At 40.4% G+C, this 59,710-nt stretch overlaps 2 protein-coding genes across 4 annotated transcripts; one reads left to right on the top strand and one right to left on the bottom strand.

Moving 5' to 3' along the window:
• Window positions 1–1,017: 1,017 nt before the first annotated feature.
• LOC115648275 (elongin-A-like) lies at window positions 1,018–36,690 on the bottom strand. 2 transcript variants are annotated; one of them, XM_030555617.1, is made up of 11 exons: window positions 36,570–36,690; window positions 23,950–24,006; window positions 20,174–20,286; window positions 12,700–13,423; window positions 11,142–11,241; window positions 9,987–10,151; window positions 9,262–9,359; window positions 6,971–7,151; window positions 6,276–6,399; window positions 1,337–1,474; window positions 1,018–1,215 (listed from the first exon to the last, which is right to left on the bottom strand). In XM_030555617.1, exons 1-11 carry the CDS (start codon window positions 36,645–36,647, stop codon window positions 1,170–1,172), a joined length of 1,824 nt encoding a protein of 607 aa, XP_030411477.1. In that variant the 5' UTR covers window positions 36,648–36,690; the 3' UTR covers window positions 1,018–1,169. The 2 variants fall into 2 exon arrangements, with proteins under 2 accessions (XP_030411477.1, XP_030411476.1); XM_030555616.1 differs by having other exon boundaries at window positions 1,341–1,474.
• On the top strand, window positions 25,089–59,204 carry KLHL31 (kelch like family member 31). 2 transcript variants are annotated; one of them, XM_030555615.1, is made up of 4 exons: window positions 25,089–25,223; window positions 43,242–43,301; window positions 45,901–47,104; window positions 49,952–59,204. In XM_030555615.1, the coding sequence occupies exons 3-4, from the start codon at window positions 45,933–45,935 to the stop codon at window positions 50,682–50,684; spliced, it is 1,905 nt and encodes a 634-aa protein (XP_030411475.1). In that variant the 5' UTR covers window positions 25,089–25,223; window positions 43,242–43,301; window positions 45,901–45,932; the 3' UTR covers window positions 50,685–59,204. The 2 variants fall into 2 exon arrangements, with proteins under 2 accessions (XP_030411475.1, XP_030411474.1); XM_030555614.1 differs by lacking the exon at window positions 25,089–25,223 and having other exon boundaries at window positions 43,122–43,301.
• The last annotated feature ends 506 nt before the right edge of the window (window positions 59,205–59,710 follow it).

The raw sequence follows: 59,710 nt of genomic DNA, 5'->3' as shown, positions 1-59,710 counted from the left end.
CTGCTACCCATGCAACCATTGCTGCGCTTCTATTGATACTTACACTAGCTTTGCACCTCCAACTGCAAACAATAGACCCAGTAGAAACCAACACATCTTTCAACCAGATGTTTTCCTTGGGTTTAAAGAAGCAAGTCTCATGACAGCACCAGTCCTGACACTTCATTCCCCATGCTGAGGGTGTTGGTTGCCAGAATTCCTGCAAGATCCCCAAATACCATCCCTAACAAATGGCACAAGCTCAGGGAATTTAGTGTCTTCTGGTCCTCTGCTCATGCTGTAGACCCTCTATGTGTTTAAAAGGGCAGTATTACAATGAAAAATAATAGGAATTAGTTCCATGACCACACAGGTCCAGATGAAAACTGAAGCTGTCATCCAAAAACTGGAAAGTTGCAATTTTCCACTGAAAAAGCAGACACATTTTACAAAGAGTTTAGAAAATTCCATTTTTTCCAAAGATACTTTTGATATAAAGTGTTCTACCAGCCATAGCTGGGACACTCTTCATGTGTCTATGCAACATCAAAATGCAAGTTATTTGTAGTAGTACTTTTTGGGGCAAAGAGCAGCACTAACCATTTCCTCTGAGTTACCCATTTACTGTCTGTTTCATGCAAGTCTAATCTTGCACATTTCCCAGAGATGTTTAGAGGCTACCAAAAGATTTTACTGTGAAACATTCAAGACTATAATGGAATTTGGTCTTCTTAAGTTTGTTTTAAACAAATAGAAAAAAAAAGGATAAATAAATATTTTAAGTTCTACATCAGTCACTGATGAAAAATAATGAAATTCATATACAAATCTTCATAATCTACAAGGATCATTTATGAAAATCTGCATGAACTTTCTTGGCTACAGATTACTGATACTATTAGACTCCTATGGAGTTGCCTTGTTTCAATTCACTTTTGTCAATTGGTTCATGGATACAAAGGAGCGAACGGGGGGCGGGGGGGAAATCAAGGATTTAGATTTTATTCTAAATCACAAACCACTGTGTGCATTCTGCCACTTTATTTCACTGAAGAGACTACTTTGTTAACTGAATGCAGGTTTATATGCACAATTCACTAATTGATATTACATAGACATAGCGTGAAATATGCAAGTGTTAACATAAGTTTAATCAGATATGCAGGATCCTGTTTTATCGTGGTCCAACTCTATTCTTGAATGCTTTCAAAGATTTTCTCATCATTGGTGCAATTTCTTCAAAGGAAAAACATTTTAGTTAGAATTATAGTTGTATAATACCCAACACAAACTCAAATATGATTAACGATATTATCAGCCAAATAGAAATAGTAAAGGGGAATTATTCTGCAACTACTTACTTTTGACCGTTTTTTTAATATCCTGACTCACTCCACTTGAGTAAGTACTGGAGCTTCCATTTGTTACGTTGCTAGTAGTTGCATTTCGGCTTGGTGAGGTGTTATTTCTGTCTCTGCTTTCTGGAGTCTTTGTTCTATCAAAAATAATCAAAATGGGGGCACGGGGAGAAAGTTCAGGTTAAAAACCTCACAGGGGTTTAAGTCATTAACAGTGACCTGTTCAGAAAAACATTCATTTAAGATTATGAAACAGAAGTTTCAGGGAAAAAAGTCACCAGATCATATTGTTTGCAATAATCTGACCCACCTTGTCTCCAAGAGATTATAAGGGCCATATTTTAGATGATGTCCATATTTTCAATCAGTACTTCATTCTTTCACCCAAATTTATTTTCTACTCAAAGTTAATGGTAAAGACTGATAAAACCAATCACAGTTCAGTGACCACAGTTCATGTCAGACGGCTAGTCATTAAATCCTTTAGAACTAGTACTTCAATTTAGCTTTCTTACAGTTTTTTGAATTTGGTTTGCAGGTACCTAGTTAAAAGCAACTGAACACAAGTAACCCTATGTGCTAAAAAGGTCAGTCCACAATGCTAAATGAAAAGCTTTCCCTTTTAGTGCCACCTTTTTACCAGCACTAAACTTTAATCAGTTTCAAATGTTAGACAACCTACAGAACAGTGTTTATTTTTCAGGTTAAAACCAATATGTTGCTAGAAAGGATATAAAAATAGAAAATACAATAATAATGGGGTATTTCAACTATCCCCATATTCACTGGGTACATGTCACTGCTAAATGGGAAGTAGAGAAAAGTTTTACACCATAAATGACTGCTTCTTGGAGCAGTTAGCTAGTCCTGTAATCCAGAAAGGGGGAAGCAATTCTTCATTTAGTCCTAAGTGCAGCAAAGGATCTAGTCCAAAAAGCAAATATTGCTAAACTACTTTGTAATAGCAACCACAATATAATTAAAATTTAACATCCGTTGATGGTGGGGGAGACACCAAAGAAGCCCACTGCAATAATATTCAACTTCAGAAAGAGGAACTACACAAAAATGAGGAAGCTAGTTAAATGGAAATTAAGAGGCACAGGTACAAGAGTGAAATGCCTGCAAGCTGCAGAGAAACAAACAAAACAAAAAAGCCATAACAGAGGCTCAAAATTAAATGTATATCCCAAATTATAAAACAGAGGACCAAAAGTGTGTCTCCACCACTAAACAAAAGTAAAAAGTGGTTACAGGCAAAAAGGCATCCTTTACCAAAACTGGAAGTTAAATCCTACTGAGGAAAACAGAAAGGAGCATAAACTCTGGAAAATCAAGTATAATTACGTAGGCCGAAAAAAGAATTTGAAGAGCAACTAGCCAAAGACCCAAAAATTAATTGCAATTTGCTTTTAAGTACATCAGAAGCAAGAAGCCTGCCAAACAAATCAGTGCGGCCACTGGATAATCAAGATGTTAAAGGAGCATTCAAGGAAGATAAGGTGATTGCAGACAAGCTAAATGAATTCTTTGGATTACAGTCAGAGGATGCGAGGGGGATTCCCACACTTGAGCCACTCTTTTTAGGTGACAAATCTGAGGAACTGTCCCAGATTGAGGTATCAGTATAGTTGGTTTTGGAACAGATAAATTTAACTACAGTAAGTCCCTAGGACCAGACTGTATTCACCCAAAAGTTCTGAAGGAACTCAAATCTGCAATTTCATAACTAGTAACTGTGGTATATAACCTAATCACTTAAATCAGTTTCTGTACCAGATGACTTGAGGACAGCCAATGTGATGCCAATTTAAAAACAAACAGTTCCAGAGATAATCATTGCAATGACAGGCCAGTAAGCCTGACTTCAATACCAGGCAAATTGGTTCAAATTATAGTAAAGTACAGAATTATCTCAGATTAATATGATATGTTGGGGAAGAATCAATTACAGCTTTTGTAATGGGAAAAACATTTCTCACTGGTCCATTAGAATTCTTTGCGGGGTGGGAGGGAGTGTCAAACATGTGAAGTAGGGTAGTCCAATGGATCTAGTACTTTGACTTTCAGACAAGGTCCCTCCCCAAAAACTTTTATCCCATGACTGCTTAGTTTGCTTAAGAGGGAAGGGCCTCTCATGAATCAGTAACTCGTTACAAGAGAGAAAACAAAGGGTAGGGATAAATGGTTAGTTTTCAGACTGGAGAGAGGCAAATAGTGGGAGTCTATATTGGGACCAGAACTCAGATTGTTCAACGATTGATAAATGATCTGGAGAAAGGGGTAAACGGTGAGGTGGCAAAAATTTGCCGATACTAAACTACTCAAGATAGTTAAGTCCAAAGAGGACTGTGAAAAGCTACAAAGGGATCTCACAAAACTGAGTGACTGGGCAACAAAATGGCAGATGAAATTCAATGTTGATAAACACAAAGTAATGCACATTGGAAAACAATCCCAACTATACATATAAAATGATGGGATCTAAATTAGTTGTTACCACTCATGAAGGATTTTAGAGTCATTGCACATAGTTCTCTGAAAACATCTGATCAATGTGCAGCAGTCAATAAAGGTTAGTGTTAGAAACCATTAGAAAAAAGGATAGACATAAAATATATTGCCTCTCTATAAATCCATGGTATCTCTATACTTTGAATACTGTTTGCAATTTTGGTCACCCCATCAAAAAAAGGGCAGAGAAGGGCAACAAAAATCCATTAGGGGTATGGAACAGCTTCTATCAGAGGAGAGAGTAAAAGGACTGGGATTTTTCAGCTTGGAAAAGAGATGATTAAAATGGGATATGATAGAGGTCTAACACATCACGACTGATGTAGAGAAAGGACTGCAGTATTTACTCCTTCACATTACACAACCACCACAGGTCACCCAATGAAATTAATAGGCAACAAGTTTAAAAAAACAAAAAAACGTAAGGAAGTACTTCTTCACACCAGGCACAGTCAACCTGTGGAACTTGTTGCTAAGGGATGTTGTGAAGGCCAACACTATAACGAGGCTCAGAAAAGAATTAGACAAATGCCTGGAGAATAGGTCCATCAGTGTCTATTAGCTAAGATGATCAGAGATACAAACCCATGCTCTGAGTGTCCCTGATTGCGAGAAGCTAGGAGTAGGATCATTTGATGATTGCCTGTTCTGTTCATTCCCTCTGAAGTACCTGGCATTGGCCACTGTTGGAAGACAGGATACTGGGCTAGACATACTGGTCTGATCCAGTATGGCCATTATGTTTCTATTGACAAAAAACACTGGTTTCCTATAAATATAATGCAATGATACACAAAGAACATTGGACGACGACAACTCAATTTTTTTCCAGTTAAAATATATTGGTTGATTGACAACCACTATCAAAAGCTGCTCATCCTTTATAAATTTAAATGTATACACTGAATAATGAATTATGTGCTTTTCAGAAGTAGGAAGAGCTGGACACCAAAGACAAAAAAGGAGATCCTAACAAAATGGTGGTACGTGAGCGTGGACCGCCATCAGAACAAAGTTCAAGAAGATCTCAGATAGCCAAGTCCTACTGTATTAGACATTTAAAACCAACAGTGCAAGCTGAGTCATTCCAGCTTTTACACTTACAGGCAGATAGTGTTAGAGACACTCCACTACACTCCAGATTGCACAAATCAGTGATTAAATGTGCTACTGCGTTCCCTGAACTGCAAGCAACAGAGAAATCCTCTTAAAAAGGAACTGTAGCAGTTGAGACTGTGCCAAGAAGGTCCATGTTTCTCCTGTAAGGCAACAGGATAAATGACTACATTGTGTAAACCGCACAACAGGAAAGAACACTTTCATACCAAGTCTGACAAAAGGAGATTTCCGTAGAGGGCATGGTCAAAAGTGGTGCCAAGATTAGTAATCTAACTCACTATATATGAGCAAATCTCAGTGCTCAAGAGTATGTCTACACTACCCACCGGATCAGTGGTAAGTGACTGATCTATTGGGGAATCTATTTATCGCGTCTAGTGTAGACGTGATAAAAATCGATCCCCAATCGCTCTGCCGTTGACTCTGGAACTCCACCACAGTGAGAGGCGGAAGCGGAGACAATGGGGAGTGGCAGCCATCGATTCCACACCATGAGGACGTGAAGTAAGTGATTCTAAGTTGATCTAAGATACGCAACTTCAGCTATGCTACTCTCATAGCTGAAGTTGCGTATCTTAGATTGATTTCCCTCTTCCCCCAGCGTAGACCAGACTCAAGATAGAGAAAGCAAGCCCACCGTTATCCAGCAGCACCTCTTCCAATTTTGTAGCCCCAGACATCCATCTGACAACACTATCCAGGGCAGAAACAGAAATATAAAAAAGCCCACAAAGCAAGATGCAGAGTTGCAGACAGTCATCTTTGAAGGATCCTATGTTTCCACTCCTTCACTGATGAAAACGGTCCACCCCTACTGACTGGTAATTCCAGACATTCCCTTAGCTACCAAGACAGCAACTCATAGTCAAGGGCATCAACAGCTGCTGAGGTCCAGCATGACCAGAGCTGCCAGCTGTGTTAAATTCATAACAGGAGATGACTTGTGATTATTATGTAGGGTCATAACATAAAAGAAAGTTTGGACTCTAAATAGAATATCAGGTAACACCAATGTGATTTGTAAAGAACAGACCCATTTCTCCAGCTAAGGAAAGGGTGACCTCAGTACTGGAGTTTGAGGGAAAGAGATGAAGTTCAGGTACACTACAGACAAATAATTCCTAAAATGTAAGTTTATATTTCTGACGTTTTTAAAGTATTTCAACTAAAACCCAAAAAACCACAATAGTTACAGTTTAGCTGCATTCTTTCATATAAAAGGTTTTGCTGGTAATATTCATTTACTGACATGGCCAGCATGAAGTCATCTAATCTCAAATCACAGTGCACTAACAGTGTACTTACTTGCCCTTTTCGATGGGGTGAAGCTGAACAATAGGTCCAGCTGTCCCATAGATCTCTTGCTGCCGCCGAACATTTCTCGGTGGTTTTGCTACACTATGTATGTAAGCCAGTTTAACTTGTCGCCCTAATATAGAAACAAGGGGAAGGGCATTTTTAAAAGTTAAATATCGAAATTTTCTAAGAAAAGAAAAAACATTTTAAAGAGTCAACAACGACAGCGTGGCAATGTGATTTCCAACATTTAATGAAAAATGTTAAACAGTGACAGGTTTATAAAATTTTACATCACAGTACCAATTGAACAATGACAAAGTAATATTACAGAATGTGCACACTTTCTTCACAGAGACAATGTCTGGGATGGTCCCAATGATGGCCCATGCAATATAGGAAATGGACAGCTTTGGCTCCTGAACTCCAAACCATCAAGATCAGACATTTTGGTCTAAACATGAATCAGTTACATGAATGAATCTTGTGTGCAACCTTTAAAAGCATTTGAATGCAAAGGAATAGCAATCACCTCTACCTGAGATGAGCTTTTATTCACATTCACTGCAATTTAAAAAATAAATAAAATACTAAAATAATAAATAATAAAAATCACTAAATCCCACACATTGCATTTCTGAAAATTTGAAAATGTAGGGGGGGGGTGGGCATTAAAGGAAAAGTTACCTGTAGACTTTATTTACCTTTAGGTTTTTCAGACTGAGCTGAAATAATATTTTTTGTGAGGGTCTTTAGTTTTTCTTCTCTCTGACTGAAGAGCCGCACATACATTTCACGCCACGACTCATATTCCAGGAGATGTTCGTTTTTAAAATCCCTTTGGCAATGTTTCTTCCACAAATGATCAGACTCTTCTATAAATGTCTTGGTTCGAAGCAAAAAGGTAATTAACAAACGCTTAAAGACTTATGGTAACATTTTCAAGAGCACCTATAGGACTTAGGCACCCAACTCCTATACATATTCAAGGAGATTTTAGGATCCTAAATCACATAGGCACTTTTGAAAATGTTATCGTTCGTTTACATTGCTTCAAGACTGAGGAGCAAGCCAAAGAAACTCTAGTAAACATCTCCTCACCATGTGCCATAACATTCAGAAAGCATAACAAGCCACATTCAGCAACATCTAATGTATCCATTAATCTAACCTGTGACCAAAGTTTGTTTCATTATACTGTAGACAAAGATGTTTATTAGCCAAAATTTTCAAACTTGAGTGCCTAAAGCTGGGCATCTAAAGAAGAGTGGCTTGATTTTCCAAGAATACTAAGTATCCAGAAATGCAGTTCAGAAATAAGATCATGTAATTGTCCTCTTCTACATATGTGTATGGTGAAAGAGCTTCAGAGTTGAGGTTATTGCAGCAAATTTACCTTGATATTTCCTGATTTGTGTGCTTCATTCTGCAACCTTAACTATTTTTCTCTTTGGAATACATACATAACGCTGACCTCGGAAGCCAAAAAATCTTACCATGTTATAGGTGAAACCGCGTAATATCGAACTTGCTTTGATCCACTGGAGTGTGCAGCCCCCCCACGCCCCAGAGCACTGCTTTACTGCATTATATCCTAATTCGTGTTACATCGGGTCACGTTATATCAGGGTAGAGGTGTAGATGATTGAAATAGCTGGAACACATGATAGTATTTGAAATCTGTTGTGTCTTTCCTTTTTTATTTTAGGGGCAAAAGTAAATGTGTGTCCTATGCTTGCTTCCCTGATTCACCCCTAGTAACAACCTTGGTGCTTCAGATCCTGACATACAGTGAAGAAGCCAGGAGGCATGACAATGACAGTAGAACTAAGAAATCACAGTGATGGGTGATTAGGGTAGACTGTATAGATTCTCTTTTAACAGCTATAAGGAAGCCAGGGGAAGAACCTTTATTCCCTGCCTGGTTCCAAGCTAAGAGTGATAAAAGCAGGCTGCTTCCATCCTCGTATCCCCTTTTACTACCAATGGGTTCTCCAGCTAATCTCCCCAGCTCACCCCAGACAGGTCAGTGTAGGAGTCTAGTTCTCCCTCCTCTCCACTCCCAGAGCTGTCTCTGTAGCAATGTGGAGCTGTGTGGGAAGAGGTAGTTCTCTAGTGTAGTGTCATAGTCTGTCAGATCCCCTTCTGCTCAGTCTGACATAATATAAACAGACCCTAGTCCCTGCCTTCAACCAGGAGTTAAAGCAGAAGATGGGAAAATGAAAAATATAATAAAAACTAGATTAAACTATTCCAGAAACAAGCAGTGGTCATTCATTTAAACAAACTTCAAGCTAAGAGCCAATTCTTGTCCCCAGGACCTCAGCAGGTACCAAGCTGCACCTGAAGTTTTCTTTTGAGCCCTTTCATGTTAACACTGCCAATGCCCTTTTTACTTCTCCTAGGTGTTGAGGGAGACATTTGTCCGGTGGGAGTAAAACAGTTTGAGGCTATGGTCTGCTCAATGGAGTGATGAAGAAAGTTTAATAGCTAAGGGGCTAGCTTCACTAGGAAAAAGGTGGAATATTGAAGGCAAGGACAAATATAATGAGTGATGAGGAATAAAAGTGAAGTTAATAGAACTCTATACATATTAGAATTAAAATGCAAGTAAAGGTCAAAGCAAAAAAGACAGGACAGAAGAGAGTGAGTGTGACTATTAAGTTTTTTGTTTTTAAATATTCATCCCTTCTTACAGCCCTTTGTGTGTTGTCAATTTGGACTACAAATGTTTTGAGGCAGGGACTTGTCCAAGCATACATTCTATAAAGCATGTACCACACTTCTAGATGCTAATAAATATTCTTTTCAGAGTGCAACAATTGTAGGCAAAGTCCTACTATATAGAGAGTCTGATCAGTTTGTGAACTAGCCATTGGGGGCGGATGTGATACTTTCATAATTTTTATTTTGTAGTTTGTTTTACTAATAGTTATTTTGATTTTGAGCACAAGCAGTCATGAAATAGGATAAGACATTGAACAAGAGACTTTACCGGATTGCACTCCTCTATTCGAAACAACTGCTCTGGTGTACAACGTGTTAGCACTGGCTCAAGAATTTCGAAGGGCACTCCTCCTACTTCATGTAGTGCTACAAAGCAAGACAATATTTTAAGTATCCCACCCACATGTATGCAATAAGATTCAACACTTACAAAACAGTATTATAAATAGCAAATACCCAACAAAAGATAGGATTATTTTAGTACATACCAGTGGAACATGTGTTCTGAGGTCTGGACAACCTAAACTGTTTGTACATGAGCTGTTCTGTACTGACTATTAAAGTGGTAGTCTGAGGAAACATAGTAGGCATCCCTGTCTACCCATTTCACCATCTCTACCCATTCTCTCCTCCTCTCAAGCCAAATTTTCTCCCCCAGACACACACCAAAGTTTGGAATGCTCACATGCAAGTTAAATGCAAGGGGTGCATGTACATACCAAATATTTTCTTGATAGTTCATCCCTATTTTATACCAAATACAGTTTTATCTCAGATTAACATGAGACTAACAGCATCTAGACAGAAAAAAGCAAGAGGGCTTTTTTGGCTTTTGTTTCATGTTTCTATTGCCATGGCATCATAGTTTAATGTAAAGTTGGGACTTCATAAGAAACTTAATTCTTCAAATCACAAAAAAGATGGTCTTACACTATTGAAAGCCTAGCACTACAATGCCACTCAACCTGCTGAAACCCATATTAAAGTACTTACAATCAATGTTATTTTGAAGTATGCGGATGCACTGTTCATACAGAGTTAGCATCTTTGAAAGATAAACTGTTTTAGAGCCAGAGTAAACCTGCATTTTAGAGTTCAGTCTCCGTCCTGTGAATTGATTTGTATCACTGCTTTGCTGGCGTACTTCTGCGACTGGTGCTACAGAAATTACAAAGAAAACAAATCTCAAAGAAGGGTTTTGCCTATGCGTACTCAGATTAATACTGCAGTTCTTTAAGGGTATTCAAAGCAGTCTAGATTACTAAAGGCATATAATTAACTAATTGAGAAACATGGCTGATATAAAAAACATGCAGTTCATTTTTATTGCACTATGAAGTTCTATTACATCTATTCAGGACTTATTGACATTGTACGAGGAGCAAAGTGCAGATTCAGTTTCAGCTGAAGCAATGAGTTTAATGCCTTTTACCTAAAGAAGCCAGAGTTCAAATGCTGATTTAGTTCTCAAACATTTGTCTAATTTACAAAATTACTAGTTAAACTAGAGAAGCCAAGAGTTGTAACAGCATGGATATTTGAAGGCCAGAATGCAGTTTGTCAGCATAACTCTGCAGGGAAGCCGACACAGCATCCACCTGCACATTCTTAGATCATGTCATGCTCCACACAAGGAGTAGCATGTCTGTCAGTTATTATAAGGCTGTCACATCTGCAATGTTTGGATAAAACAAATACATAAAAAGTTGGGTTAATACAGAGTGCTAGATTCTCCCCTACTAGGAGGTGCACAAGAGAGCAAAGGATAAATGGAGAAAGAAAGAAAGCCAGTGTGCCTGAAGGAAAATTAGATGAATGTGGCATGCTCCCTCCCCTCAACAGCTTCTTCCACATCCATGGAAGCCCCCCACCCTCGCCCCCCATCTCTATATGGTTTGCATTCCACAAGCATTGAAGGCCTTGTCAAAGCGAGTGGAACTGAAGAATCTGCTCCTGTATGCAACATACTCCCTTCAGAATCTAGTGGATCCTTATGTGGGAGCCAGTGCAGAAGATGAAGTACTGCACTGGCACAAAACACTGGCATTTTTTTTGTGAGGATGCAATACAGCCCACACTGTTAGCAGGATTGCTCTGCTAACTGTGCTCATTTTAGTCTCATCTGGAACAATCTTGCATATTACTTACCTTTGAACTCCATAGCATATGGGGGAGAAGATAAGGATATCTCTGGCAGAAATTTAGGCAGTGGAGTATTAAGTAGATCTTGGAGCGATGCTGTCTTGGCCTACATGCATTCAAGGAAACACCATTACAATATCCCTAATTCTTATTTAAGATAAAGAAGTCTTCAAATACATCATCCAATACTAAAGCAAAACCAAAAGTGTTTCAGAGTAACGACTTGTTGCTTTCTTTCATAGTTACAGTGAAGTAATGTTTAGTGTATTACTTTTCATTTTATCCATTCACTCACTCATCACCAACACTATATTACATACGAAAACCCAATGTCACAGGTCCCTTGCCACAATCTGTGCACAAGATGGGCTCAGGAATGAATCGCAAGTGTGTAGTGAATGAGACTTTCATCGATAGGATGCTGGTCCAAATCATTGAAGAAGTTGCAAGGTGAGGAGTGAATGAGGGGACTGCAAGAAGAGAAGAGACGGCTGTATGGTAAGAAGGCAGTTGAATACTATCCTGGAGGGGACACGTAGTCAGAAGTTTTCACAGATGGCCACTAATTGTGCGTTCCTGCCCAACTTGAGGCAACAGGCTCCTGAGTTTTCTGAAGTGCCAAGTACATACTACTGCAAGTGACGACAATGGGAGCTGCATGCGCCACATGGCAATACGCTTTTTAATTAAAAAAAAAAAAAGTCAGGCCCTGGATGTCTTAAATTATGTGCCCAATCACTGATCACTCAAGACTTTTGCAAATTTTAGGCTTAAGCTCCCCAAGACTCATACCCCCAACTCTAAAAGAGTTCTATTCCCACTCAAGTGTTGTGAAGATCAATTGATTTGATGAGAATCAGATATTTATGGTGATAAGTGCCATAAGAAAGCCCATGGACAATTTTACACTTATTGGTGTTGGTTCTTGATGTTGTGCACTAGTTAAGGTACAGAGCTACACACATTGACGATTAATTATTGGACAGCTGCCTTATTACTTAAGCACCAACTATCCTGCCCATAAGGCCCCGATTCAAGGAAACACACTAAGCGCATCCCTGCTCAGAAAAGAACTTTAAGCACGTGTTTCAATCATATGGAATCCAAAGGGACTTATGTGCTTAATTTTAAAGAACACATTTCAGGGATTTCATCAATAAGAACACTTTTCCACAGGAATCTGCCTTATTTAGGCCATGACCCAGGAAAAACAGTGTAATCACATCATTAAAGACCATCATAATCCATATGCACAAGGAGGCACAATTATGGTTTTAAGGATAATCTCAAATCTGCAGGGATTTTTTTTTTTTGGCGCTTGACTTTGTAGTTTGAAACATTTTACTTTTACTCATTATTTGATCAAAAAATAAACTAGTCATATTTTTCTGGGTAAAAAGTGATTCCCAATTATTAGTAACCACTTCTATGTGTGGCCGATATGTCAAAGCCATGCAATCTGAGGTTTGAGTTAAAACATATGGAATTAAACTGCAAAATAAATTTGTTAATAAATGAAATCAAGTGCTAATTTGAGTTAATGTTAGCTTGACTAACTGTTTACCTTTTTCGTGGGACTTTCTGACTGATCATCTTCTGAATTGTGTAGTTTTTCCTCTCTCTCTTTCGTGACAGAGGATACTGAAGTTTTCGGCAATAACGAGCAGTTTTTCTGTTCACAGCCCTTAATGTTTTTTGACTGTTCACTTGTACTACAAGGCTTCCTCTTTCTCTTATTTGAAACTTGATCATAATTAAGATAGGATTCAAAAGACATAGTGGGGGGCTCAAAGTCCTCATCACTGGGCAACTTTGGTTTGTTTTCCACACTAAGTGTTTGTTTTATTTTTCCTGTATCCTCAGAGTTTCTCTGTTTGGAGAGATCCTTACAAGACCCTTTTGTTGGCAATAAGTCTTTTTTGCTGGCTCCAGGGGAATGGTGCATTTCTGAAGGTTTTTTACTGGCTGCAGAGGTTGTTTCTTTGCAGTCACTTTTTGTGTTTTCAGGATTGATGCTTTGGGACGTATTTTTAGAACTGTTGGAGCTATGTATTTTGCTTTCACGTCCATTATAAGACTCTGTATCTTTATTTCTTTGCTTATTCTCTGTAAAATTATGTTCCTTCTTCCATTTATCAGATGTGGGAGATCTTTTACAATCTTCGGAGGCTGGTTCAGATGTTTTTGTCTTGCCAGAGTGCTTATTCTCCTTACAAATCGATAATTTTGTCTTGTCCAATGAGAATTCGTTCCTCTTTTCAGAGTTCTGTTTTTTCTCCTTGTGGTCACTGAAATACAAGACAGAACCAGAACAGACCCCAATTTAATACTCAGTTACAGAGGGTGACATTCAGACCTTTTACCAATGTTATTAGTAAAACAAAGTTTTAAAGTCACATGCAACATGCTTCAGTGTTTGAGTTGTTTAAAAGTCTTCTAGGAAAGTAATGAAGACATTTGTATAGCTATGAGCTGGATGAAACTTTGTCATGAGTTGACTTAACCTCCTGCTGAAATTGACAGATGTGAATTCACCATTCAGTTAGCCTAACAATAAGCATAAGCCCCCTACCTAAAACAAAGGTGTGTGAACATGTCCAGGAGCTTTGGCTGGGTATTGTTTTGGGTAGGGTGTGTGTGTGTGTGTGTGTGTGTGTGTGTGTGTGTGTGTGTGTGTGTGTGTGTGTGTGTGTGTGTGTGTGTGTGTGTGTGTGTGTGTGTGTGTGTGAGATCACACAAAAGGGAGAAAAAAGACAAGCGGGGGGTGGGGGTGAGAAGAGGATAGCCAAGAAAGCCAAGCATGTGCCTCTAAGCAAACAGTGACACCTCCGAAAAAGTTAGAGTGCACTTTTGGCTCTGGTGTTGGCTAAAGAGGCTTGGGTGCTATAAATTAAGAAACTGCTCCTTTTGTTCTTGGTCCCTTCTGCATTCAGAGACATAGGACTTGATACATTCCTTTTAAATAAGGAAAGATTGAAAAAAAAAATACCAGACTCCATTAATTTCTACTTCTAGCTGGAACATTCCCTGGGGCCCCAAACTTTAACTAGCTGCTGAGGTCAAAAAAGGGCAACAGAATTAATAGCTTGGTTTTCTGCAACGTAAAATTTTCACAAATCCAAGTTTTGGACTTGAAACACTTGATGACGTTCCTTGAAGCAAACACTACTCCCAGTACTGAAAGCAGCCAAGTTCAAAATTCACTTAATGCTCCTAAAAGAGGGACTTCATGAGAAAATACACGGTTAGAAAAATGATGTTTGTCTTTAGAGGTATAGTAAATGCACCTTTAGAAAACTGTGCACCTGTTTTCCATCAATGGGGCAACTGATATCATAGACAGGGCTGCATGAAAGCTGTCTGAGCAGTGCTTACAACTGCATGGCTGTTGGTAAAGGAGTACAAAACACTTTAGTGACTGGGCCTACAGGGAAAGGTGTTTGATATGAAATCTTTCCTTCAATCTATAAGTACCCTTGGTACATCAGGCTTTTCCTTCCTCTTTTCCTCTCATTTGCCACTTCAGCAGCTAGAGTAAATCCTATCTGAAGGCACCTCACTATCTCTCAGCCTCTGCAGACACTCCAGGAGCAGCAGCTATCAGCAGATGGCCAGATGCAGCATCTCTCTGCTTCTCCCCATGGCAGCAGATCTCCCTAAACAGCATGCTTTGCAAAACGTACCAGAAATCCTATAGTGCTGCTATAACTGCTTCACCGGGACCCTGTGACATTGTGAAAGAGAATATGGGTCCAACCAACTAGCAACTGCTGCCACCAGAAAGTGAGAATAAGGTAGCCACACAAACATCTCTCCAGCATGCTTTCTTCCAGAGAGGAACAGCAGCCAAATATTTATTACCTATTTCAATATAAGCTGAATTCACCCCAGATTCTGGGCAGTTTGCTGGTATTGAAAGAGACATTCAATAGAAATTTAAGACATAAAACATACAGTTCAACTAATAATGTACCTTGGGCTTTTCCACCGCAAAAAAAAAAAACCAACCAAAAAAAAACACAAAACAGCAAACTTCAGAATACCTCTCCCACCCTACCTGACCCCAAAACCACTGGGATCTTCAGTTCTCAAGCTATCAGCCTATCTCTGTCCCAAAAATATCAGATAAGGAACTATAAAGGGCATAAAACACATTTGGCCTGATGAGGGCAGCAGTGGCTGTATCAGTGAGACAGAGATTATGTCTCTACAGTGGGGCTAGTGAACAGGAGCAGCAAATAGTAATTTTGCTAGAGTTCTCCAGGTGAAGGAGGAGCAACTATGTGACCTTGGGGTGAGTCGTCTGTTGCGTGCAGTATATACAGTGTGGCAGGGCTGCCCAAACAACTATTTCAAATTTGATGACAATATATATCTCCAGATCAGTGGCACCGCTATGGGCACCCGCATGGCCCCACAATATGCCAATATTTTTATGGCCGACCTGGAACAACGCTTCCTCAGCTCTCGTCCACTCACGCCCCTTCTCTACCTACGCTACATTGATGACATCTTCATCATCTGGACCCATGGGAAAGAGTCTCTGGAAAAATTCCACCACGATTTCAACAGCTTCCACCCCACCATCAACCTCAGCCTGGACCAGTCTACACAGGAAGTCCACTTCCTAGACACCATAGTGCAAATAAGTGATGGTCACATTACCACCACCCTATACCGAAAACCTACGGACCGATATGCCTACCTTCATGCCTCCAGCTTCCATTCCGGGCACATCACACGATCCATTGTCTACAGCCAAGCACTGAGGTACAACCGCATCTGCTCTAACCCCTCAGACAGAGACCAACACCTACAAAATCTCCACCAAGCATTCTCAAAACTACAATACCCACATGAGGAAATAAGGAAACAGATCAACAGAGCCAGACGTGTACCCAGAAGCCTCCTACTGCAAGACAAACCCAAGAAAGAAACCAACAGGACCCCACTGGCCATCACATACAGTCTCCAGCTAAAACCTCTCCAACACATCATCAGGGATCTACAACCCATCCTGGACAATGATCCCACACTTTCACAGGCCTTGGGTGGCAGGCCAGTCCTTGCCCACAGGCAACCTGCCAACCTGAAACATTCTCACCAGCAACTGCACACTGCACCATAGTAACTCTAGCTCAGGAACCAATCCATGCAACAAACCTCAATGCCAACTCTCCCCACATATCTACACCAGCAACACCATCACAGGACCTAACCAGATCAGCCACACCATCACCGGTTCATTCACCTGCACCTTCACCAATGTAATCTACGCTATCATATGCCAGCAATGCCCCTCTGCTATGTACATTGGCCAAACTGGACAGTCGCTACGAAAAAGGATAAATGGACACAAATCAGATATTAGGAATGGCAATATACAAAAACCTATAGGAGAACACTTCAACCTCCCTGGTCACACTATAGCAGACCTTAAGGTGGCCATCCTGCAGCAAAAAAACTACAGGACCAGACTTCAAAGAGAAACTGCTGAGCTTCAGTTCATCTGCAAATTTGACACCATCAGCTCAGGATTAAACAAAGACTGTGAATGGCTTGCCAATTACAAAACCAGTTTCTCCTCCCTTGGTTTTCACACCTCAACTGCTAGAACAGGGCCTCATCCTCCCTGATTGAACTACCTCATTACCTCTAGCTTGCTTGCATATAAATATATATATAAATAACACACACACCTGCCCCTGGAAATTTCCACTACATGCATCTGACGAAGTGGGTATTCACCCACGAAAGCTCATGCTCCAAAACGTCTGTTAGTCTATAAGGTGCCACAGGATTCTTTGCTGCTTTTACAGATCCAGACTAACACGGCTACCCCTCTGATACTAATCCCTTTAGGCTCCGTTAACCAGGGGGCAGGCTACTCAGGGAGAACATGGGTTTAAAAAGGCAGCTCCTAAGCAACCATAGGAGGTAGTGAAGAAGAGCAGCAAACAGGAGTTTTGTGAGGGAGTGCGACACCCAGATACACCAAACGTCTAAATCATTGGTCACCAACTGGTCATTCACCATCAACTGGTCGATCCTAGAGGATCTCCCAGTCTATCGCAATCTCTGGTGGCACAGCAGGGCTGCCGCTAAGACAGGCTCCTTGCCTGTGCTGGCCCCACCCTGCTCTCAGAAGCAGCCAGTACAGCCCCTAGGGCAGGGGTCTCCCTCCATGCACTGCCCCTGCCTGCAAGCACTGCCCCCACAGTGACCATTGACAGGGAATGGGGAGCTGCAGCCAATGGCAGCTGTGGCTAATGGGCGCTGTGGGGGCAGTGCTTGCAGAAAGGGGCAGCACACAGAGCCATGTGCCTCCTGCAGCCCAACTCAGGCTCAGCCCAGAGCCTACAACCCCTGCTGAACCCAACCCCCTTACTCCAACTGGTGAAAGTAAGTGAGGGTGGGGGAAGAGCAAGTGATGGTGGTGGTGGGGGGAATGGAGTGAGTGATGTGGAGCTTTGGGGAAGGAGCAGGGCATCAGGGAAAGGGCAGGGTAGATCCTGGGTTGCCCTTAAATTAAAAAAAAAAAGTGATCTTGGGCGTCAAAAAGTTGGACACCACTGGTCTGAATTTAGGCCAATCAACATCCCAGCCAGTCTACTCCATCTTCTCCCTGCCCCCCCCAAAAGGCTGCAAGAGTAAAAAAAAAGTGCAGGCAGCAGCTCAGCAGCAGAATGGGGGCTATCCAGTTTATTGCACTGAATGCAGCATGGGCAGATAGCACCTGTGTGTATTCGGTGTCTCTCAGGGCCATAAGCTCTATGGAGAGTGAGGGCTTGAGACCAGACTGGCTGAACTGGAAGAGCTAAGGGAAAGAGAGGTACATCAATGAGACTTTTGGGGACACTAGCGTGATCCCACCCTGGTCTAACAGACTGAGCTGTTGAAACAGATGAAAGTCTCAGGGAAGGAGACCATCAAACTGAAGTGGACATTCCTTCCAGATGTCAAGGCATCCTCTCACACTGAGGCTACTTCTCCAGAGGAGGGAATCCCAGATACTAGGAAGAGACAGGTAATAGTAATGGGGAGATTTGAGCATAAGAAATACAAATAGTTGTGCTTGTGATGTCCAGGAAAAGCATATGGTGAACTGCCTGCCAGGTGCAAAGGTTGCAGATCTCCCAAGACGTATGAGCAGCATGGTGTGGTATTGCCACCCTTACTTCTGCAACACTGCCAGAGGTGGGTCTGCCCCAGCCCTGGGACACCCTCAGTCCTGCCCCTCTCCAGAGCTTGGAGGTTAAAGGGGCCTTGGACTGGCTTGGGGGGGAGGGGGGACAAAATGTGACCACAGCCCTCCCTCTGACCATAGCACCACCCATAAGAAAGTGACACCCTTCCCACACCATGACACCCTCACTTCTGCGCTGCTACCTGCATGGTGCTGCCTTCAGAGCTGGGTGCCTGGCCAGCAGCCACCCCTCTCTGGCTGTCAAGCTCTGGAGGCAGCACCGCCCAGACGCAGTGAAGAAGTGAGGGTGGCACAGTGGGGAGCTTGTCACTTTTTGAGGGAGGGGCAGGGTCAGCCTTACAGGTGGGTAATACTGTGATCTCCCCGCTCCAATAGGCAGATTTCACGGGGAGGCCAGATTTCACCGTTTGTAACATGTTTTTCATGGTTGTGAATTTGGAAAGGTCCTACATACGAGCAGTATGGGGGAGTGGCCAGTGGTCATGGTACATGTAGGTACCAGTGACATAGGAAAAGGTAGAAGATGTTCTGGATGCCAAATTTAGGCTGCCAGGTAAGAGATTAATGTCAAGGATCTCCATAGTAGCATTCTCTGAAATGTGTCCAATTCCATGTGCAGGGCCAGACAGTCAGAGCTGGAGTGTCTCAATGTGTGGATGAGACAGTGGTGGAGGGAGCAGGGTTTTACGTTTATTAGGAACTGGGAAGCCTTTGGGGAAAGGACATATGGAACAGCTTCCATATGAGGAGAGATTAAAAAAAGTGATTATTTCAGCTTGGAAAAGAAACAACTGGGGGGGGGAATACAATAGAGATCTATAAAATCATGGCTGGCATGGAGTGAGTGAGTACGGAATTTTATATGAAGGGATAAACCCCATAAGAATTGGAGGCACCCAATGAAATTAATAGGCAGCAGGTTTAAAACAAACAAAAGGAAGTACTAATTAACACAACACACAGTCAACCTGTAGGACTGATTGCCAGGGATGTTGACTGCAGTTTTGGCCTTCACAGCCAAGAACTAGATAAGTTCATGGAGGATATATCTATCTTGGCCAATAGCCAAGATGATCAGGGATGTGACCCCATGCACTGGGTATCCCTGCCAGATGCTGGGACTGGACCACAGGGGATGGATCACTCAACAGCACTGCTCTGTTCATTCCCTTTGAAGCACTGAAACTGGCCATTGTTGTAAGACAGGATACTGGGCGAGATGGACCATTGGTCTAAGCCAGTATGGCCATTCTGATGCATTTGCTTTGTACATAGGTGGGAATCAAAAAAAGAGAGGGAGAATTATATAGGAGCCTCATAAAACTAAGCCATACTATCACTACAGTGCCACAGTACTCAGGAGAGTTTATAATAAATGCCACTGAAGTCAGAACCAGCAAGAATCAGGAATAGCCCTGAAATACATTAACTTGTAGCTATGCTGAGATGCTTCACACACGCTCCACTTTTTTGTTCTTCTTTAGGAATATTTCGTGTACTTTAATAAGCTTAAAGTTGAGAGTTTCCTCCTCTTCCTCTCTTGGCAGTAGCATGGTAAGAGAAAGGAAATCAAGTGACGAGACATGATGAGGAAAGAACAACATTTAACTAAGTACCACCACATTAGCTCCCTTCATGATCTGTACTTGCCACTTCCCTGAAGAATTAGACTCTAATTATTAGACAATTATACCTTATTACTACTTTTTTGATGTCTCTTATTGGTCTTATACTAATTTCATTGTATACAAAACCAACAGTCTGAACAACTGATAAAAATATTACATTGGACAACAATTTATCTCAAAATTAAAGTTAGACTCAGACTTACCTTTCATTTTCTGGTGGAATAAGTTTTTTCCAGTGGTTTACCAGAGATTTAGCTATTTTTCCAGCAGTGGCATGTTTCCTAAAACTGTTAACTGTTTTTCCTATTCCAGTTTCCTATTGAAGACAGTGCAAGGAGGACAGAAACAAATTAACATCCTGAATATACTTTTTCTACTATGGTAATTAAATTCACATAATAAGATGGTGGCTAGAAAAATCCTTTGACCAATCACTCAGATCATAGAGATAATTTTTGTACCAGAAACAAATATTCCAAGGGAGCCAAGGCAAAACCACACATTTAGAACTCAAAATACTTGTTATGTGTAAGGTAAATATATCTTTCTATACTGAAGTTTCATAAAACTTCAGCAGATAAATTAAGTTACTTCTTATTTAGCTGTCTACTTTGGCAGTTCACTCAGCTTGAACATGTTTGTCAGCTCTGTCTACATAGGCACAAAAGGCATCTCTCTCAGTTGGGTTTGTTAGCTTGATTGAAACCCTCTTAAATTCTGTCTACATCAGCATTAACAACACCTTTAAGATCATTTGAATTGGTTGTGTTGTAGCCAAACTTTATCCAAACCTGCATTAAAGTATGTGTCAAGTTTTATTAGAACAAAACTAATTTGACTGAGCTATTTCAATTGAAAAAACATACCTTTTTGCCCAGGTAGACAGACCCTTGAAAATTAGACTCTTCAGGTTCATTTTCTGGGACTCAGTACAACTATTATTCATATTGCAGTAGTGCTTGGGGCCCCAGCCATAGATCAGGACACCACTGTGTTACGCACCACACAAACTGTCCTTGTCCTGAAGAGCCTGTGGTTGTGGCCACACAATATTGCAGGTGAATTTGCATCATGAGAGCATATCTATTTATATTTGGTTACATATCCCCCTCTTTAAGATGTACGCAAACACTAAAATGGTCCTTGTGACACTGAGCTAGAAAGGTCTAAACAGCCAGCAGGCTAGAGCGACCTAAAGATCAACCTTTAAGAACATATTAGGGAAGTACTGACATGGCAAGCAGGGCCATTTCTTGTAGATCATTATCAAAACCATGTCTGTAGACTAATTCCTTTGAAATGCAAGTCTGTATTGTCAGAGAATTAGAAGTAAATACTAAGTGTAGTTGTCTGTGTTTACCTATATCAGAAGCTTCACAATGTGATTTCATTAGCTGGTAGATGATATACTTCTCTTCCTGTCAGTTACTATATTTTATTGAGTCAGAGACCAAAAGGAAATATTAGCAATTAGATGAAATGTGTGGTGTAATAATATGGTCTTTATTTCGATTTGATGTTTGTAGTAAGCTACCTGTGAACCTTTGAATAGTTAATTGCCTTATGCTCATCAATGCAACTAATTACCTGTATATACAAAGGAAATACAAACTGACTTTAAAGCAATAATGTATATTACCTATCCTTCATCCAAGGAATGCCTGCTGTGACAAGAGGTTTATCAGATGAGCTTCAGCTACAAAAAACTTTGGGGTCCTGATCCTGTTCATCTCAGAGCTGCTTGAACTTTATCAGGGGAAGTTTAAGTCACAAGACTGAGGTCTCCATCTCCATTCTGGTTTACCCTGTTATTTTTCACAGAAGAATTTAAACAAACTCTGCAGATGGACTGTCTATGGGACTATAATCTATGGTGTTTATTCTGGAAGAATTTTTTACAACTCAGCAGCTCACCATCTCTGCTATGAAACTGACCTGAGAACTTTATTCATATTGTTTGATTTCTTTTTAAAGAAAATCTTAGATTAATTAATAGGAATTGACTGCATGCATATATTTAGGTAAAACACAAAATATTCATTGACCTGGTGGGTAATGGTGTCCAATCTTTTTTGGATTGATAGAGCTTTAAATATTGTGAGTAAGATTTTCAGTAATCCTTACCATATTCAACTTGGCTGTCTGGGTGGGAGCCCTTGGCTGGATTGCTTTATTCATAGATTCTAGGACTGGAAGGGGCCTCGAGAGGTCATCGAGTCCAGTCCCCTGCCCTCATGGCAGGACCAAATACTGTCTAAGCTGTCTGTCAGGGATGGTCATCTAACCTACTCTTAAATAGGTTCCACAACCTCCCTTGGCAATTTATTCCATTTAGAGGAGCTGTATTTTGGCTTCTGGGTAACCAGTAAGGTGTTGTAGAAGCTGTTTTGTTGCTGGTGTGGTGAATTCAATTATTAGAATAAACCACCGATTTGGAGGATTAGCTGCCCCATTCTTTGGAGTTTGCCCTGATTGATCAATCTCAATGAGGCTCCTCCAGCAACCATGGTCAATCTACACTAAGTTGACAGTTACCTCTTAAAGTTCTCTCCAGCTAAGTGTTAAGATCATGGTGATCGGGGGAGGTCCTGGATTACTGGAAAAAGGCTAATGTAGTGCCCATCTTTAAAAAAGGGAAGGAGCAGGGTCTGGGGAACTACAGCCAGTCAGCCTCACTCAGTCCCTGGAAAAATCATGGAGCAAGTCCTCAAGGAATCAGTTGTGAAGCACTTAGAGGAGAGGAAAGCAATCAGGAACAGTCAGCATGGATTCTCCAAGGGCAAGTCATGCCTGACCAACCTAATTGCCTTCTATGAGAAGATAACTGGCTCTGTGGATGAGGGGAAAGCAGTGGATGTGTTATTCCTTGACTTTAGCAAAGCTTTTGATATGGTCTTCCACAGTATTCTTGCTGGCAAGTTAAAGAAGTATGGGCTGGATGAATGGACTGTAAGGTAGATAGAAAGCTGGCTAGATTGTTGGGCTCAACGGGTAGTGATCAATGGCCCCGTGTCTAGTTGGCAGCTGGTTTCAAGCAGAGTGCCCCAAGGGTCAGTCCTGGGGCTGGTTTTGTTCAATATCTTCATTAATGATCTGGAGGATGGCGTGGACTGCACTCTCAGCAATTTGCAGATGACACTAAACTGGGAGGAGTGGTAGATACGCTGGAGGGCAGGGATAGGATACAGAGGGACCTAGACAAATTAGAGGATTGGGCCAAAAGAAACCTGATGAGGTTCAACAAGGACAAATGCAGAGTCCTGCACTTAGGACTCAAGAATCCCATTCACTAGGGACCAAATGGCTAGGCAGCAGTTCTGCAGAAAAGGACCTACGGGTTACAGCGGAGGAGAAGCTGGATATGAGTTGACAATGCGCCCTTGTTGCCAAGAAGGCTAACAGCATTTTAGGCTGTATAAGTAGGGGTACTGCTAGCAGATCGAGGGACGTGATCATTCCCCTCTATCTGACTACTAGGATGCTTGTTCTAACTGCAGAATCACAATTAAAAAGGGATTTTGTGTTCCTTGGAGGAATGGAAGAGTAATCACTGATCTAAAACATAAATTGGTCATGTTTGTTTCATCTTAGGTACAGAATCAAAGCACCAGCACATGTAAATATAAAATATAATTGTGTGAATACACAAACTTACTCCATATTTACACAAAGGTCATTGCACTTGGAGGAAAGCCTAACCAGCACAGGATTCTGTTCTCTGGATGTTCAGTAGAAGAGGCCCATATTGTCACTATCTGCCATATTACCATATTTGCTGGGTGAGGCGAAGTGCCTCTGGATGGTTTTTGGGAAAAGACTCCATGGTCCCATATAAAATTTTTTATATTAAAAATGAATAGGGATTAGGATTCAGGATTGCAAGGTGCAGCAACTTTCCTGGCTTCTATGACTGCAAATACTGAAGATGCCACATATAACTTCATAGATGAAGGCTTACACCATACAATTTGTCACTTACCACTAGAATGTCCAGTGAAATATCCAAATCCTGAAGTCCCTTAAGTGCTTTTATAATCTAGAAGAAAACATTAGGTCAGTCTACAAGTATCATTTAATTGAATTTTACCCTACTATTCTTACCCTCTCCTTGTAAGAGATGCCACTTGAGAGATTAGAATAGGAATTCATCTTCAATTGATACTTAGCAATCTTAAGGTGTTTATTACATTGGAAGTACACATACTAACTCAGGAAAAATAAAAGCAATCCTATGCTCCCAAGTATATATGAGAATATGGAAGAAAATTTCAGATTAAATCTCTCTTCCATTTACTTCCTTAGTTTTGTGTTTCTGACATTCCAATCTTCTTGAAGGGGCATATTTGATCTTGACTGGGTAACTTCTGTTGGACTGAGAGCTTGTAATCAATAGGCCAGAACTACTAACTCTATTCTGTTGCCCCTTGAGTAATCTTTCCAGCCAAGGACAAGTTTAGCTGTACAGCTCCACAGAGGTATTTCAGCTGCATCCTCCAATTTAGGTGTACCAGAAGTCCAGTAAATATCAGTGGCATCATGTAGAAATGAGGCCAAACAAGATCCTACAATAGAGACTATTTGCATATTCCATCAGCACACCTGGCTTGGAGATCTCCAGTCATTGATACAGAGCATGTCCTATGCCACAGTAGTCAATTTCCCACTAGATCTCCCCATACACAAATTACTGACCCTTCCTCAGTTAGACAGGGGGCACAAAATTACAAAACTCCCATTTAATTCAAAGGGAATGCAGCCTGAGTTAAAGGTAGGCTAAGGCTCCAAGTTTATTTGCCAGTAATGTTTCTTTTTAGGAAGAGGGAGAGCCACTGTCATTCTGTTTCACGTGCATACAAGATATCAGTCATGTTCGGAATCCAAAAATTTTTCATCTTTGGCAAGCAAAGCCGGGAAAAAGCATGTTTTGTTTAGACTTTCAAAAAGAACAAAACTTATTTTAAGCAATTTGATAATACAACACACAAAAGTATCATTCTCAGTGTCACTTTGCTACCCATAACCATACTTTAAAAATAACTTCCCTGCCCTTCCCTTTCCCAAAGGCCTTTTTTCCTTGTACTATATTATACATATGAGGAAAGAATTAATGATGGACTCTAAGCACAAGCTTCAGATCTATGCTTTCAAGTCATCCAAAGTTTGGGAGTATTTGCGCTATCCTTTTAGTCATGCCCATCTCTACAAGCAACAGATTACAAGAGGATTTTGCCAGGAATGTGCATAGATCATGAGGTAAGGTTCAGAACCTGTTGGTAGTAGCAGACAGTTCTATGAGAACTACAGATTAGTTGACATTTATAATTTTAAAAAAAAGAGTGACTACTCAAACCCTCTTGTACTAGGTGGAAGAGGTGCAAGAATTATTTGACTAATAGATTTAAAGGGACACAACACTAAAAAAAAAAAAAAAAAAAAAAACCACACATTTTATGGGCTTTTTAGCTATTCTTGTTAGAAGTACCAGCAAAATCAGTATACATACAAGACTAGCAAAAAATATTGTCTGTTTTTTTCCCCTTTCGATTCTACTTTGTGCATAGTCAGTTTTACTGCGTCTCTTGTATACTGTCAGTCTCCCTGTTTGCATGGATCTTTTATACATTAAAAAGGGGGAACATTTAAAAATCAAATAAGTACACTTGCAAAACCACATGAATTGGTAGGGGGACTAAGAGTGGCACAGTAGCTGAAGTTACTTTACATTAAAAAAAAACTTGATTTCAAGATTAGTGTCCCTTTAAAGGATTATAAATTTCCTGTATGTGCTTTTGCAGCAATTGTAGAATTAATCTGAAGTTTTAATTAAATTAAATAATTAAAAATAAGGCTTCCAGGAGCCAACAGAAGCAGCATCATATATAAAGGACTCTAACTTGTTTAAGTAGTTTGCATCCCAAAAGGTAACAGTGGTATTTTTCCTGATGACACTCTGTCCCCAGTGCTTGGCTTGGTTACCAGTTACTTAGTAGAAACAGATCACACACAGTTAAACTTAGATTAGTTCTCTCCTTCTTAAGTAACCCATCAGAAAAATCTGATGCACAAATGGGTACAAAGGAAGGCATTTGTTCATAGGGCTTTAGTCAAAATTATTAGAAACCAAAGTTAAATATACATATACATATATAATCAGCATATAAAAAGAAATTGGATAGCACCACTATTTCTTTTAAATTTATGTTAAAAGTCAAAAGAAGTCTCAGACATTTAGCCATATAGGATGACTGGATACCCAAACAAACTAGAGTTTATTCCTCAGACTTTGCAAAGGAAAGGTCTTCAGAGTCAAACCTAGTCATGGTAAAATTAGTTAATGAAAATGTTTTGATCACTAACAGAACAGGAAGAGACAATTTAAAGACAGTTCAACTTTTTATAGACATCTGAAAGGTAATTCAGCTTTGTGAATTAACTTATCATGGAGGATCCGCAATAAGATTTCAGGGAGTACTTGTTTTATTACAGGCAACATCAATATCAAATCTACTGGACACACCACATCAAAACCAGCAGACCAGTGTATCACAAGTGCATGTAGACAAGCAATTCTCATATTTTAAAAAAGAGATTTAAAGAAGTTCTCATCCCAAAGAGTTACTGTACCAGGGCTGCAATATCAATTTTCCTTTCTTGAAATATATGATACATTTAGGAAGTCAACACAAGAACCAAGCAATAGCATTAGAAAAAATATAAAATAAAAGAATAAATCAGATTCCCTGACAATCCTTTTTATGGAAAGCATCGCTAGAAAGCCTGGGATGGATGAGTTTGCAGTGAGATCAGTCACTATGTATGGGAATGCCAGAGGACAGACAGCTCCATTTACTTTGTACTATAAATGGGCAACGTAAATGCCAGCAGCTAGTCTAGCAATACAAAAAAAATGGCTGACCTCACAATTCAACACAAGAGAGAGTGCAAAGCCTGAACAGTGACAGCAACATACACGGATGCAACCATTCCCCATCTCTTTATGAGCCATCAAACTTTCATACAGGTATGATCAAAAAAGAAAATGTAGCTTATTGAACAAAACTGTAGCAAATTTCTTCAGATGACAGCTCAGAAACTATCTAGTTTGCCAGACATCTTTTTCTTAAAATCTGATTTTTACTTAAGTAACCATGATCAAATGTCTGTCAACATATGGCCTTTGCTAAAATTAGAGCATACAACAAGGCATAATAAAAATATATTTAAACTTCTCATCTGACAGCCTAACAGCTCTCCACAAACATGAATTTAGTTCCAGAATACTCCTTTGGTATTTCTTTATGTCAAGCAAACTAAGGCAGAGAAATTAAGTAACTTGCCCAATATCTTAGTTATTAGCACCTCTTCAAACAAAATCTGAAGGTCCTAGTTTCTATGCTTTGCTCTGACAGCTATGAGAATGCAAATAATGGCCCGTCTAACTATACTTTGCTCAAAAATTGGACTGTACTCAAAAATTGATGTAGTTTTTCCCATACTTTATTCCACAGAATAATGTTAGTCCCTCCACTGTTTTGTTATAAAATAGCTTAAAGGTTTTATCTTTACAAAGTATCATTAGCTACATTCTTATGGAAAGTCCCATACAATTTAATAGGGATCTACAGAAATTCTTTTAAAAAAACTATAGACAGTAAATAAAACTATTTTTTTTATTGCTGTATAGAAGATAGGCTATTTCATTATTATGGAAGCACCAGAGGCACAAAACCAAGATGGTGGTCTCACTATGCAGTGCCTAGAGCAATCACACAGTAAGGGATAAGGGATAAGATAAGAACTAACAATTTAACTAGATAAGACAAAGGTAAGGACAAAGGGTTGTGACATATTGATGAATAACGGTTGGCAAAAGTCATGCTAGTTCCATGATTCGCTTTCTGGTTCTGTGGCATGTTTTTTAAATGAATTATAGAATCAGAGATAGAATAACTGGGGAAAGTGGGAGGAGGAGGTGTTAGTGAAAGCAACAGTGAGAAAGGAAGGGGAAAAGGACATTGGATGTGTAGAGAAGAGAGGCAAGAAGAAAAGCTGGAGAGGAGCATGAAGGATAAGGACAGCAGAGAGGCAGTAGGGAAGAAGAGGTGGGAGCAAACAACCAGCCAGCAAATAGAAAATAACGTTCAGAGTCTTAACTGAAGGCACAGAGATGACACCACCAGCATCCAAAGTGCTGTAATGGTTCAGGAGTGAGGTGGGCATCTCTTACTGGAACGGTATGGCTATTGAATTCTCCCTAGCTCCTGGGCTTGTCTACTCCCCAGCAGGTGGTGCTTTTTCCATTCCCCTTATGTAAGCCCACATGACTCAAGGAGGCTGGATGGGGACTAGTGCTTCAGGGTCCCCCAATCTAGTCTGTTCAAGGGAAGCCCTGACTACCTCTCATCTATCCCTAGGGCTGATGGTGCCCATGGCCCTGCACAAAAAAAGAAGTCTCTAGCTCCTAGAGTTGGCTCCACCATCAGAAACTACTCATTGTACCCTCCCTCAGCCCAAGGCAGCTCCTTGGGGACTGATACCCCTGGACAGGTTGTGCCTCACTATGATCTGGGGGTGGTATGAGCAATGGTGGATCCTTGACAGTTTATAGGATTTTTCAGAAAGGACAGGATGCTAGTTTTTAAATAAACTCAGATTGTTGTGCATCAAGCATGAATTCTTCATTTGGATTTGAGATTAACTTCAATTGTTCTGCACCAAATATTAACAAAACCGCTCTGTAAGGACAAGGTGATGGTTGCTGTTACAGTGAGGGTGAAGTTGAAAACTGCAGCTTAAGACTCTTCTAAACATGTTTTAGTGTCCTTATAGGCTATAGCCATTATACCCTTCCCTTCAAATATGTCTGCTTGCATTATGTATAAAACTTTAACCAACAATTACCAGAGAGTTTGAAGACAGAAGGGACTATTATAATAATTTAATCTCATCTGCTGCATAACACAGGCCCTAGAATTCCTATATCAAGCCCATAACTTCTGGCTAAACTAGAACATCACTTTTAGAAAGACATTGATTTAAAGCCTTCAAGTGATGGACAAGCCACGACATTCCTAGGTAAATTGCTCCAACTGTTTAGTGCCCTTTACCAAAAATAATTGTGCCTTACTTTTTGCCTGAACTTGTCCAGCTTCAGCTTTTAACCACTGGATTTCACTGTGCCTTTTCCTTAAGAGATCAAAGAACCCGCTACTATCAGAAATCTTTTTCCCATGCAGGTACCTCCAGACTGATCAAGTCACCTCTTAACCTTCTTTGAGCTTCTTTAATCTCACATTAAAATAGGTTTCCAGACATCAAATCATTCTTGCAGCTCTTTTCTGAATCCTTTCCAGTCTGCCAGCATCATTTTGTAACTGTAGCCCCCCAGAACTAGACACTATTATAGTAATTATCTCACCACCACCATACACAGTGGTGACAACATAGCTCTATATCTACTGCTTACACAGCCAAGGACAGCATTTGCTCTATAAACCACCACATTGTATCTTCATCTCATGATCAACTGGCTATTCACCATAAACATGGGGTAGGCAACCTATGGCATGTGTGCTGAGGTGGCAAGCAAGCTGATTTTCAGTGGCACTCACACTGCCCGGACGGCTCTGTATTTTAATTTAATTTTAAATGAAGCATCTTAAACATTTTAAAAACCTTATTTACTTTACATACAACAATAGTTCAGTTATATATTATGACTTACAGAAAGAGACCTAAAAATATTCAAATGTATTACTGGCACGCGAAACCTTAAATTAGAGTTGTCATGGTATAATTCCCCACTCTGAACCTTAGCGTCCAAAAGATGGGGGACCAGCATGAATTCCTCTAAGCTCAATTACCAGCTTAGTACTTGTAGCGCTGCCACCAACCAGGAATTCCAGTGCCTGGTACACTCTGATCCCCACAAAATCTTGCTCGGGGACCACCAAGACCCAGACCCTCTGGATCTTAACACAAAGAAAGTAAACCCTTTCCCTCACCATTGCCTCTCCCAGGCTTCCCCTCCCTGGGTTACCCTGGAAGATCACTGTGATTCAAACTCCTTGAATCTTGAAACAGAGGAAAATGCACCTTCCCCCCTCCTTCTCTCTCCCCCTATCAGACTCTCCCTGAGAGAGACAGTAATCATAACACAGAGAAAAATTAGCCTCTCTCCCCCTTTCCTCCACCAATTCCCTGGTGAATCCAGACCCTGTCCCCTGGAGTGTCTCACCAACACAAACAAAAAAAAACAATCAGGTTCTTAAACAAGAAAAGCTTTTAATTAAAGAGAAAAACAGTAAAAATTATCTTTGTAAATTTAAAATTGAATAAGTACAGGGTCTTTCAGCTATAGACACTTGGAATACCTCCCAGCCTAAGTATACAACTACAGATTTGAACTCCTCCCAGCCAAATACAGATTTGCAAATAAGAAAAACATAAGCCTAACTCGCCTTATCTACCTAGTACTCACTATTCTGAAACTCATAAGAACCTGTATCAGAGAGATTGGAGAGAAACCTGGTTGCATGTTGTTCAAGTGAGCTCAGCTTACCATGGGTTACAGATCGCTCTCTAGAACAGCACTGTCATCATTTACCCCTTCCAATTTTTGGGATTATCTGCAATTTTTACCAGCTATGTTTTTATGTTATCTTCCAGATCAACAAATTCTGAATAGCATCAGGCCAAGAACAGATCCTTGGCACCTCCATTAAAAACACTTACATTGAATGAGGATTCCCTATTTATAATTACTTCTAAAGATGTAACAGGCAGTTTTTAAGCCACTGAATATGTGCTGCATTGATTTTGTACAGGGCTAATTTAATTATCAGAGTGTTGTGTAGTAATAAATCAAATGCCTTAAAGAAGTCTAATTATACTATGTCACTGTTGCATTTGCCACCAAATTTATAATCATGAAAAAAACAGTTTGACAAGATCCATTTTCCATAAAAACATTTTGATTGCCAGAATTATGCTTCCATCCTTTAAGTCTTTACTGATTACATCCCACATAAGCCATTCCACTATTTTGCAGAGGAAAAATGACCAGCTGATTGGCCTACATTTTTGTGGGTCATCATCATTTTACCCATTTTTAAAACTGGCACAACAACATTAGCTTGGTTAAACAGCTAAATCAACAGCTCACAAAGCTCCTCGGCCAATTCTTTTATTACTCCTGGATGCAAGTTACTCAGTCCTGCAGATATGAAAGTGTTTACCTCTAGCAACTTCTGTCAGAACAGAAAATATTTGATCATCACTGTGAGCTGTGATAGTCTTCCAGCTTCTTCCCAAACAGAGAACAGATATATTTGTTGAACTCACCTGCTTTCCTTATGCATCATTATTGATAATTTTACCATCCCTATCTAATAACAGATCTAAAACATTGCAAGAGTTTCTTTTGTGCCTCATTTTAAAAATTCCTTCTTTAATCCTACTGGCCATATTTTTTATTGATTTTTTAGCTTCCCTCAGCAACTGACTGCATTTAATAACTGCTAGTTTATAGCCATTGCGATCAACTTTCCCTTTTTCAATTTGTTATACATTTTCATTTTACATTGCTGTTTTCCTTTCCTAACCAGGAAGTTTGTTTTTAAAACCAACAAAGTCTTTTGTTATTGCTGCACTGTTGTTCTGGGGACAATTAGTAAACTCCCAAACATCGTTCACATTGACTGGGAGGAAAGATGTACACAAAACAACTTCAATATCAAGAAATTAGCCCTTTTAAAGCACTATTACTGGTCAGGACTACATCTCTCTCACGTGCACGCATGTGTGGGCACACACCTCTTTCAGAACACTGTACGTTTACTAATCTAAAATAATTTTAAATTTAACAGCAAATCCTTTAAACAGTAAGGCCCAGATCCACAAAGGTACTTAGACAACTAAGCCCCCAGAATTAGACACCTAAATCTGGTTTTCAGTCACCACTGTAATTCACAAAACCAGAAAGCCAGGAGCCCAGCCCACCCACCCTGGCCACTGTCATCACCTACTCCAAACAGCCAGAGAAGCCGGAGCCGGTGCTGATGGCCGTCAAGGAGGAAATCACGCAGGAGATACAGTTCTCATCATCCAGCGGAGAGCTGGTTTGATAATTTTATCATCCCTATCTAATAACAGATCTAAAACATTGCAAGAGTTTCTTGTTCAGCCGCCGCCTAACTCTAATAAGTTTTTCCAGTAGAAGTTTTCTAGGTGCTTAAGTTTGTGTCTCTGAACATGTACATGCCGCTCTCCTTTCTAACACAATCTACAAACTAGGAGAAAATGAGCCTTCGCCTTCGTAGCTCACCCCAGGGCCAATCCTGCAGGTGTGCTTAGAAGCTCCCTGCCAGATTGGGTCCCATTCAAAATCTGTCTAGAACAGGCAGGGCAATCCCTACTTACTCTGGGGCCCTATACAGCCCCCTCATGTGGTTGGGGCAGGCCCCAGGCCTCTGCAAGGGGGCAGGCTTGGGGGAAAAGAGGGAACCACCCCCCAGCACTCACCAGTGGCATGGTTGGGGCCAGGTCTGCACTTCCTGCTACCAGTGAGTGCAGGCCCAGCCATGCTGCAGAGCTCAGGGGATTGGGGGCGGAGCAGGGCTGGGAAGAGGCAGGGGCCCTGGGAAAGTGCAGGAGCAGGGGCTGGAGCAGCATGCAGCTGTGCAGGGCCCCAAGAAATTTGGTGCCCCAAATTTCCTGGGGCCCTACCATCTGCATACTTTGCGTATAGGTAAGGATGGCCCTGAGAATAGGAGGATGAGGTGGGAGGGTGAAGACAATCACCTTATAGATTCATAGACTCTAGGACTGGAAGGGACCTCGAGAGGTCATCGAGTCCAGTCCCCTGCCCTCATGGCAGGACCAAATACTGTCTAGACCAGACCTGATAGACATTTATCTAACCTACTCCAGAGATGGAGATTCCACAAACTCCCTAGGCAATTTATTCCAATGTTGCCAGGTGGTTAGAGCAGTGGTTTTCAAACTGCGAATCGTGACCCAGTACTGGGTCACGGAATTTAAGGTACTGGATCGCGGCAGCTCTGGTCAGCGCTGCCGACCAGGACATTAGAAGTCCCATCGGCAGTGCTGCCCAGCTAAGGCAGGCTAGTCCCTACCTGCTCTGACACCACACTGCACCCCAGGAGTGGCCAGCACCAGGTCTGGCTCCTAAGCAGGGGAGGCCACAGGGCTCCATGCACTGCCCTTGCCCCGAGCACTAGCTCCACGCTCCCAGGGTGGCAGGCAATGCCTGCAGGCAAGAGCAACATGGAGCCACTTACGTGCCTCTGCCTGGCAGCCAGACCTGCTGTTGGCCACTTCCGGGGCACAGTGCCATCCACTGCGCCAGAACAGGCAGGAAGCCTGCCTTAGCATCCCCGCTGCGCCGCTGACCAGGAACCACCCAAAGTAAGCCCATCCCTCAACCTCCACCCCAAACCCAGAGCCCCCACCTGCATCCCAAACCCCTCATCCCCAGCCCCAACCCAGAGCCCTGACCCCCTAGATATATCCTAGGGGATTCAATGCCTAAGTCCCTTTGTAGATCCTGGCCAAAGTTGTGACATTCCCCATTTCGCCCCAGTTATATAGACACAAGCTTTAAAATTGCACACTCAGCCAGGGCTCTGAAAGTCAAATGTTACCCACTTCTGATCTTCCATCACCAATAATAAAAACATTCCACAGGGCAACTAAGGCTTGCAGTCACACCTGTGTAATGCCAGTGATGGTTAGTGGGTTTGAAGAGCTGAAAGTGGAAGCATAATTGGCAAGCAACAGTTGCACAGGTGTCATTGAGGATATGGCCTGCAGAAACAAGAAACATTCAGCACAGGAAAACAATCTGCTACTTTGACTCTCAAAGCCAGCACAAACAGAAAATACCCTTGAAATAGAAGTGAAGATAGACATAGGTGTCTAAATAAAGATTATGAATTTATACATATTACACACACAGAGCAGAAAAATGTAACCATAAATGAGTTCCAAGTTCAGGAACCACCAATTATTATTATTTAAAAATTATAGCTGTTCTCTGCATACAATAGCGTTGACAGATAACGCCTTACTATATTCTGACCAGGCTTGTAGCTTTCAACAATGGTATCTGATTAAGTGGGGCTTGTCTACACTGGGAACTTGCATCCAAAATCCACATCGGAGACAGGTAACTAGGCTGACTTAACCCTTGGTGTAGGGAGAGACAGATGAACAGGAGACTTCCTCCATTGATTCTTGACCTATCTACTGCCTCTTGGGGAGGCAAATTACCTATTGCAATGGGAAAACCTCTCCTGTTGGTGTAGGCAATGACTACGCTGAAGCACTACAGCAGCACAGCTTCAGCTCTGCTGCTGTAGTGTTTTAAGCATAGACATACCTTCAGTTTCCTTTAAACATGAAGCTGGATGCCCATTAGTTGTCAAGATATTGTGGCTGGTAAAGGGATAAACAGCAGCCAATGGAATCCTGTTAATCTTACTGCTCAGGTCTGGTTTCATCGTAGTTTGCTTTAGTGATCAAATACTGATCCTTCAGATCAGACTGATCTGTGTTTGAGGTTTGGTTCTGGGTACTTCCCATCTGGGTACTTCTTATGGCTCCTGGGCAATCCTGCTATTCTATCGGTTACTGGATTCCTTTTTAAGCTTGGGAGCAGCTTTGTCCTTCTGGCATGACTGGAATATGTGATAACTTTCTTAGACTGTTTCAGCCTCTCTGTTGTATAGCATTAGCAAAGTCATAAAGGCTCATTTGTCACATTTAGAACTGCTATCAAATACAAAGTAGTTTGCACCCCAGAAGCTCAACGCGTTTTAGCTTTCTAGTCTGAATGCCAAGAAGTCTTCAGACAAAACCAACACTGTCTGTTACTTAGATGAGTTTGCTTTAGATGCTCTGTTATATCAAGGTCACAAGTTCTAATTCTCTTCTCACCTTTCTGTTCCTTATTCTCATCATAAACCACCACCACCACCACTCTTCCAGAGAGTCTCCTAATATTAAAAAAAGCATGTCCCTATAAACTGGATAAAATTACCATGACTTGCCCCACTCCAGGTCAAAATAACTGAAGAGAAATGACAACAAAGGTCAACTGACCTTAGGTAGCTTTTCAAGATTAGTTTATGAAGTAAATTGTAACAGACATGTTCTTACACAAGACCTTCCCACCTCAAATCAGAAGGCACTCAAATTTCAGAAAGTATTTTGTACTGACGTCAATCCTTTTATTTCCAAATTTAGAGAACGTGCTCCTCCAAGTAATTTTAAAAATACTCATAATCTCTCAGCACCACTGGAATATCAAAACAAATGAGAGAGACGGGATTTAGCTTAAGCAATGATTCTTCAAATACTTCTAACTAAGAGTAATATTATACAATAGAACCTCAGAGTTATGAGCTGACCAGTCAACTACATACCTCATTTGAAACCAGAAGTATGCAATCAGGCAGCAGCAGGGGTGGGGTGGGGAGACAAATACATTTAACACACTACTGTGTTAAATGTAAGCCACTAAAAAAAAATGAAGGGAAAGTTTTAAAAAGTATTTGACAAGGTAAGAAAACTGTTTCTGTGCTTGTTTCATTTAAATTAAGATAGTTAAAAGCAGCATTTTTCTTCCACATAGTAAAGTTTCAAAGTTGTATGAAGTCAATGTTCAATTGTAAACTTTTGAAAGAACCATAACGTTTTACGACCATTTCAGAGTTATGAACAACCTCCCTTCCAGAAGCGTTTGTAGCTGCTGTACATGACTACTCCCATTAAATTCAACAGGGCTACTCATCTAAAGCTATACTGATGGAACAGTCATTTCAATATCATTGTTATACTATCATCATGGCTTCCCTTAAAGATATTAAACACATAAGTCAAATAAGATGCATGAGAATAAACACTGATTTTTGCATCAACATGAGCTTTAATACATAATTAAAAAGGTAAAAGATATGTTAAATTAAATCAGTTAAAAGTAAATTTCACTATATATAAATGTGACTTTATATTTTTCTTTCAAAAGTACATTATAAACCACTAAATGCTTAAGATTTTATTCCTATTGCTTTTTAAGCTTGTTTGTAGCACCTCCTTATAGGCTTCTATCTCTTAAATTTGCTGTGCATATCAAACAGACATTGAAGTCTCTCCTGCAGGTATCCACTCATTGCCACAGGACTGTAGCAGGACAGCTCTCCTTTTCTGTCAAAATGGCTTTTTAATTTCTTGTTCAGGGGCTTTGAAAAATAACTCTGCTTGGACCACACAGGCCATTCAGCACCAGGCTGTGCAAAGCTAAAGCAGGGGAAGTTTCAGGCCTAACAAGTGTGAAGGGGGATAAATGGATCTAGGTGCTCTCAGGATGAAGCAGAACTTCAGGAGTCATTAGCTGAAGGCAATAATGTCAGTGAAACCACAAACTCGCCTCGCAGGGGGACCTGCCAGAGCGATCCCGCAGCTTGTGTGCGGGGGTCACGGGGGGCGGCCAGCCAGAAACAGGCCCCAGCCCAGCAGCCCCCGCAGGGCGCTGACTCCAGCCTCCTCTCCTAGGCGGGCGCGGGGGCGAGGCGGTACCTTTTGGGGATCCTGAGTCTGGCCGAGCCGCTCTTTCAGATGCAAGACCCTCGGCACCAGGCTCGCAGCCTCTGCCATAGCAAAGCCCTGCAGCGCCCAGGTACCCTGCCCAGCCGCCACGCGCCCGCGCAGCTCCGAGCTCTCGGCGGGCCGCACCTGCCCCCCGGCTGCGCCTCTTATAGCAGCGCCCTGAGCGCCACAGCCCAGCCGGGCCTGTCCCTCCTGGCGTGCCGGCGGGGCGGGGCTCTGTGAGCAGCGCCTCTCCCCGGGCTCAGCCCAGCAGCCCGCGCCGCGTGGAGCCCGGCTTGCTGCGCCCGCCCGTCAGTGCCGCCGCTTTCCACCCTCTCTCCCTGGGGGCGCCCGTTTCTCCCCGTCCAGCCTTTCCCTGGGTCCCGCCCCCGTCCTGGCATGTGTCTCCTTCCTTCGCCCCATACACTTCGTCCGCCTCGAGCTGCTTGAGAACCAGTGACCAGTATTGCCCAGCCCCTCTTGTTGTTGGCGGTGCAGGTGTAGCCCGGTGGGTCCAGGCTCGGAGAAGGGCAGGTGAGGGAGGACTGGGCATAGCTTTGGAATTGGACCAACTGCTGTGTGGGGAGAGAGCCGACGTTAAGGCGCTGCCGTGGCAGTACTTTAAGCATCATACTGGCAGGGCCGCTGACGGGAAGAAGGAGCAGGCAAAAGGAGCAGCTGCCCCTGGGCCCTTTAAATCACTGCCGGAGCCCCAGGCAGCACAGGCCAGGCTGAGGCAGCCCTGAAGGGCTGGCTGGAAGAGTCTAGCCCCAGCCCTGCCCCTTCCACCCAAGACCTTGCCCCCTTCAAGGGGCCCAGAGTGGCCCTTCCCCTACCTTGCCCAGGACCCCAGCTGCCCTGCATACTGGTAAGTCCTTTACGTTACTTTTCACCCCTGGACAGAGCCAAGCTTTGGAGCCTGTACAGAGCTGAGCTGCGCAATCTGTCTCTCGCCTCCAACTTGAGCCAATCAAAGCTATTCTCCAGCACCTTGTCTCTCCCACAACCTAATGAAACATTTTCAGGAAAACTCAGCTCTGTTGATGTGGACAAAATAAAATCAACAACTTTTCACCCAGCCCAGTTTGTCTTTTCTCCAGCTTGGAGGGTCAGAGCCTTCATGGATGCCCCCGACCCCTTGTTAATTTTGGGCTCCCTTGTTCCGCTCTCTTGGTTAAGTCTGTGACTCTCTAAGCAGCCCTCATTCCTACCATCTCTTCCCTTATCCTCCCCAGTGACTGGATTGGGGGTTCTTCCAGTATCGTTTCTGTTTGGGGAGCAGACATGAAGAAGGCAGAGCCTTTGCTTGCCTTTTTCTCCCCATCCACCACCATCATCATCATCACTGTGGCAGGGCCCACCCAGTGCTTAATTCTTGCCAGGTCTTGCCAGGGCTGGCACCGCTAGGCTTGGCAGTTCATAGCCCCAGCACCTCTGAGCTTGCTGCATCGGTTAAGAATGTAAAAACATTGCTTGAGCCCTAGCATGTAATTGATTGAGCTCCAGCACTCCTTTCATTACAAATTAAGCACTCGCCAGTCCCCTCTCCTTGGCAGGGTTTATACCCAGGCAGTGGTGGAGGATGCCCTGACTGCTCTTGCTAACATCACCACCAAAGCAGACTCTGGCCCTTCCACCAGCCATTGAAACCCCTAGGAAGCTTTGAAGACACTATGATTTCACAGACATTGATTTGTAGGTGCCATCAGTGCTTAATTTGTAATGAAAGAAGTGCTGGAGCTCAAGCAATTAAATGCTGGGGCTCAAGCAGTTTTTTTACATTCATCAGTGATGCAACAGTGCAGAGGTGCTGGGGCTATGAACTGCCAAACCTAGCGGTGACAGGGCTCAGCCCTGGAAAGCCCTGACACAAATTGAGCTCCGGATGCAATTAGTAATTCATGTAGTCCTACCACATGCAGCATGATGGAAGGGTGACCTAATGGATAGGGCACTGGACTCAAGAGCAGGGTTCAATTCTGGACTCAACCACATACCTTCTGTGTGACCTTGCTTAACCTACTCTGCACCTCAGTTCCCCTTTAGTGAAATAGGGATAAGGTTTCCCTACTTCACAGGAGTAGTGAGGACAAAAATCCATTAGGAGCTATGGTGATGAGTGCTACATAAGTACCTAGATAGAGAGAGGGAATGTGGTGGTCAATTATTTTTGTAATATTCTCATCATCATGAAGTTTACTGTAGTGTCTCCCTATGATAGCATTCTAGGTTCTCACTAAACAGCAAAACTCTTTAGTAGAGGGTGCTAGAAAGGACAAGTCCAGATATGTCCAAAATATTATTATTATTCTACAACAAACACAGGTGCTTCCCAGATAACATGAAAGGACATGATCCCTACTTGGAAGACCTTACAAGTTTTTAACATGACATGAGAGGTGAAGGAGAATGAAGGTAACACACAGTAGGGTAGGGAATGGGCAGTAAGATGAGAGTTGCAGCAATACAGTAGTACAGCTACTCATTTTAGGCGTATGTCCTTATTGGTGGCTCTGTTAAGCATTTTTTTTAGTATCTTATTTCTTTTTTTAATTTTTATGTAACAGGTCAGATCCTGTCCAACATTAAGATTACTTAGCTGGTCATTGGAGAATCTTCAGGTGGCATGGCATAGAGTTGTAGTGAGTCCTACTGTCTGACATGGCATGAATGATGGGGACGTGAGGAAGGGATGTAGCTGGAAGTCCCTTATGTCCCAGTAATGCTGTGACACTGCAACCCATATTCTTCATAGAAATATTGTTATGATATGAATATGGCATAACTAAGATATGTTTCATGCAAGATAGGTTATGTGAGGTATCATTGGAAAATATATCTACTGAATGTGATAATCCAATTTGTATGCATGTGTCATTTCTGTATCTGAGGTTAGGAATATTGACTATGTAACAATTACAACTGTGTGTGTATTTGGGGGAACACCCACCAGACCGTCGGCAATCATCCTCAGTCGGCCATTAGGAAGAACAATAAGACTTGGAAGATACTTAATCTCCCACCTTCCTGAGAAGCTCGCTGGATTTCTGCTTTGACACTACAGGGTCAGGTGATTGGGTCACCTGGTATTAGACGCCCATCTGAGGCTTTCAGTGTTTTTCCATTAAGAGGGGGTGAGGGGTCACATTGGGAAACAAAAGATTCCCGCCTTATGTAAATTCTATTTAGGCTGAGAAGTAAGGCAAGCAGGACTCTTCTCCACTGCCTCCCAGTCCAAGAAGGAAGATTGCTAAAAACAACTGAAGGGAAAGGGAAAGGCAAGGGCTCAGTCCAGGATTAGACAGGGGTCCAGTCTGTAAAGAGAAATAACTGGAACTCTAAGCTACAGAAGCTCTGCAATCTGCCTAAAACAACATTTAGGGTGAGAAATTACACTTTGTAACCTGTTTTTTGAGTGTATTAAGCTCAGTTTGTGTGTCTTGTTTTCTCAGTAGTCTGCTTTGTTCTGTTTGCTGTCCCTTATAATCACTTAAAATTTACCTTTTGTAGTTAATAAACTTATTGTTTATTTCAAAACCCAGGTTTTGCAATTCATATCTGGAGGAAGCAAAAAGCTGTGCATATCTCTTTTCACATTGAGGGAGAGGGTGAATTTTTATGAGCTTGCACTGTGCAGATCTTTCTATACAGCACAAGACAATATTATTTTTGGTTTATACCCCAAAGGATGTGTGCACATGAGTGGTGGCGATTCTCCTAGCTAAGTCCTCCCACACACAGCTGATTTCAGTCTGTGTCTGCATCTGGGTGTGGCCTTACCTGTGTGTGTGCTGGAGAAGGCTTGAGAGCCTAGCACACCAAGAATAGGGTGAGGAAACCAAGGCTGGTGGAAAGGGCGGGCTCAGTGAGACCCAAGCACATCAGGTGGCACCCTGGATGGGGGGGTCCAACTCATCACAGACCCCCATCTGCAGAAGGCCACAGCCACTGTTTACTAGGCTGCAGTCTGGTGGATGAACAATCCTGGAATAGTTGGTCACGAAAGGCACCTTTGCACCTTTCCACCCGTCCCACTCCTTCAAGTACTGCTCAGCCACAGCTGAGGATCTGGTCCACTCAACAGATTTTACTCACTTATTGTGGGTATCACGGAATAAGAGAATTTTCCGAAAATAGTAGTGTCTTGACATATTGGTGGAAATGCATGCCCCTATATGAATCTATGTGTGATGAAGAATAAATGCTTTACTTTATTTTACCTATTTTTCTTAAATAAGCAGTGCATTGTTTAACAAGCAGATGTAATTAGGGTTTTTCTTTTGAATTGTGTCGGAGGGGGAAAGCTACACCTTGTGCCAAAATGTCATGGAAAGGCTCTGTCCTTAGGGTGGGAAGAGTAAAACCGTGAAGTCCACCAATACATCAATGTCAAGGTCACAAAAATGGATGATGAGTTTCTCTCATAAGAGGTGCTACGGATGATGAACTGGAACCAATGTTGGCGTTGGAAGTCCTGTACATTGACTAATAGTAGGGTATAACAACCTCCTGTTATAAGGTGTTTTGAATTTTTGTTACCTAATAACACAGGGACAGGACAGAAGGTCCATTCTGTCTGTGGTACTTATGTGGCTCCCATCACTGTAGTATCTGAACACGTCCCTGTCTCTAATGTATTTAGCTTCACAACAGCCCTGTAAGATGGAAATGGGGAACTGAAGCACAGAGAGATTCAATGACTTGTCCATGGTCACATAGGATGCCTTTGGTAGAGCAACGAATTGAACCCAGACTTCCAGAGTCCTAGGCTAGCACCCTAACCATTAGATAGCTTTTGTCCTGATGGGAGCTTTGCCACTGAGTTGAATGGGGCCAAGCTTTCCCCTAAATCTGTGAAGCTGAATGACTTGCACGTTAAAAATGTGTGAGTTCATTGTATGCAGTGGATTTTAAAAAGTTAATTTAATTATAATGAAAATTGCTATACTTGTATAACATCTTTCATGTTTTAAAGAAATATTAGGAAGGGAGTTAAAAATTAATGTATCAACTCTACATAACAAAGGGATTTTTAGGTAGGCAGAATGGAATTACCATTACATTTGAATTGTCTTTCCTACTGGGGTCAATGTCTTTCCTATTGGGGTCAATGCCCCTATTCTTGAAAATGTACCATGGAATATTTTTATGTATTATTGTAATATTTGTCCCAACCTTGGTTTTGCATACTGCACATCTTATTCAAAAGATGGCAGCTCTAGCAACACAGCACACCCTAGCACTATAGTGGGATTTAGTTCAGTATGAACTCGAGGGAAAGAGCACCATGTAATGAATGGCCAGAACCATATCCTGGTGTACTAGCATTTACCTGGGATATCTCTCATCTTGGAAGGGTTGTGACTGTATTAGGTCTATGACTGATGAGAGTTGATGGCCCTCAGAAGGCTGAAGTTATCTTTTTATCTACAGTACAGAAGTAAGACTGATAGACTGCAAGCTTCCCTGAACCACTACTTTGTGGAGATACTACTCTGGAGATACTTCTTGGAGAAGTGAAAGGATTTTGTGTCCATGCAGTATCTGAAAAATGTCAGCTGGTGCCAATCATGATGGAGATTTGTTTGTTTGTTTCTGAGATGTGGACAGCTGTTCAGTAGGAACTGAACTCAGTTTACACAGGTCACTTATGGTAATTGTTCTTAGTCACTACTGGCTTGACGGACATATCTCACCATCAGGCTTGCAAAGAAATCCTCATGTTCTGAGTAAAACTCGGGGGCAGGATCATGATCTGTGTTTGAACCATTAACCTATGAACAGGGCCAGCTCCAAGGGTTTTGCCGCCCCAAGTAGCCAAAAAAAAAAAGAAGAAGCTGTGATCACGATCTGCGGCAATTCAGCGGGAGGTCCTTCGCTCCGAGCGGGAGTGAGGGACCCTCCGCCGAATTGCCGCCGAATACCTGAATGTGCCGCCCCGCTCCGGAGTGGCCGTCCCAGGCACCTGCTTGCTAAGCTGGTGCCTGGAGCCGGCCCTGCCTATGAAGGGCTCAGTATCCCATTACTAGTCCACCTCAGACACCCAGTACCTTGTCTTGTGGGGAGAAGGTTATTTGCATTTCTTTGGAATAGCAATGCAGTTATCATGTTGTTATGGATGTCCGCAGCACTATTGTGATGATGATCCTCTATCCGAATAAGATACGTGACCTGTATTTACTTAAACTCATAGAGACAGAAAGAAACATACACTGTAGATGGTGGAGAGAAGAGGTCTGAATCAGGCTGTATTTTGTCCATCTGGGATAAATAATACAGTTATCATAAACAATTTCTCCCAGACAGGTTGGCATGAGGCTGGATTGGGGGAGAATGCCCTTTCCAGGAGCTTGCCCTATATTTCCCATGCACATCTATGTTTATATCTAAGAGACAAGTTTGTTTCCTTATTTTTTAAAAGTCAGGCAAGCAAAGGAAACCTAACCCCCCTGGATGGCAGACAGAGAGAGAGAGACGAGGAGGAGGGGTCATTTTAAAGGGCCCCAGAGCGCAGACACCAGCCTCTTTTATTCACTGTGACAGCAAAGGGTCACACTAGAACTGCAATTGCTGGGACTTGTCAGCTGGACTCTGAGCTCTCTCTCTCTCTCTCTCTCTCTCTCTCTCTCTCTTTTTCATTCTCTCTCTTATCATTCTTCCTAGGAACGGACATTCCTACTGACACCTGGTTGGACAGCTGTAGACAGTGCATTGCTGAGGAAGGTAAAGTTGCTCCTGCTGCTGCAGTTGCTGGTCATATTCATCATGTTTCTAGGATAGGGGGGGGTTTTTGTCTGTATCTAGCACATTTTTGGACCTGGAATGTCCTTTAGCATGAATTATTCCTCAGCTGAAATCAATATGATCTCTTCTATCTATGGAAAGGCAAAAGTCTGTAGAAAACCAAATCACCCGAGGCTTGAAAAACTTAAAAATAAAATTAAGATATTTTCATGGTGTGTTGGTTGATATGTTTCTTTGCTTTTGCATTTCCTTTTGCTTTTCCTTCAAATGCTTTTGCATTTAACTCATTGGCTGCTAATCAAACAAACTAGCTCATTAAACTTCTGTTGATAGAAAAGTACATGGTAAGGAAAACTTTGGAGAATTATTTTTATAACAAACAACATTTAAAATTATTGGATCTAAAATAATTCTTGTTTTCATGAGCAAATGGTGCACGTGTTAAAGTTTATAAAATTTAAGTATCTCTGAAAATATTTAAAGCCACAGTTTTGCTTGCCAAGGTAATATTATCTAGCCATCTATAAAGTTTGTTAATAGAATATGTAAACACATCCAAAGTTTGCTCTCTTTTTCAGTCTGTAACAATGAAATGTATATTGCACTTTGTGTAGTATAAATAGGTTGCAAATCATCATTTGAAACAATCAAGTGTGTCCAAAGTGGCAAATACACCTTAAATTGAACCTGTCTTAAAATGGCAAGCTGCTGTGTGAATGTTACTATTCCTAGAACTGACTCTGATAGGTTTCAACAGATGCAGCTCTTGGAATGCAGCCGGGGTGGGCAGGGAGAAGGGAAGCAGCTGACCCACCTCTTTGGCAAGGGGACATTTTGGAATCTCAGCTCATTCTGGCATGCAGTGACACTGAGATACTGACGTTTTCGGCACACATGGGCCTCTCTCACACTGCACACAGTCATCACCCAGCAGGAAAAAAAAAAGCCTGGTTCTTACAGCGGAACTAACCATTCCTTTCTATAATTAAAATGCTGACTTATTATAAGCTGCATGCTTTGGGGAAGTTGAATATGATGAGATTTGACAAGGAAATATTGGAGAGGCTTATTTAAAAAATCTAGTAAATGATGCCGCTTCTTATTTTATCATTACATAGCATTCCTCCAACTTCTGAGCTTACCTAGGGGATCAGGATCAGAATTTGAGGAAATTGTGTCAGAATGCAAGAAAATAGTGTATCTTAGGTATAATACTGTATTTGATTAGTGTCGGTGACTCATTTCATTGATGTATTAAGACCAGGACCTTTCTTTAATGTGTATTTGCTTATATTTTGTAAATGAAATAACTCCTCTGAAGAACACACAGGGCCTTCTCCCACTGAATTCAACAGAAGTTTGGCCACTGACTTCAGTGAGAGCTGGAATTTGCCCATAGTTTATATGCTTAATTTAAACAGTTAATCTAATGTTATTGTATAAAAGTGAGGATTCTTTTCACATACAGAAATGGCTTTTTAAATCTAATACCTGTTGCAAAGTCTGTATCAATTTTTTTACAAAACAAAGTTAGGCTTTTTTTTCCAGAAATACCCTCAATAATTGATGCTGAAATTGTGGGCACCATAATTTCAATTATGGACAGTATGATATAAATGTGGGAAAGCTTGTGAAGTAAATTATATGTGGAAGGGCATTTCTGAATGACATGGAAATAGTATCAGAGGGGTAGCCATGTTAGTCTGGATCTGTAAAAAGCGACAGAGAGTCCTATGGCACCTTATAGACTAACAGACACATTGGAGCATATTGGAGCATAAGCTTTCGTGGGTGAATGTCTGACGAAGTGGGTATTCACCCATGAAAGCTTATGCTCCAATACGTCTGTTAGTCAATAAGGTGCCATAGGACTCTGTCGCTTTTGACATGGAAATGGTATTCCATAAACCTAATAAATCTACAATCCCAATCCTGAAAGCACTCAGCTCAGATCCTCAGTCTAAGAATACTGAAAACCATGACTAAAATACACTTTCCCAAAAAATGTTTCATACTCTTTATTTGTGGAAAACTTTCCCCATTTTTAATTTCCGTGTGTCAGATTCTGAACTCATTTACATCACTGTAAATTGTGAATAGCACGTCTGAAAGCAAGAACAGAATCCGATCCTATCCCTTTATTGTGTTTTTGACTAAAAAATTATAGTCTGGGTCCTGACTTTAAAATATTATTCTATTTTTTAAAGTTTATATTTAGCCAAATTCATTTTACTTCTGGGAAATAGAAACTTCTAAATTTGGATTTAGAGAACTCTTGCAGTTCCACTGAATTTGCATACTAAACTCATTCTTGGGGAAACTTGATTTTTGTGATCTTGTTATAAAGAAGAGTTAATTTTAAATGCATTCTTTCTATATAACTATAATTCCAGATGAATCATATGCAGTATTTATTATTAGCAACCACACTCCAATAAAACACACAATTTTAAGTTTTGAAGTAGTAGTAAGATATGTTCCATTTATTGATAAAATTTAAACTCTATTGGGTTATCAGTCAGGTGTTAAATACTTATAACTGAAATGTAACTCTAAACTTTATCATTGTATTTTTCAGCAAGCTCTTGGCTGTGATATTCTATTGCAGTCATGGCTCCTAAAAAGAAGACTGTCAAAAAGAACAAAGGCGATATCAATGAGATGACTATAATTGTGGAGGATGGCCCCCTAAGTAAACTAAATGGCTTGAATGGCTTCTTAGACGGAGGGAATGGCTTCAGCTGCATCTCAGCTGAGGTTTCTGATTCTTCGTATAGCCCAAATCTCTTGGAAGGGCTAAGCAGAATGAGGCAGGAAAATTTTCTTTGTGACTTGATTATTGGTACCAAAACCAAATCCTTCAATGTTCACAAGGTGGTGATGGCTTCATGCAGTGACTACTTTCATAACATCTTAAAGAAAGACCCATCTACTCAAAGAGTGGATCTCCATGATGTATCTCCGTTGGGTCTAGCCACCGTTATCACCTATGCTTACACTGGAAAGCTAACTCTTTCACTCTACACAATAGGTAGTATCATTTCCACAGCAGTCTATCTTCAGATTCACACCCTTGTAAAAATGTGCTCTGATTTTTTGATGCAAGAAATCAATGTTGAGAACTGTATGTATATTGCCAATATTGCAGAGACATATGGACTGAAAAACACCAAGGAAGCAGCACAGAAATTTATTAGAGACAACTTCATTGAGTTTTCAGAAACAGATCAGTTCTTAAAACTTACTTTTGATCAAATCAATGAACTCCTTGCAGATGACGACTTGCAGTTGCCTTCTGAAATTGCTGCATTCCAGATAGCAATAAAATGGCTGGAATTTGACCAAAAAAGAGCAAAGTATGCTGCAGATCTCTTGGGCAACATTCGTTTTGGTACAATCTCTGCTCAAGACTTGGTCAATTATGTTCAAACTGTACCAAGAATGATGCAAGACACAGACTGCCACCGACTTCTAGTGGATGCCATGAACTACCATTTGCTTCCATATAATCAGAATACACTGCAGTCGAGAAGAACAAGGATTCGTGGAGGTTTCAAAGTCCTAGTTACTGTTGGAGGACGCCCAGCATTAACAGAAAAGTCCCTTAGCAGAGACATCTTATACAGAGATCCTGATAATGGATGGAAGAAGCTTACTGAAATGCCTGCTAAAAGTTTTAATCAGTGCGTGACTGTGATGGATGGATTTCTCTATGTGGCTGGTGGTGAAGACCAGAACGATGCCAGGAACCAGGCCAAGCATGCTGTCAACAATTTCTGCAGGTAAATGATTATTTATAAGGGAAGAAGAGGCAGATTCCACATTGTGCAGGAGCAAATCCAAGCTTGAGTGCAAAACTTAGCAAAACCAGATGAGATTATTAGCAGGGGAGAAAAAGGATGATATTTAAAATTTTAGCTATTACAAATGTACGACTAAAGTCATGCAAAATATCCATCCATAATCACAAATGTATAAAGAACACTACCTCCAAATCAGAAAATCTACCTCAAGCCAAAATTAAATGAATAATGGCTATTTAAATATGAAAATGCAGGAAAATTGTAAATAGCATTAATGTTGTAACAGACCAAACAAGGCAAGAATTCTTCAAGTTCAAGAGCTATTGATGCCTTGTGGAAAACTTTGAAGAACATTTTTTAGCAATGATTGTGATTCTTTTTTTATTTTCAACATTTTTTCTATATTTCATTTATTTTGGTCTTTATTTCTGATGACATAGGTTTAGAAGCAATATCTTTGTTTCTTAAATGCTATGTTGTTCCCACCCGGATCAAATACACAAAATGCTGCATAGTTTCTGAAGGACTGCAGTTCCAGTGCATTGTCCCCCTAGAACTGTATGACTGGCAGTAATGTAGAACACAAGGAGATTTCAACCTAGAGGCCTAGGGTCAAATTATTTGTAAGAGGAACTTACTACTGATTTTAAATGTGTTCTGCCTAAAAATCAATGGCACATTATGGCCCCAGAAATGGGGAAACTCATGGATCTCACTATATATCTAATACACTGTCTAATAATAATATATAAGCATAAATTTTATGCCTCTCTTTGAGCAGCTTCCCAGCACACACAGCTGTTACTCCGTTACTGTTGAGGAGAGCCCCTGAGCAGGAATGCCCAAATAACCCCTCCTAGAAGGGTGGTCAGTGAGTGTACAGGGAGAACTAATGCAGCACTAACTTCCTCTATTGTTTGGTTGGTCAGTTTAGTCATTTATGTCAATTTGCTAGGGCAAAACATTGCATAGAGGAGATGGTCCCCGCAGCTACCCCCACTTATTTCAGGCCCTGCCTGACCTCAGCCCACAGATATTTTATGTGGACTGCATGGTGGAAATTAAACAGCGAGCTGGAATAATACCACATAGTCACAGGAGTCAATGTGACCCAACCTGAATTCTATTCCTAGCTTTGCCATTGACCTTGAGCAAGTCTCTTCACTTCTCTGCATTAGTATAGTTGCTTTCAGAGATATGGATGTAAAATGTCAGACAAGAGCTAACTCCTAATATTTATATTTCCCTCCTAAGAGGTTGTCCCCAACTCCTTTTTTATGTGAACTCTCCCCACTTGCTGGTCTCTGTACCCTCTGAAGACAGGAACATGTGGGCCTAGCAATTTATCTGCTTCACCTCTTATCCTTCCAAAGAAGTCATAAGCTTCTATTTGTGACCTTAGAATTGATGGAGATGCTTAATGTTTTGAACAGAGAACGTCACTTCCAGCAGGCACTGACCTGTGGAACCAGTTGAGGTGTTCAAAAACAAAGATCCTAGTTTCATGTAAATCTTATTTAAAATTAATAGCAATGAAAGGAAAATGCCTAAAATATCATACATATTAATACACAGAATCAATAATAAATGAAATGTTATTCAGAGATTTTTCATAATGTGAAAGCAGCCCTCAGAAGCTGACGCTCTTCCTTGTTTTCTCCTGTAATGGAAAATTAAGTACAACATCTTGAGTATAAAACAGATTATCAGCCTTAGCTTTGAAACACCTTTGCTTTTTCTCATCTGCATCATGAGCCTAGGGTTATACATATTCGCCATCTCTCTGTGCCTAAGCATGTGGCGTGACCACTGATATCCACAGGATTTGCACTGCAGATCAAAGGCAGTTTACGACCTTCAGTGTTATGTGTGTTTTAGTGAATTCATCAGATCCTTGATAATTTTTAAACACTTGTTTGCATCTTTGATATAATTCACTGTAAAAATTCTTTCGTATAATGACTTGATCCTGAAAATTCTTACTGATACTAACAGTCCTAATGAAATTAATGAAACTTTCTCTGAGTAAGGATTTTTTGCATTAATAAGTAGTTACCAAGTTGGCCCTAAATATTTAAAATGCATCTTTTTACTGACAACAAATATACCGTTTAAAATGCTTGTATAATGCTTTGAAGATAGAAATACTTACAAAGTGCCATATAAATTCTGAATTATTACTACCAAAAGGCCCAATACTGCACACATTGGAGTGTTTGGCAAGATTCCTATTAACTTCAATGGTAGCAATACTGGGCTTTAAAAGAACATATGACCAGGTACAGTACAGAATATATTATATAAGAACAAATTTAATAAATACATCATTGTATTTATTATAAAGGAGCCACTATGTCACTTTTAAAGACTGGTCATGTAAAATCTTGAGATGCATATTACAAGACACATTTGAAATTAAATTACAAAAAATAGAGAATAGTATTTGAAATTAGATACTGTACAGGCACAATAGTCACTTTCCAAGGTTCTTAGGAGGTTGGGTTTTTTTTAAATCAAATTACTGAAGGTAATTAGATCAAATTATGTGCTAAATACATGCCAGATTTTATTGACAAAACTATTTTTGAATTACAAAGATACATTTCTCACCCATTAAAGAATGAAACCTATTTGTACCGAAATTTAGCAAGAACTCTAACTTTCAGTTCAAGTGAATTGTAATAGCCAGACAGTAAAAATTAAACAGTGATTTAGAAGCCCCACAGTTTTAACTATAGAGTGGCAGATGTGATGTTGTAGGCCTTCCCATAGAAATATTTGAGTATTTTGATTGCATCAGTTATTCTCTGTTCTTAATGTTTGCAGATATGATCCTCGTTTCAACACATGGATTCACCTGGCCAACATGAATCAGAAGCGCACCCATTTTAGCCTGAATGTATTCAATGGCCTCCTTTTTGCAGTGGGTGGTCGCAACTCTGAAGGGTGTCTATCCTCAGTTGAATGCTATGTGCCTGCAGTTAATCAGTGGCAAATGAAGGCACCGCTGGAGGTAGCCAGGTGCTGCCATGCTAGTGCAGTCATAGATGGTAGAATCCTGGTCACAGGAGGTTACATAAATAATGCTTACTCCCGCTCTGTGTGTATGTATGACCCCAGCAATGATAGCTGGCAGGATAAGCCCACCCTTAGCACTCCAAGAGGATGGCACTGTGCTGTTTCTTTTGGGGAGAGGGTCTATGTTATGGGTGGGTCCCAACTGGGAGGTCGGGGTGAAAGGATTGATGTCCTCCCTGTTGAGTGCTACAATCCTTATGCTGGCCAGTGGAGCTATGCTGCTCCCCTGCCAACTGGAGTGAGCACTGCAGGTGCTTCAACTCTTAATGGGAAAATTTACTTGGTGGGTGGCTGGAATGAAATAGAAAAGAAATATAAGAAGTGCATTCAGTGCTATAATCCGGATCTTAATGAATGGACTGAGGAAGATGAGTTGCCTGAAGCCACAGTAGGAGTATCTTGTTGTACCATTGCCATGCCCAATAACAAAACAAGGGAATCCAGAGCTAGCTCAGTATCTTCTGTGCCAGTCAGTATTTAAACATTATAATTAGGTTTCATCAAGAATAAATAAAAAACTTTTATTTACACAGCTGTGTAGTTAACCCTTTAAGTAGCCTTCTCTGCTTATGTGGGGGCAGGAAATTGCCATTGTAAAAATTTTAATTTTACAAAACTGGCCAATTTTCATGATCTTTAAAATGCATGGTGTGAAACAACATCTTTAAGATACAGTGAATGTACTTAGTGGGAATATAATGTTGTGCCACAGTTAGAACAGAGACTCAGTCCTATCCCTAACTTTGCCACTTACTTGCTGTGTTACTTTTGGCAAATCACTTAACTTCTCTCTTCCTCAGTTTCCTCATCTGTAAAATGGGGATAATAATCAACTAATGTTTTTAAAGTGCTTTGAGACTCTGGCATAAGAGGCACTAGGGAACAGCCAAGGATTATTATTAATAAATCTCTATATATTAGTAATATACCATGGCATCATAAACTTGGTCACTTTTGTTCTCTTTATAGATTTTATATATGGCAAAAGATATTTAACAACAATTTACTGCACATATCAAGTATGAAATATATATTTTTCCCTCTAGGTAGTGATGTCCACAAACAAGTCTTCAAAACTCTATTTGAAATTAGACGGGAGGTTTCCTTACTGCATTGTGATTTACAATGTAGACATTTAATTTTTATAGGTAGGTTTGTGACAGGGATTTCAAGAGCCAAACTGCACAAATACAGAAGCTTATCTCCATTATGGGCCAGTCCTGAGGGCCTTGCACAGCTCAGGGCACCAGGCTCCTCTATCTCCCTCCACACACGCACAAGTGAGCCTACACCTCCAGAAGGGGAGATTCCACCTCTGTTACATACTCACTGGAAATCATTTCATGAGGACTTTGCAGTGTACAAGGTCAGCAGAGGTGGAAGGGCCAGGCCCATCAATAGTCCTGCTTCTACAGGTTCAGACCTGCAGAAGGAGAGGAACATATTATAAGTTAATACATCCCAAGACTATCTTCTGTACTATAAAAGAAACCCACCCTAGAGGTATCCAGAGCTGCCACCCTATTGAGAATCCCAGGAAGCAGAACTCCTGCTTGGAGCCAGCCGTAGATGCTGGTGTCAAAAGCAGAGTGGATACAAAAATCATCTTGTCTGCTCAGTCCAACATTTTCCCATTAGATTAAGGAATAAGGATTGAGTAAAGGCCGCAGGATTTGGCCCAGAGCACAGATATAGGTGGGGAATAGTGAGTTGTAAGGTAAAACTCTGGATTGAAATGGAATAGGTTTTCCAGACTATTAATGCTGGGATGTTTTGATGCCTCCATTACCAGACACAGTATCCCCAAAACTAAGCTTTTCCTGGCCTTACCTTTGTGTATCATAGAAGTGTAAGATTGGAAAGGACCTCAATAGGTCATCTAGTCCAGTCCCCTGAATTTAAGGCAGGGCTAAGTATTAACTAGATCATTCCTGACACAGCTACTTGTGTTGCCTGGAACACAGCTCTTTTTATAATGTGACTTTTTATTGCATTTTGCCAAAGTCTTAGGGTGAAATCTTGGCCCTGTGGAAGTCAATGGAAGTATTGCCATGGCCTTCAGTGGGGCCTGGATTTCATCCTTACTCTCTAAGAATTGCTATCTTGGTTGCAGCACTGTGCATGGGCAATTAAGCATGCAACTGCTGCCAATTTTCATTGCCAATGGGACATGCACACCCAATTTCCTCTGCAATGTGCCTAGAATTGACATCTAAAGATCTGTTATTAATAAAGATTTATACACCCTTCAGCTGGGAGCAAATAAGCAATTAAATGAACTACAATGATTAGGTAAGAACTCACTCAAAACTGGAAGAACACACTCTTGTACAGATTCATACAGCCTTCACATACAATTTTCTCTGAATACAATGAACACCTCAAGGGGGCAGTGTCCATTAGAAGGCAAAGTCAACCAGAAAGCTATGTTTACTGGTCACCCAAGTGCTTTACCCCAATCACAAAGGGAATCCTTTCAAACTATCTGGAAATGCAGGCATTCTTTGGCCAAGCATTTGCAGCACTCTCATAACCTGAGCATTCTTTGGCAAGTACAGTTATATATTAAGCATTGGCAATTAACATGATATTGTGTCAGAAATCTGAGTTACATAAAAGTGACTCGTCCAGTCAACTGGGATTAAACAGAGTTTTGCATAGTCCGGTTTTCCATTTGGTCTAATATAGTTAAGGAACATGACTACATTATAAGTAATTCCTAATCCCCACATTTTATTTTTGAGTATTGTGCATTATTAGGATATACTGCATTGTACTGACTTACAGTCAGAAGTCTTATTACAGTAGCGTTATCACTGTGTCAGTATTGTATATAATTTAGTTAGGCTAATGTAATTTAATTTAATTTAAATACAATTACATTTACACTTTATATTGTATAATTTAAATAAATAATTCAGATCTGTAGTGATTTAATCCAACATAATGTAAAATTGAGTGAGTTTAATTTCATTTTAATATAAAAATGCTGTTCTTGCCCCCTTCAATCAGCAGTAACATTATTTGATTATTTTGCTCTTCTCATATAAGATCTTGGACACACATTCCACATGAAACCATTTAAGTGGCCCTTTGTAAAATCGTTTTGTCTGCTACAATAATTCTCTGTAAAGACTACAGTTATCCTTTTGTTAAAAGTGGGCATTTAGCACCCACGCCAATGCATATAACACAGACATCTATGCACTCATGTTAGAGGTCTGCTAGGTATTTCTAAAACACGTATCATCATAGTAGCAACTAGGTGGTAAATAACTAAAAATACAAATAAATAATAATTTTAGTGTCAAATTGTGTTTGGGAGAAAATTGTGCCACGTGAAAAAAAATTCACTCTCTTTTTTCTTTTAAAAAGAGGACTCCTTGTGGCACCTTAGAGACGAACAGATTTATTTAGGCATAAGGTTTCGTGCGCTAGAACCCACGTAATCAGATGTATGAAGTAAAAAATACAGGCTATTCTTTTAGAATATTGATTCCAAATTGATGTACAATAAAATGTAGTCCATTTTTGCAAAGTTCTCTCTCATGAGCAGATAACCCCTATAAACAAACAATGATCTGCTTTCATTTTGCAAATGAAGTTATTTAGGAACTATGGGCTAAGCGTACTGGAATTACTTTTATGCTACTTGAAGGGTTAACCATTTGGGGCCAAATCCTGTTAATCTAGCTCACACAATTTTGAATAAAGTAAACAGGATTTGGCCCGAGAAGGCAAATTCTGTCAGAATATTGTACATAGGTGCCTGACAAAATAATTCATGCCCAGAAGATGGAACCGTATCTCAGTTCTTAGTCTGCTTCCACCCTACCCGCATACCACCCACAAATCCATAAGAAGTGTTCTGAGGCCTAGGTCAAAGGACATTGTACACATCTCCCCAACCCAGCTATGGTCCTTACATTTACCCCACCCTTGTTCAAATTATATGTGCTTCAGGCCAGAATAACCAGTACATGGGTGGGTGTGCAGGGGCAGTTGTTATCAGCATAGGAGTACACTGTACTGCTGCTTTTGCAGAGTGTGTATCTACACCTGCTTAGAGTGCAACAGCACACTGAACCTGGATTTGATTCTTAGCATGTGAAGGCGTAAGGCTGAACTTAATTTAATCTTGATTACACCAAGTATCTATTAGTGCTTGAATTGTGACATTTTTATATAATATTCATTAGAACTGTGAAAAATGGTTTGTACATTACACATGGAACAATTTTCTATCGTTATCCTGTATGGTATTTTTGATCCCAAAATATTTAATAGTAACAGCTAGGTTGAAACTGGAAATGTATATTCCTAAAAGGGATTTTAAAGAATGTAGTTTAAGGAAACAGAGTATAGGATAAAATTATTAAGAATAATACAGATGATCTTCCATCTGAATAAAATACAGATTGTTAAATTAACACATCAGAATTTGAATTTGCTTTAATACTATAGAAGTAAAAAAAAAAAAGTAATTAAAGTAACCAGATGAATTTGAAACTTCTCTCTGCCTATGTACTTATAGAGTTCACATGACTAGTATCTGTGTGCCTCCCAAGAATTTAAAAATAGAATAATTTTTCTTCACATTCTGTAAATGAGATAGTTTATAGTTTGCCTGTTCATTTCTCTTTGGATGGGTGAGAGGGTGTGCTATGGGCCTGTGTGTGAGAAGAATATACCATGGGAAAACTAAGATAGAAAGGTAAGTTTTGCTTTTAAGTTTTGCCAATTGTCATATTATCTCTTCCTGAAGTGAGTTCTATAATCTACATCCAGTTCCCATGAAACTTCTGTTTCCTGCAATTAACACACCTCCCTCAATTAGCTAAGAGTTTCATTGTTATGTTAGAACACAGATGCCAACAGCAGTTATGGTCTCAGAAGGAAGAACAAGCTCTCAGGTAGTAGGACCAGTTCTCAGATAGTTAGAGGGCTTTGCATATCAGGCTGAGACATTGAACTGGACATCTCATTCATTGGGGAACCAGTGCAGAGAGAGCAGCTCTGGGTGGTGAGTCACAGCAACCTGTATTCCTAAACAGATGGGCTGCTGTATTTTGCAGCAATCTGAGTTCTATCAGGGTGGGTGGCTTTATTCTTAGATATGAGTTGCAATCATCCAACCTGAAGGTTGCCAGTGTATTGAGTGTGGTCCTGACTGTGATCAGACCTGAATCCTGTCGTCTGATGTCATCCTGAGTTTGATCAGGTCTGAGTCCAACTTCCAGCCAATCGCAGAGAGAAGTGGGCTATTTTGGTATCTACAATAAGGTATCAAAAAGTGCCCTAAATGGAGATTTTAAAATGGCATTTGGCATGGGAAAAGGGAAGTTAAGAATTAAAACTGCTGAATAGGAACATCCTTTAAATCATCTTGAAGACAAGATTAATTAATAGCCTGATTTTGCAAGCCTAGCTCTGGCAAAACCCTCACTGACTTCAGGAGGCAGTTTTGCCGTAGTCAGGACAGGAGTATTGAGCCCCGGACCAAATTCTGCAACCCAGTAAGAACTCTATGCAAGTGAGTAATCTCTTGAATTCAGCAGGACTATGCATATAAAGTTATTCACATGTATATGTGTTTGTAAGATCAAAGCCCAATGACTAATTCAAAGAAACACATTGATGCTGGTCACAGAGAAGAGTTCATATCCTGAAAGAGGAAAAGTTCTGAAATGAGTTTTGGGAGAAGGGGGAGAGGGATTAAGGTAAAAGACTGCAGATAAACCAGTGGTGTTCACTTGAAAGTGTGGCATTGTCCACAGTACTGTCCTCGGAAGATCTCAAAGGAATAAAAATAAATGTATGCAATATCAGATAACTTGGATGAAAGTTTCAGATCATATGATAAGGTTACAATGTAAAAGACTAGTGTGAAGATATTGTCACTGAGCATTAGAGTTACATTAAAACTGTGATTCATTCACCAGTGACCAAAAGATGTTGAGTTGTGGGGAATAAATGGCAGTATCTTTCAGTTGATCAGAACGGGGACACATAATACAATGCAAATTAAATGATGCATTGCCTTGGCTATCTAATTGTTGTGGTCAATACTTAAGAAGTTTTACTTATTTGTGCTTAACAGTTTCCCATTTCACGATTGTTATACCTACTGCTTAAACAAACAGATTAATTAAATACAAATACCTTCAGGGTGGGATGCAACAATTACAAGGGAACACACATTTCAGTAGGAAAAGATTGTACAAATTTAATGTGATAATTTTATTACTAAAAAAATATAAAAATATGTAACATGGTGGATGCTAGTAGGAAGACTATAGTAGCATGTGTATCATTTTTTCATTGTTTTCTTATAAATTAATTTAAACAGCTAACACACAGAGAAAGCATAATTTATTCTTATTGTGAAGTCAGTTTCATATGCAACTCGAGTTTTCCTATATGGTTAATTTATGATTGTGGTACAAATGTTTTGTTTTTTAAAACCCTTGTTAGTTCTATATTTCATGCCAGATAATTGGAACATTCATTCAATTTTAACTGTAAATTCAATATTGGATTAAATTGTATTGTAAGACAATAGGGGCCAATCATGTCCTCCCTTTTTCATTTCTTTTCTAACAGAATTTCTTGCCAGTTTTGTTTTGTAAATTGCACTCGGTAATTTATAATTCCAGCATGCCTGACAGAGGATGGCAAAGCTATCTGGATTATAAATTTCACATGAGAAATATTAGCAAAACATTAGAAATAAAAAATCTAAATTGCAGAAGAATTGCAGGGCAAATCCTGGAGTCAGTGGAAACTTTGCCATTGATTATTATATGCAGTGCCAACAAAATGTGCTTGGTGCTTTAAAACTAAAATACTTCTGGAGGATTTGGTTCCTCTGTACTTCAAAGTTTTCTATTTTCTATTTTACTGCCAGTGGCAATTTATCCCTTACTGGATTGAGATGCCATAGTTGGATTTTTAAGCAATGGCAAATGTTGATAAAAGCTTTGAGACCCTAATTCAACAAAGTACTTGAGCGTGTGCATAACCTTAAGGCTGAGTAAAGTGTTATGCTGTAAAGACTAGTCTGTCTGTGAGATCTGGATGATAAAGTTCAAACTTACTTGTTCTCAATCTGTAAAAAAGTCAAACTGCTAAAATGAAAATTTAAAATCACTGTAGGTCCAAGACTAGATTCTTTTCCCACCAATGTTAACAGAAGTTTTGCCATCACTGGGATCATGATCTGACTGCTGCATACTCTAGTCTGGTCTGGTCAGTATAATTTCTACTATACTGTCATTGATAAATTACCATCCACCTACTGGACTACGATCCAATGGGTCCATCTTTTACTATCAAAAATTGACAAAGGTATTAAGTGAGGTGTTAAAGGATCTTTTATGCTATAGAAACAGGACTGATATTAGGAATTAATGTAAATCTAATTTATTAAAAGAGAAGGAGAATATTATGAGCTTATTTGTAACTGAGGCCTTAAGAGTTAGAGGAGGAAAATTGAGGTTTAGTGATATTTTAATACAGATTTTTTTAAATTATGAGTATAAATATTTGTTTCCCTAGAAAGATATGCAAAAAAAGTCAATCCTTTTTCTCTATGCACTGGCCAATACTATTTTGTGTTTAAAAAAGTCTAAAAGATTATTAGATGGAAAGTAAAAACCTGTTAACGTGTGTGATGGGTGTGTATATACCAAATTAATTTTTGTGTATTATGTATGCACATCTGCACACATTGAATAAAACACGCACATGTGTGTGCCAGGAAGATTGCAGAAAATAGATATCTGTATATTTCTTCAAGGAATGTAAAACTGGAAAAAACAAAACAAAAAAAAAAACCCTTTTATTTCAAAGTAACAGAGGGACAAACTCTGCAGTCTTTACCCAGGCAGAACTCCTACTAAAGTCAGTGAGGGTGGTGGTGCAAAATACATAAATAAAGTTTGCCATAAATGACATTCTTAGGGTTGACCACGACTGTGTTTGCAAAAGTATATACAAAAGGATTATAGTGTACATAGTACTGGCTTTCAAAAGTATCCAATCCACTGTCACTAAATACATAGAATCTAACTGTATACAGTATATGTATTTTCTACTAGGTAGTGTCAATTAATTTGGTACATTTTTGTAAAGATTGTTCCAAGGAAAATATTTTCCTTATGCTTTTTGATGATCCTGTTTAGGATGATCTGTGGAGTACAATTCTTGCACTGTTTTGTTTAAAATTAATCATAATTAAAGCTGTATCCAGTAACAAGTGATGTGAATAGACTGTGTGATTTTGAAATGTTTCTCCATATTGTCTTCTGTTGACATGCATGTTCTGGTTTATATGTTGAGTTTGCATTTAATTTCCTTTGAATTTAAGGTGGGGGGGAGTCAAGAAGACTCAGTTACTTACATCTTTTCTACAAGTGAGTGAAGACATGTTGGTAGAGCCGAAACTGTTTCCCCAAAAGATCTGCAAAATGTGAAAGCTAGGAAACAAGTTATAATTAATACAAACATTGTATAAATCATATACGGAATCCATTATAAATATTAAAATTTTCAAATATTAATTGAAGATTCATCAAACACTATATATGGTCACGAAGATTTTCATTTTAGGAGAAATCCATTGAAAATGTTGTCTGAGATTGGCCCAGGCTGGTAGAGACAGGCATTGTAACCAGCTGATGGCTACTTGGTGGCCCAGTATACGTGAAAAGAGTATGCTCAGTTCCTAATGGAGCAAGGACTGTCATAAAAAAAACACCACACTACATATTGCCATCATTGGCAACATCACCAAGGAGGCCAAGGCAGAGATACTGAACTATCCTACCACCCAAAGGCATGCCTCAACCCTGATATTAGTAAAGCAATGTGAGAAGGCAATTACACTGTCACTGCCCAGGCCTTACTGGATCTGTGGATTGATTCTGCACTTGAATCTTTGGGCCTCTCAGTCTTGCACCTTTCATGCAAGCAATAGACTCCAAAAAAGATGCAGCCATAACTTTTGGGCAGCATTTAATCAAGAAGTATTATATTATTGACACTTTATATACCATTGGTAAAATGATGGTCCCACTGACTACAAAGGGGTCTGAATTTCACCCAATGTAATTTGAAACAGTTAAATAAAATAGATTATTTTTTTCATTTCTTTGCATAATTGATATTGAATTGTATTTAGATTAAACAAGAAGTATTTACTTATTTCTTATCACTGAGGAAAATCTACATATAGACAGGGGAATCCATATAGAATATGAGTCATCGTATTGGTGCAAATAGCTGCATAATTTCACTTTTTGCCAAGTTTCCACCCACAGCCACAAAATGCTGATCTTTAATTGCTCTACTCACCATTTTGCCCTCCTGTCTCTGTTCTGTCTCTTCCCCACAAGGGAGGGGTGGGGTTTGAGTGCATTTCCAGCACCTGCTCCACTGCTACTGACCTTTAAAGGACAGAATGGGGTCAGCATTGAGGTGATCCTTCCAGAAGTGAAGAACAGCAAT

Source organism: Gopherus evgoodei, chromosome 3, assembly GCF_007399415.2.
Source record: "Gopherus evgoodei ecotype Sinaloan lineage chromosome 3, rGopEvg1_v1.p, whole genome shotgun sequence".
In the NCBI taxonomy this organism is placed as follows: domain Eukaryota; kingdom Metazoa; phylum Chordata; order Testudines; family Testudinidae; genus Gopherus; species Gopherus evgoodei.
Note: the sequence above shows the minus strand (reverse complement) of the source record. Positions and strands in the feature narration are given on the sequence as shown.

Excerpts from the sequence above, each read along its gene's own strand:
- LOC115648275 (XM_030555616.1), bottom strand. The coding sequence starts at position 36,647 with ATGGCAGAGGCTGCGAGCCTGGTGCCGAGGGTCTTGCATCTGAAAGAG. Across the intron at positions 11,242-12,699 it reads CAGAAAGTCCCACGAAAAAG|GCCAAGACAGCATCGCTCCA; the intron begins GTAAACAGTTAG and ends GAATGCATGTAG. Across the intron at positions 6,400-6,970 it reads TCAGTCTGAAAAACCTAAAG|GGCGACAAGTTAAACTGGCT; the intron begins GTAAATAAAGTC and ends TTTCTATATTAG.
- KLHL31 (XM_030555615.1), top strand. The coding sequence starts at position 45,933 with ATGGCTCCTAAAAAGAAGACTGTCAAAAAGAACAAAGGCGATATCAAT. Across the intron at positions 47,105-49,951 it reads GCTGTCAACAATTTCTGCAG|ATATGATCCTCGTTTCAACA; the intron begins GTAAATGATTAT and ends TAATGTTTGCAG.